We start from the raw sequence: 67,603 nt of genomic DNA, 5'->3' as shown, positions 1-67,603 counted from the left end.
TAATATATATATCACATGTAAATATGATAAATTGTAAAAAAATTCCCATATGAAGTTTTTAATAATTAATTTTTATAATAATGTATAGAGATTCAATTTAGAGGATCCTAACTAAGGACTTTGTGTTACAGGTGAATGGATGATGAAGGTTCGAGTCTTCAAAGGAACAAAGTGAATGTATGAGTGATGTGTGTGAGTTTTCGTCCAATGACAAAAAAAAAAAAAAAAAAAAAAAAAAAAAAAAAAAAAAAAAAATAATAATAATAATAATAATAAAGTTTCTTGCTTCTTGTTACTCACTCATGGGGTGCGACATCAAGCTCCGACTTGAATATAATATTCACGTGTATACATATTAATTTGATTTTTATTTAAATAAAACGGTATAAAAACTATAAAAAAAAATAGAAATGGCTTGCATTTTCTTTAGTAGTGTGTGTATATAATATATATATATGTGTGCGCGCGTGCGCGCGCGCGTGTGGATATTAACAATGCAGGGAAGTTCAATTTCCTTCTAACACTTGTTTGTTTGCTTTTGTGATATTATTATTAGGAAAATGATTTTTACAATTGCGAGACCATATCTTATGCATTTTTGTTTGCAATCACTCTTGCTGCAGTCCTTGTAAATAAAAGTGTTTTTTTGAATTTTTAGGGAAAATATGACTCCATTATTTTGGGACTATTGGGCTACTAGATGGCCAAATCTTCTTTAAAAGTCTTAGTGGAGCCAAGTTATTTCGTTGGCCTTTATTGCCCTTGTTTGGGCCTAATCTGCTACTTTGGCCCACCCTGTAAATACCACCTCTTCTTTTTTTCGCTTTTTTTTTTTTTTGGGCCGAATCCCTAAATACCTCTTCATTGTTTAACCTTTCAAAAAATAAATAAACAAAAATTAAATGTCAACTAAACATAACTTCTTAGGGTGTATTTGGTTGGATTCAAATTTTTTTTTTTCAAATTCTATCAATTAAATTTCAAAATTCCAATTTCATACCGTACAAACTAGAATTCTTTTTGATTCGCGGGCACAGTGTATAAAGCATTGCAAACAATCTGATGATCAAAATTAGAATAAAAAAATATTAAGTCGGGTCAAAACATTTATTTTTATTTTTATTTTTATTTTTTATCAAGGTGAAAACATTAATTGAACCACTGAAAGCAAAAGCTTCCCAAGAAGCAATTACGGGGATACATATTAATGACTCTCTTGCCACATTATATAGTTAGTTTACTCTTTTAGTTCAGTGTTACTATTTGTACCATTTCAGGATGGTTGGTGATTGATTTTAACCAAAATCTTCAAATCAAACTCAAGTTTAACTCAAATGTCCTCACTTCCACAATATTTTTATAAACTTTTGGTAAAATTATGCCTGAGTGGTGAGAAAACACTTTATTAGTTAATAGAAATAATAACCGTGTTTCAGAATATTTATATAATTGGAGAATTTTAGAATGTAAATTCTAAAACTTAATATCTAAGATATTTAGATGAATTATTTTAGATGGTCAATTTTAACCATTTATTAGGATTTAATCCTAGCCATACATTGAGCATGTGATGAACTATAAATGAGTGGAATTTGATCTAAAAAATTATGGGTTTGGAATTAAAGAAAGTGACAACATTGAGAGAATATTTTTTTGATTTATATTTCTTTATAATTATGAATCCATTAATGATTCCATATAGTATCCATATAGTATAGAATTGTGATTCCATATAGTATCCTATGTATTAATTCCCATCCAATCCATCAAGTGTTTTCACATCTATTCTAGTTCCATTAATGATATATTGATTTAGATTGTCTGATTTTTATAATTATTATGTCTATGCTTAATTGCTTTTCTATTAAGTTTAAGGCTCTTGTTGATGCATTTGAACTTAACTAGTTGATGCATTTAAACTTGACTATTTTTAATATTATAACTAGTTTATGGCTCTTTTGATGCATTTAAAGTTAACTAATTAAGCGGATTGCTTTTCTAATAAAGAGTTGCAAACATCAATATTATAACTAGTTTAAGGCTCTTTTGATGCATTTAAACTGCTTGTATGAATCTAATGATGCACTACATGTTTATGGACTTGCTGTGGAAATTGCCCTCTACTTTTACACCAAAAAAGAAGATGAAGAGACTGTTATTCAAGTAATTTGACAAAACCAACCTAAGATCATTTGGTTTTAGGTGACATGTTCATCTTCCACACTTTTTAAAATGCTATTCAGATGATAATTTCTCTTCAAATCATCTAAGTTGCATAAAAACAACTAAGAGGGCGTCCAGAAATTAGTATGATATAAAATAAATAAATAAATAAAAACATTAAAGAACTTTACCCACATCATACACACATCGGCATAGAGAGTAGGAATTGTTAGTCTAACATGAGTTTCGAGAGAAAAAATTGAGAGAGCTATGAGATTTCTTGCTTTAAAACAGGAATATACTATGCTATTAAAGTAACACAAAACCTTACCAAAAAAATTTCTTAAAAAAAATAACAAACACACAACGAAGCAATACACAAAAACAACAATAGGAACGGACCGTACATCAGTATAAAGAGCATGTATAGCTATGGTGTTTAGAGAAGTAGAATCCCATTAAAATTGTAATTGCTAGACTTTTGTTGAATGGGATTGCTACTATTACACTTTTAATATTAGTGAATTTCTATGCTACAAATATATGGTGACACAACTATATGGCAGAGACAAATAGTGCAAGTGTTGGAATTAAATGAGAATAATATTATGAATAGGAGTGTAGCAACACTAAATTTCATTCCAAAACTACAAATACATATTAACATATGGAAATAGTACCAGAGTGTATTCCGTGTGCGCTTCTCCCCCAATTTCACATCAAATATGTTGAATACTAATTTCACATAAATTTAGCAAGACTCGTATTTTCTGAAAGTCATCGTCATCTTTCGACTCTAGATCCGCGGCCCGCCTTCGATTCCATCAACCTATAAAAGCCCCAGATTCGTTTTCGCCGTTAGACTCACCGTAAAAAGAGGCAAACTTGCCGTCGCTCCTCCACCGAGATCGTCTGCGCTCTCGAACACCTCCATACCATGGGTATCATCTACTGTGACCTCAAACTCGAGAATGACAGCTCGTTGTCGCTACCGCCGGTCACCGCCTTGTGTGTGGATATATGTATGTATGTATCTATATATATATATATATAAAAGCAAAAAATGGAAGAATGAAGGAGGAGAAAACGGAGGGAGGAGAGAAGGGTGCTGAGGGTAATTTAGTCATTTAAGTGTTTTGATATTTTATAATTAAATTTAATAAAATAGTGAGGGTAAAATGGACTTTTCAAATGTTTTAAGGCTCTGTTTGGATGACAAATTCACAAGGGGGTGTGATTGTCCAAAAATAGGCAAACTTTCACATATGTGTCCTTTTAACAAACCTCAGAGGGTGTTTCTGTACTTTACCCAATTATAAAAAAATCTATCTATATAAGTTCCCCCATATGAATTTTTAAATCCATCCTTTCCAGTAGATCTGTCCTTGATTTGGGGTATACTATTGACTAAACACCCAATATCCCTTCTAAATCATTTAAAAAAAAAAAAAAAAAAGGTCATTGTTTCCTAAATCCTAGTAGTTCGTTTTATTTAGGAGTGACATCTTCTGTTTTTCGCTTATAATTTTTATCTCACTAGTTAAATGTATTGGATCAATAGAAACTAATTCAAATTCTACAGATTTGACGAGAAGTTCGGTGAGTGTGAGATTGTGTCGACCACTTTCGTTTGCGTTAGTCCATCTTCACACAGCTACATGTATGTACAAGTGAATTCTAGAAGTCCAAGCAACATGCATTTCCGTACTGCACTTTTGGAGTTTTAAAAGATTTTCTTCTTTTTTTCTTTTTCTTTCTTTCAAATTTGACAGTGAACACATACTTTCAAAGGACGGGCAATTTATATCCATTTTTCAAATATTAAGAGGTTATATGTTTATACCAAATAAGAATAGAACAATGAGACTTATTTTTTCTTTTTGCATTTTATTCAAATTAACAATGATAACCTTTTACTAAATATGTAAGGGCAGTCTTTTACTCACAAGCAGAGTCTTTAGAGTTTTACCGAATTCTATATAGTAGTAATAATGTATTATCAAGGCGAGGGCAAGGATACAAAATAATTAACGAATACAATTTATTTATTTATTTTTGAAACTGTGATTTTCATGCGTATACAATTAAACAGATTTTTTTTGAACTTAAAGAATAATTAACATGATTTTGATAATCACTTTTTTGTGTGTTTTCGATAGGTTTTGCTGCACACAATATGTTTGGAGAATTTAGAATCTAATATCTAAGATATTTATATAGATTATTATAGATAACTAATCTCAATGGACTATGTGATTTCCTATAAATAGGTGTAAGTCTGATCTGAAATTGTAAAGTTGGTGCAAGTTAGAGTTGGTGTGAATGTTACACGGACACGCTCATAAGGAGTGTCGTTTCAGTGTCGGACACGTGTCCGATTTACCTTGACCAAAGGGGACAGAGACAGCAAGAAAGGTGAAGTAGAAGATGAAGACATAAGTTGTGTGGAGGGCCTTAACTGAATGTCAGAGAGAGAGGTGAAGTAGATAAGTGAAGCAACATGTGGAGAGAAAAAAGTGTGGAGAGAAAAAAATGGGATGGGATCGAGATGTTGCCATATTAGGTGTGTTAAAAAAACAAATAAATTAAAAAGCATATATATTTGGTTATAAAGATGACTTATTAAAATTTGAACTTATGATTTTTATGTTTTTTTAAGATTTTTTATGTTTTTTTAAGAGTAGTATAGATTATTTGGTTAGCCTAATTTAAATAAAAATAAAAATTTATATATAATATCCACGTATTGGTGTCTCGTGTCCGTGTTTCATAGTTTGAATGTTAAAAAAAGTGAGAATAATGAAAAAAAAATAGTTGATGAAAATATTAGAGAACAACAACATTTACTAAGACGTATATAATTTTTTTTAAAAAATAAAAACGTACGTCAACATGAAGACGTCGTATGTTTGTTTTCAAATTAGATTGTTTTGAAGACGTCGTATGTTTGTTTTCAAATTAGATTGTTTTGAAGTTTTTGTATAACTGTTATATATGACAACGTCCTCTAATATGATTTCTTCCCCTAAAGGGGTTGAAAGAATTTACACCACCAGAGATGACTTAAGGAATTAAAAAAACAATCCAACTACAAGAGTAAAAAAATACTAGTTCAAACCAATTTCTAACATATTTAGTCAATAAAAGTTAATTCACTACTTCTATATATAGAACCAAATCCTATCAAATCTTATTCATTGTAGATCTTCCTAATGGAAAAAAAAAAAAAAATCAAGTACAAAAATAAAGGAAGAAATTGTTTTTCACGATTAAGTTAATGGGTAAAATAAGAATGTCAAATAAAAAGGCAAACATTTTACGCGAAAAAATTATTTCCCTGTATTTTGTACAGAAAAGTTTTGAAAGAAAATAGACAAGTATAGAAACAAACTTTTCCATTAACTTTCTCTTTCTATCTATCCAAATTCTAAAAAAAATTTAAAAATTTTCTGTTTCATTTATTTTCTAACTGTTTCCACCTAACCAAACAAACCTTACTCTACATAATCTTTTCATGGAACATGATAATGCAGGGAAGTTCAATTTCCTTCTAACACTTGTTTGTTTGCTTTTGTGATATTATTATTGGGAAAATGATTTTTACAATTGCGACACCATATCTCATGCATTTTTGTTTGCAATCACTCTTGCTGCAGTCCTTGTAAATAAAAGTGTTTTTTTTGAATTTTTAGGGAAAATATGACTCCATTATTTTGGGACTATTGGGCTACTAGATGGCCAAATCTTCTTTAAAAGTCTTAGTGGAGCCAAGTTATTTCGTTGGCCTTTATTGCCCTTGTTTGGGCCTAATCTGCTACTTTGGCCCACCCTGTAAATACCACCTCTTCTTTTTTTCGCTTTTTTTTGGGCCGAGTCCCTAAATACCTCTTCATTCTTTAACCTTTCAAAAAATAAATAAACAAAAATTAAATTTCAACTAAACATAACTTTTTAGGGTGTATTTGGTTGGATTCAATTTTTTTTTTCAAATTCTATCAATTTAAATTTCAAAATTTCAATTTCATGCCGAACAAACTAGAATTCTTTTTGATTCATGGACACAGTGTATAAAGCACTGCAAACAATCTGATTATCAGAACTAGAATACAAAAATTATAAAGTCGGGTCAAAACATTATTTTATTTTATTTTTTTTCTCGCAATCAAAACATTAATTAAACCACTGAAAGCAAAAGCTTCCCAAGAAGCAATTACAGGGATACATATTAATGACTCTCTTGCCATATTATATAGTTAGTTTACTCTTTTAGTTCAGTGTTACTATTTGTACTATTTCAGGATGGTTAGTGATTGATTTTTAACTAAAATCTTCAAATCAAACTCAAGTTTAACTCAAATGTCCTCACTTCCAGAATATTTTTATAAACTTTTGGTAAAATTATGCCTGAGTGGTGAGAAAACACTCTATTAAATAATAGAAATAATAACCGTGTTTCAGAATATTTATATAATTGTAAAATTTTAGAAGATATTTAGATGAATTATTCTAGATTGTCAATTTTAACCATTTATTAGGATTTAATCCTAGCCATACATTGAGCATGTGATAACTATAAATGAGTGGAATTTCATCTAAAAAATTATGGGTTTGGAATTAAAGAAAGTGACAACATTGAGAGAATATTTTTTTAATTTATATTTCTTTATAATTATGAATCCATTAATGATTCCATATAGTATAGAATTATGTATTAATTTCAGTGGTTTCGCATCTAACACTTTCGTATGATTTCATAATTATATTCCATAATTATATCCATTAATGATAGATTGATTTAGATTGTCTGATTTTTATAATTATTATGTCTATGCTTGATTGCTTTTCTATTAAGTTTAAGGCTCTTGTTGATTCATTTAAACTTAACTATTTGATGCATTTAAACTTAAACTTAACTATTCTGATGCATTTAAACTCAAACTTAACTATTTGATGCATTTAAACTTAACTAATTAAGCTGGATTGCTTTTCTAATAAGGAGTTGCAAATATCAATATTATAACTAGTTTATGGCTGTTTTGATGCATTTAAAGTTAACTAATTAAGCTGGATTGCTTTTCTAATAAGGAGTTTGCAAACATCAATATTATAACTAGTTTAAGGCACTTTTGATGCATTTATGAATCTAATGATGTATTATATGTTTATGGACTTAGCTGTGAAAATTGCCCTCTTACTTTTACACCAAAAAAGAAGATGAACTATTATTAGTAATTTGACAAAACCAACCAAAGATCATTTGGTTTTAGGTGACATGTTCATCTTCCACACTTTTTAAAAAGCTATTCAGATGATAATTTCTCTTCAAATCATCCAAGTTGTATAAAAACAACTAAGAGTGCATCAAGAAATTAGTATGATATAAAATAAATAAAAGCATTAAAGAACAGTACCCACATCACACACATCCGCATAAAGAGTAGGAATTGTGAGTCTAACCTGAGTCTTGAGAGAAAAAATTGAGAGAGCTATGAGATTTCTTGCTTTAAAACAGGAATATACTATGCTATTAAAGTAACACAAAACCTTCCCAAAAAAATTTCTTAAAAAAAAAAACACAAACACACACAAGGAAGCAATACACAAAACAACAATAGGAACGGACCGTACATCATTATAAAGAGCATGTATAGCTATGGTGTACGTTTAGAGAATTAGAATCCCATTAAAATTGTAATTGCTAGACTTTTGTTGAACAGGAATGCTACTATTAAACTTTTAATATTAGTGAATTTCTACTCCACAAATATATGGTGACACAACTATACGGCAGAGACAAATAGGGCAAGTGTTGGAATTACATGAAGAATAATAATATGAATAGGAGTGTAGCAACACTAAATTTCATTCCAAAACTACAAATACATATTAATATATGGAAATAGCACGAGAGTGTATTCTGTGTGCGCTTTCCCCCAATTTTACATAAAATATGTTGAATACTAACTTTGCATAAATTTAGCAAGACTCGTATTTTCTGAAAATCTCGTAAGAATTGTTTCAAGATTTTCGTTTGAAGGGGTAGTAGAAGAGTTCCCTGCAAAATTTTCGCTCTTCCTACCTAACATCGTTCTTCTTAGGTACCCAACATCGACTATTTTCAGGAAATAAAATGTGGCGACCTTGTGGGCGGGTGTGTGTGAGCGTGTGCAGGGGGCACCAGTAGGCTACCACACTGGGCAAGCTGCAGGTGCACAATCCCACATCGTCTGGGTGTGGATGGGGCAAGTGCTATATGTAGATTCAACACCCTTCTATGACACAACGCGTTTTAAAGCCGTGGTGGCCGTGACATCAGAACTCTGTAGTTAAGCGTGCTTAACTTGGAGTAGTACCAGGATGGGTGACTCCCTGGGAAGTCTCTGGTCTGGGTGAGCCAAAATCGGACAATATTGTGTCTGGCCAGGGTGAGGGTCGTTACAGATACCTAGACGGAGTAGAAAGTTGACGTGTAATAAATGTGTACTTGTATTTATGTGTTCACCGTTTTAAGAGGCATGCCTACTTGTTTACTTACTTAAATGTTTCTTTGTTTACGTAAATTACATGCTTACATGTTTATAGTTCTGAGAACATGCTTAATTGTTACATGCTTATGTGTTATGTGGATAGCATTAACTTAATTGATCCATGAATATGTGTTATATTCTTAGTGTGTGATTGTTTGGCAGGCGCACTTTCATGTTGAAGTAGTTTTACGAGTTCTCACCGATGGCTAGGAAAGGTATAGTGTTGTGGACATGAGTGATGTGAAGAGAGCGATCTTTTGAGTCCGGCTTGATTTAGATGTGTTGTTCCCTTGGAAATCTTTTCCTGAGGGACTAATAACGGTGGAAGAGTTTGATCGTAGGACGTGAGGTGGTTTGCAGAGTATGACTTGTGAGGTTCTAGTGTCGTGCAAGTTAAGCAAGGTTGGTATTGAGATTTTAATCTGAAGTTCATTGATATTTAAGGGTGAGAGTTTATCTCTTAGATTTTCGTTTTGGGAGTAAAGTTGAGGTTGATCTCGAGTTGGCGACGGGATGAGTAGGTTGTACCTTATTTTTTGATTTCCAGTGGGGAAGACAAAAGTTTAGTGTGAAGTGGTTTGGTGACCATAGAGTGTTGGTCACAGATTATGTTGAGCTAGGATGAGGAGTGACCTCTTAGGTTCGGTGGCTTGTTCTATTTGATTTATTTGTTTTATGGCTTTGTGGGCGGGTGTGTGTGATCGTGTGCAGGTGGCACCAGAAGGCTACCACACTAAGCAAGCTACGGGTGCACAAATCAGGTGAAATCGATATGGACATTCTATTGTGTTGGTTGGTATTCACGGTGGTTGGTTAGAAAATAGTAGTGTTGGGGGTGTACGAGTTGCATACCCTTTTGTTTGAGTGGATAGGTCAGTTGTAGGTATGACTTGAGTGTCTAGTCTAATCCCAATGAGAGACCACTGTTTTGTAGTTAACGTAGAGTATAGCTTGTGTGCTTGACCATTTGGCGTAGTGTTTGTTGTCCCTTTTAGGAGTTGTTCATGTAGCATTGCCGCGTAAGATTTTTAATTTTCTTGATCGTGGATTACTGACTATGGTGTCGGGTAGCATAAGTGAAGTGTGTTTTCATGACGGGTTAATGTCACTTTTGAAGGAGCAAATGGTAGTAGAGGTTTGTTGTTTATAAAGGATCGGAATTATGAAGTTATTTTGGGAAGAATGATCATGGAGGTATTAATACTTGAGATTCTTGTATTGAAGAGTAAATCAGTTTTGGGGGTGACTATAACATTCAGGGAGAAAGTGGTGATTAATTTGATTGTTGACGGTTTGAAGGAGACAGTTGGGTGTTGAGCATTTTGGATTTTTATGCTCATTCTTGTTTGAGGATCTAGTGGCATGGCACTGCCGTATGGAGATTCTTTTAGTGATATATATAGCGATCGTTATGGGGGGTATCGAGAGCAATGGTTGTTTTTTTAGTTATAATGGTATTGTCTTGAGGATGTTTGAGGAAAAGTCGTTTAGTGGTGGCTTAGTGGTCTGGTGGATTGATAGGTTTGAACGTGGAGATGTTAGGATGTCATGGTATGATGTTTAGTGCTGACGAGCATGATGGTTTTAGGTATGATCCGGGAACGGATTAAGGATTGTGAGTTAGTTGTAGTGTGTTGTTAGATAGGTGATTAGGGATTATGTGTCGTTGAGGTGATTGGGGATAGTTTAGTCTTTTGAGCTAGTGAGAGCGGTGTTGCTAGATAACCATTTTTTTTTCTTTAACGAGTCGTGGGTTGATGTGACTGACGTCACGAGTCTTGTTCCTTGTGTTTGTGTGACGTGAGCGTTGGTGCTCTTATCTGGTTGGTTTTGGCATGTATAGGTGTTGCGAGGTAGCGTATGCAAGGTTTCCATGTTGAATGTGTATGACGGTCTGTTTGTGGCAAGGTCGCCTAGAGTTGCGGTCGTAGTTCTGTATATGCTTCCTAGTTGGTCCTTCTCTTTATATATAAGGAGTTCGTTTCATCTTAAGTGAGATTGGATGTCCATGGTTGGACAATTGATGAATAGAGTGTGACAGGATATCAGGTGCATTTAGGTGCGAATGGTAGTCTCTTGTGAGCTCGGGGCTCATTAGCCCTTTTCCTTTGTTTTAATCTTGACTAGGACGTTAGTTGTTATGAGTTTTGTCTATGTCTAGAGGTCGTGCGCGTTTGTGGGTGGACGGATTTGTGAGCAGGTGTTGCTTCATTAAAGGTCATCGATTGAGGTTTTGATTGAAGGGGTCGATTTACTTCCCCGGAGGGAGGTATAGGCTTTAGTTTTGTAATCTTTGTTTTGAGAATGGTTTAATTAGTAGGATGTGAGGCACGGATTGCCGAATGAGGATTATGTTTCTGATGGTTGGTACTATTGGCGATGACTAGAGAATGTGTCATGAATTGCAATTGAGGATAATTAAATGATGTGGCATGACTCATGTATTTGAATGTTTTCAGAAGGGATTGATTCTAGTAGTGTCTTGAAGACAAATATTAGTATTGCTTGGGTGTTATACAGCTAGTGAATGATTAAGGGATTTCATTTAGGAATAATGTGAATGGTTGACTTTGTCTTGAGGATTTCAGCACGAAATAATTGTATTGGGTGTTTTGATGAGGTAAGAATCGAATCGAATCGCATAAGGTTATGAAGTTGATGATTGGGATATTGGCAACACCTCATATTGTCCACAACACGTAATCAACTTCATAACCTTATTCGATTCGATTCTGACCTCATCAAAACACCCAATACAATTATTTCGTGCTGAAATCCTCAAGACAAAGTCAACCATTCACATTATTCCTAAATGAAATCCCTTAATCATTCACTAGCTGTATAACACTCAAGCAATACTAATATTTGTCTTCAAGACACTACTAGAATCAATCCCTTCTGAAAACATTCAAATACATGAGTCATGCCACATCATTTAATTATCCTCAATTGCAATTCATGACACGTTCTCTAGTCATCGCCAATAGTACCAACCATCAGAAACATAATCCTCATTCGGCAATCCGTGCCTCACATCCTACTAATTAAACCATTCTCAAAACAAAGATTACAAAACTAAAGCCTATACCTCCCTCCGGGGAAGTAAATCGACCCCTTCAATCAAAACCTCAATCGATGACCTTTAATGAAGCAACACCTGCTCACAAATCCGTCTACCCACAAACGCGCACGACCTCTAGACAGAGACAAAACTCATAACAACTAACGTCATAGTCAAGACTAAAACAAAGGAAAAGGGCTAATGAGCCCCGAGCTCACAAGAGACTACCATTCGCACCTAAATGCACCTGATATCCTGTCACACTCTATTCATCAATTGTCCAACCATGGACATCCAATCTCACTTGAGATGAAACGAACTCCTTATATATAAAGAGAAGGACCAACTAGGAAGCATATACAGAACTACGACCGCAACTCTAGGCGACCTTGCCACAAACAGACCGTCATACACATTCAACATAGAAACCTTGCATACGCTACCCCGCAACACCTATACATGCCAAAACCAACCAGATAAGAGCACCAACGCTCACGTCACACAAACACAAGGAACAAGACTCGTGACGTCAGTCACATCAACCCACGACTCGTTAAAGAAAAAAAAGTGGTTATCTAGCAACACCGCTCTCACTAGCTCAAAAGACTAAACTATCCCCAATCACCTCAACGACACATAATCCCTAATCACCTATCTAACAACACACTATAACTAACTCACAATCCTTAATCCGTTCCTGGATCATACCTAAAACCATCATGCTCGTCAGCACTAAACATCATACCATGACATCCTAACATCTCCACGTTCAAACCTATCAATCCACCAGACCACTAAGCCACCACTAAACGACTTTTCCTCAAACATCCTCAAGACAATACCATTATAACTAAAAAAACAACCATTGCTCTCGATACCCCCCATAACGATCGCTATATATAGCACTAAAAGAATCTCCATACGGCAGTGCCATGCCACTAGATCCTCAAACAAGAATGAGCATAAAAATCCAAAATGCTCAACACCCAACTGTCTCCTTCAAACCGTCAACAATCAAATTAATCACCACTTTTTCCCTGAATGTTATAGTCACCCCCAAAACTGATTTACTCTTCAATACAAGAATCTCAAGTATTAATACCTCCATGATCATTCTTCCCAAAATAACTTCATAATTCCGATCCTTTATAAACAACAAACCTCTACTACCATTTGCTCTTTCAAAAGTGACATTAACCCGTCATGAAAACACATTTCACTTATGCTACCCGACACCATAGTCAGTAATCTACAATCAAGAAAATTAAAAATCTTACGCGGCAATGCTACATGAACAACTCCTAAAAGGGACAACAAACACTACGCCAAATGGTCAAGCACACAAGCTATACTCTACGTTAACTACAAAACAGTGGTCTCTCATTGGGATTAGACTAGACACTCAAGTCATACCTACAACTGACCTATCCACTCAAACAAAAGGGTATGCAACTCGTACACCCCCAACACTACCATTTTCTAACCAACCACCGTGAATACCAACCAACACAATGGAATGTCCACATCGATTTCACCTGATTTGTGCGCCCGTAGCTTGCTTAGTATGGTAGCCTTCTGGTGCCACCTGCACACGCTCACACACACCCGCCCACAAAGCCACAAAACAAATAAATCAAATAGAACAAGCCACCGAACCTAAGAGGTCACTCCTCATCCTGGCTCAACATAATCTGTGACCAACACTCTATGGTCACCAAACCACTTCACACTAAACTTTTGTCTTCCCCACTGGAAATCAAAAAATAAGGTACAACCTACTCATCCCGTCGCCAACTCGAGATCAACCTCAACTTTACTCCCAAAACGAAAATCTAAGAGATAAACTCTCACCCTTAAATATCAATGAACTTCAGATTAAAATCTCAATACCAACCTTGCTTAACTTGCACGACACTAGAACCTCACAAGTCATACTCTGCAAACCACCTCACGTCCTACGATCAAACTCTTCCACCGTTATTAGTCCCTCAGGAAAAGATTTCCAAGGGAACAACACATCTAAATCAAGCCGGACTCAAAAGATCACTCTCTTCACATCACTCATGTCCACAACACTATACCTTTCCTAGCCATCGGTGAGAACTCGTAAAACTACTTCAACATGAAAGTGCGCCTGCCAAACAATCACACACTAAGAATATAACACATATTCATGGATCAATTAAGTTAATGCTATCCACATAACACATAAGCATGTAACAATTAAACATGTTCTCAGAACTATAAACATGTAAGCATGTAATTTACGTAAACAAAGAAACATTTAAGTAAGTAAACAAGTAGGCATGCCTCTTAAAACGGTGAACACATAAATACAAGTACACATTTATTACACGTCAACTTTCTACTCCGTCTAGGTATCTGTAACGACCCTCACCCTGGTCAGACACAATATTGTCCGCTTTTGGCTCACCCAGACCAGAGACTTCCCAGGGGGTCACCCATCCTGGTACTACTCCAAGTTAAACACGCTTAACTACAGAGTTCTGATGTCACGGCCACCACGGCTTTAAAACGCGTTGTGTCATAGAAGGGTGTTGAATCTACATATAGCACTTGCCCCATCCACACCCAGACGATGTGGGATTGTGCACCTGCAGCTTGCCCAGTGTGGTAGCCTACTGGTGCCCCCTGTACAAGCTCACACACACCCGCCCACAAGGTCGCCACAATCACCCCCCTTTTAGGGCCCAACGTCCTCGTTGGCCACACTTCCGGCTGGGTCAGGCTCTGATACCATTTCTGTAACGACCCTAAACTGAAACCATTTAAACAAAAATTTCGGCATGACCTCCCCTAAAAATAGTCTTTCAACAACCTGTCCCAACACACAAAACAAATAATATACTCCAGCATCCCATTCATCCGTTCATTATACCTCAAGATAGTTCCTCTCATGGTGGAACATCCACATACCAATTAATCCAAATTATCATGATTACAGTCCCAAAATACATGGTTAAGATCTAAGGTCCATATCTTGTAACGTTACATAATACAATTGCATGGAAATATATACCATGATTCAATTAGTTTCATTTATATCAAACAAAAGATAAGTTTGTGTCCATTTATCAGAGGAATTTCACTTAGTCCCAATTTACATTATTTGAAAATTCAATGTCACGATCCAAAATACATTTCCTTAGTTAACAAAATAGGTACACTTTACTAGAACTCAAAGTTTTACAAAGATAGAGAGTATACGAAAGTGTAGTCTAGTACAAAAATAACAAAATGTTTCTCTAGCAACACTCATGGTTGAGGTGGGTTGTCGTCCACCGGTTCTTTTCCATGACCTGAAAAAAATATATATATATAGTAGGGTGAGCTATATGCTCAGTAGGTGACACTTAAGACACAATTCTTGTGTCCGAGTGAATCCAAACAAAGCATAGACCAATGGGAGATAGGGGTCATATAGTGTGGGAATCAAATACAACACACAAGTCATTTCCAAGTATAACCGATGCAATGCAATGAAATGCAATGCATGTCAATGTCACTCCCCATTTTCATTCTCAAAACCATCACTTTCAAATGTTAATGTAACCCCCTTTGGTAACTCCGCCGCGACGAGAGAAGGATTGGCTACCGTCCCTAGGCCTTTGGTGACTCCGCAGCGCCGTCGAGGGGCCCGAATAGCTCAACCACGCTAGGGTACTCTCCCTAGTTCCCTCTAGGCTACATTAACCTCCGGCCCGTTGGTAACTCCGCAGCGACCGGGTTTATCAAAACCATTTCACAAAAACTATCATCTCCCAAATCCCCCATTTTCATTTCAAGACCAATTCTTCCCTTTTCATGCATCCAAATGACATGTGCATGAATGTATAAATGATTACAATATTATGATAAAGGGAAAATTTGGCACAATCTAAATAAACATGCTCTCATACATCGTTTCTAGTATATTAACATAAGGTAGACATAAAAATTCAACATTATAACATTTAGAAACTTTCCAATACATCATCACTACACATTTAGGCATATATCATGTTCAACATCCTCAATTAAATCATCAACACATTTAACACAACAAGGTCATCATCTAAACATGTTATTCACATGATACAAGTTATAATCAAAGTAATGAAATTCTCTAGACATAATTTATACATCATGGAAGCAAGTAATTTCTCAAATTAAGCATATTATCACACAATAGGGTCATAATTCACAATAGAACAAGAAAGGAGTGGATTAAGATGCCCCTACCTCAAAAGTGAGCCAAACCCTAGAAATGGGTCTCTAGATTCGAACTCCAAAGGGTGCTCAAAATTGGAAATTGGTGGTATGGATGCGTAGAGCTTGACACGAGCTTCGTTTTGCCTCAAACGACACTCAAATCCGACAAGTATTGAGTGAGTTATCAAGATTCAAAGTTTTGAAATCAAAATAAAAAAGAATAGCAAGAAGCAGTAGGGAGGGAGAGAACTTACGGGAAAAGAAAAAAAATGAGAAACCAAAAAAAAGAAAGTGGTCTCTAACCCATAATAGAGATGGTGGTGGGCCCCGCCTCAAAATTTTTTTTTTCTTTACTTTTTTACTTTTATTTCAACTATACACCACACACACACACACATAATTACATTATATAAATGCTACATAATTCACATCAATTAAAATTTGAAAATGCACTAGGACCCAATCACAGTCCCGCGCGTAGAAGTGAAAAGACGAAAATGCCCTTGCATTAACGAATTTTTGAAAAATTCAAAAATGGCGAAAATCGGAAACACCACATAAAAGGGGCAAAATTGTCTATGCAAATTTTTACTTAAAATGAGGTACCGGCTTCTCGAGAAGTGAGTTTAGAAAGGAAGGACATGCTTGGTTTGTAATTCTGAAAACAGTTATTTAGGAGCCACCCGTCCAGCTTCAGTTGCCCAGTTTGCAAGGGACCATTTGTAGAAGAAACATTAAAAAATAAAATAAAATAAATTGCATAATTCCACCCTTTGATTAAGCAAAGCTAGATACAATTAACAAATCATCTATAAATGTAATGATACATAAATATTTGTTTTCAACCCAAAAAAAAAAAAAAAAAAAAAAAAAAAAAGACAAGAAATGAGTAATAACAATATATCCTGCAATTAACAAATCATTTATCAAATCATGTGAACCAGATTTAATGTAATTGGGTGTAGTTAGATAAAAACAATTGATAAGTATATATAAGGATTGCACGTTAAACTATAAAAGATAAAAATTAAAACTTCCAATATTAGCATATTAGAGTTTCAGGGGGAGTACTTTGAGAGAGAGAGAGGAAGGGTTAAATTATGATTTGATTTGTATCCTTTTAGGTTGACTCGATTTGATTTGTATCCTTTTAGGTTGACTCGATAAGCAATCAATTTTTTTAATTTTTATCATTTTATATTTTAAGAACACGTTACATTATTTTTGCGCCACATCAAGGATAAGCATGAACTTCCTACTCAACGATGAGTAGACAAATATTGTTCAAATAAAATATAATTAAATGGTACCAATATCATTACCCAAATACCACTATACCACATATAATACCAATTGAACAAATAATGCAATAACAAATAATTATGAGAGCAAGTTATCAATTGGTACACATAATACCAATTGAACTAGGTTTCCTTTCTCAAAATATTTGTTTTTTCTCTTGAGACTCTGGGCTTCCTTACTTAATAAACTTAACAATGCAAAGAAAAAAAACCTTAACAATTACAAACTCAAAACATTATAAAAATCAAATTATACATAATTTATTATTACTTATATTACTACTTCAGTCTTATGTTTTTTTCAGTTCATTTGAAATTCTTCTCACTTATTAATATTAATAAAAAATAATAATTACTTTAATTCAATTGACATTAGTATCCTAAATTCCTAAATTTACTCTATTTCGCTACAATACTGTCAGAATAATATATTTTTGGTAAGGAGTTTTTTTTTTTTTTTTGGATAAGTTGTTAGGATAATATTAGTATGGATTTTAATTAGAAGTCTTAAACAAAGCTAAGTTATAAGATTATGACTAAGTTCAGAGAGCAAAAAAATCATATAGTGACAATTAAAGAATAGTCTCTTGGATGTAATCTCACTAAAAGACGATAATTTCTCTTATGAGCACCGTAAAGCTCCAAAAGTAAGAGATAAGTTTTCTCAATAACCTTATTCTTCATTCTTAACTTGTTATTCAAAACTTATCATTCCTAATCATAAATTTATGAAATGTATTCATTGAAATTCCATTTATTTTTCAATTTTTGTCTTTTAGTTAAAAAATTCATTAGTTCATTCTTCTTGAAAGTTATTTTTTGTACACTATTATATATATTGCTAACATAAAAGATTATACAGTGACAATCAAAGAATAGTCTCATAAGTGTTGCGACAAAGTCTCACTAGAAAACGATGTTTCCTTTCAATCATAACCATCATTGGACTTCGAAAATAAGGTTATCTTTCTCAAGATTAGTCGAACTTGTCATTCTTGATATTAAATTAATGACAAGTATGCATTGAATTTTCAATTTACTTTTCATATCTTGTCCTTTAATTTAAAATTCAATTAGCGTGCTATTGTGCTCCGTTAGGGAATGTGTACCATTGAATCTCTAATAAACTTGATGTTTATTTCTTTGAAATCAGCTCGTATAATTTGAGAGACCATTTCAGTCTTCTTCGAGTCCTCGTGGAGCCAAGTTTTTTTTTTGGGCTTAAAAGCCTTTGTTTGGGCCTAATCTGCTAGTTTGGCCCACTCTGTAAATACCTCCTCATGTGTACATAATTGTTGAGCTTTTCTAAAAAAGAGATTTTAAAATGTCATCAAGACAAAACTTTTTAGAATTGTTTTGGTCTAATAAAAAGGATTACAAGCAACCTGATGATCGGAACTTACTTTAAAATTTCCAAAATAAATGTCATTTTTTGAGAATCTAACTTTTTAAAATGATGAGTTTTAGTATTTTTTATTATATTCGTAGTGAATGACTTATCAAATTTATTCATAATGTGATAATTTACTTTTTATAAGTTCAACCAATAAGGTTAAATTGATAATATTCTACGGATAAAGTGAAAAAAACCCCCTTCAACTATTGGCCATGCGCAATTAACCCCCCTGAACTATAATTTGCCCCTTTGAACTATTAAATTTGGTGCAATTAACCCCCTACGTGACATCTCCGGCCAATTAGTTACAACGAAAATAGTAAAAGACAATTTTACCCCTATATAAAACCACGTCGTTTCAAAAAATTTTAGCAACCACCAAGTTTTTGATATTATTTTATCCACAAAAAGTAGAACTAAAAAAATAAATTCTGAAAAAAAAAATTGAAAAAACCAGGCCATCGCCGTGAGTCAACCATGGCCGAACCAGCCCATCACCGTTCAGCCCACCATCCAAGCTCGTCCCCACTGCCGTCTCTTCATCCGCAAGCTCACAGCCGAAGTCGTAACCAGCTCATCGCTGTTCAGCCGCAACCAGCCCATCGCCGCAAGTCAATCATGGCCGAACCAGCCCATCACCGTTCAGCCCACCTTGCTCGCCTGTCCTCTCTACCATCCGAGCTTATCCCCGCAATCGTCGCTTCATCTGAGCGCCGCCGAGCCATCCACGGCCGAGCCATCGCCGAGCTCACCGCTGCATTTCTTCCCCACCGGTCCATTCCACCTCCACCGCGTGCAGTTCCTCCATCATTGGCCGATCCAGATGAACCGCATAAGAAAACTAGATGTTTGGACAGCGATGACACCATCGACGACTTGATCACTGCAGAATTCAAAAACTAAACAAATTGCTCCTGATTCATTTAATCCAAAACTTGATTGAGACGAATTGCTTCGGTGTATTTTCAAAATCCCTTGATTTGACAGAGCCATCAAAGTGAAATACACAAATCGATTGGTGAATGGTCGAACAAAGTCTGTGAAATTGCAAATGGAAGCAAAATCATTTGTCCAGAAATAGGTGAATTTGTCGCCGAGCGAACAGAACCACCGGAATCTAACACCTTCATCGTCACCACCGTATTGTCCTCCAAGTCTATTCATCGCTTCCGTTTCCCTCTTCGTCTTAAAAGCCACCAGAATCACCATTTAGTCGTAATGTTTGGTTGTGAAAGGTTTCGTTGGATCAGCGAATTGCCTCTATCTTAGGACACAATCAAGCCAATCAGTCTAAGAATAGACCTTTCTATCCTAAAAATGGACTCTAGTTTACCTCGTTTTGTCTTGCTGAGACATGCTTGTCGATCCCCAAATCTGCTTTTGACTCTGTGGTTAGATGAAAAATGGGACCATTTATTCTAAAAATAAAAATAAAAAAAGGTTGCAGAGATATTTGGTCTTTGCTCAGTTATGGCGTGAATGAGGAAGGAGGAGGAGGGTAAGGTTGGTTTGCCACGTCACGTCAGTTGTTAAAGACTAAAAATACGTTATTTTATAGGAAGGGAGAGGGGGCATTGTGGTCTTTTGACTTCATAAAGGGTTGTATGGTCATTTAAAAAAATTTGGGTTGCCACGTGACCGTCATGTGATTCTTCACGGTTAAATTCAACCGGCTAATCACCGGATTGGGTTTAATTGCAACAAACATGTTAGTTCAGGGGGGTTATTTGTCAAATTATTAGATCATGGGGGTTTTCTGCTAAATGGCCAATAGTTGAAGGGGTTTTTTGCGCTTTACCCTTATCTACATAAAGTCACTGCTCTCATACGCATGCCATGTAATAAAAATTCACAAGTCAAACTTTTGACCAATGCATCTAATAATGGTCTCTTGAAATTGATTATATTAGAACTAATCAAACAATAAAATATAACTTAATACATACCATGTAAATTGAGCTTTATAAGATGATGTTTATCTAAAATCTATATAGGCTGTGAATATAACAATTGTTGGATGATGATTCAAACTTTAACCTTAGTGAGTGGATTGCAAACCCTGCCTCTGGGTGATATGGATGGGTGCTGGAGCATGCGATCGACTAACAGTTATGGCAATCCATCATCTCACAACTCAAACCTGAATAACCAATCTGCCCAGATCGAGTTTCTCGACTTAAATAGACATATGATTCTTCTGGTTATACATACTCAAAATTACTACAGGTTGATAAGGGGAACAAAAAAGTTCACCAAGATTGATTGAGTTCCAAGATTTTTATTTTGGCAAGTACAGTAGAAAGTTAAGAAGGTCCAACTTACGTGTATGTTGGGTAGGAAACCATAAAAAATATCTAGTTAAGAAGGTCATAGATGCATCATACATCCAATACACACATATGATTCCATCAAACAAACTCGTCTTATTTCAGTTATCTATTTTCAAAGAATTAGTAGTATTTGGGTTAATAAGAGGAACAACCAAGTTTACCGAGATTGGAAGAGCTATAAATTGTCCTGTGATTTTTATTTTGACAAGTACAGTAGAAAGTGTTAAGGAGGTACAAAAATGTTTTCTTTAGCCAGGAACTGGGATAAGTAGTTCTCAGTAATCATATAGCATATGACCAAAAATGTTTCTTTGGCAAAAGGGGGGCTTGGGCATTCGGAGATTGGATTTGTTCAACAAGGTTGGGTAAAATGGCTTTGGAGATTCAGAAGTGAGAAGCCCCAGTTATGGAGGGGGACATTGCTTGCCTGCATGGGGAAGGCAATGGTGGGTGGCTATCTAGGGAAGTGAGATTTCCAGCAGGTATGGGCACTTGGAAACTTATCCGGAAAGGGTGGGATGAGTTCTCCAAACGTATCCGGTTCAAATCGCTGTGGAAGTCTCGTTGAGTTTTGGGAAGATCACTGATGTGGGGACATTGTCTGGCTCGTAGGTTGATAAAGATCAATGGCATACATCTTTAAGGATACACAAAAGGCACAAAAAAGAATGTAACAAGGCTTAAGCCTTAATTCGGCACATGTTAGATGAATGTTTTTTTTTTTTTTTTTTTTTTTTTGGGGGGGGGGGGGGGGGGGTGGGGGGAACCGCCACTTAGAGTCTTGCATAATTAGGGGGTTTGGTCAAAATGCAATTTTTTTTTTTTTTTATAATTGCATTAATTATGGTGAAATAGCATTGTTTTGGTAAATTACATCAATTAAGTTATTTGTTACTTAATTAAGCTAGAGTCAACTTTTGATTACCCCTATTGTAAGGTCATCCTTTATTATAAAAAGGAATGAATAAAAAATATCCTTTGAGATATCTTTGTGAGTGATTCACAAATTTTGAGTGTGAGTAATTCTTATTCTTGGGTTGTTCGACATGCGTTGCGTAATGCCAAGATCTATTAAGGATTTGATTCATGTTGTGTGATAAGGGATGTACGCGGTTTCTGGAGAATTATCCCACATTGCGTACGGTGGTACATCTGGAAAGAGAGAAATAGTAGAATGTTCAAAGGGATTGAGTCGTCCACGGCAACGCTGAAACTTTACATTTTTCATTCTCTTTTCAATTACGTGAATATGAGTTCTTGCTCCTCTTCTGATGATTTAATTATTTTCTTGGATTCTTTGGAGGCCTTAGCCCGGTTCCACTTTTGTACAAGGGACGCGTTCTGTAACGACCCAGGTTTTATTCAACCCGGTGCGTCAATGGTGACCCGAAAGTTGATCCGGTAACGAATCCAGATGCGAAAGCAAGAAACAAGAAAATGGTCTCTCAAGGCACAACACGCCTCTAAGACCCTAAGATGACCATCCACGAGGTCACGGAACTAAAAGAAAACTGACGCGGAAGTAAAAGATCAGAAATATGACAAATAAGCCCCTAGGGGCAAAATAGTCATTTTATATGAAAATGACGTCCCTATAATGTATATTATTCTCGAGACACATCCATGACTTTCTGTGAACTCACAGAGCTCAAAAGAAACTAGCGGAAGCGAATTACAAGAAAACCGGACAAAAATAGCCCCAAGGGCAAAATGATCATTTCTGAAAATATAAAATCGGGTGCTACCGAGCACACCACTGGGAAGAAAGTGAAAAATTAATCAAGTTAGATTCAAGAATCACTGGATTCAGAGTCCGGATGGAAGAGAAAAGTCAAAACAAAGTTTTGACGTCGCTGCGGCCGTGAATAATAACCTAGGCAAAATGCTGAAATCGTGTGCCGTTTTGAGGTACTAAACAACGTTTTCTGGAAAAACACGAAAAAGAAACCCCCCTCAAAATAATTTTTCCAGGCTGACTATGTCAAAAGAAGAGTTTATTTTTGACGTGAAATCCCCAAAATGCCCTTACAACAGACTTTTTCAAATAGTGCAAATGCGCATAGGAAATCAGATTTGACGCGGGGTTTTCGGGTCCGAGATGACATTTTCTAGAAAAACACGAAGAATAAACCCCCCTTAAAATCAAATTTTCTACCCAACCGCGCAAAAGGAAATGAGAAAAACACATTACAAAATTCCCAAAATGCCCCTAGATCAGAACTGGACAAGCTGCTACAGTGACTGTCCTGATCTAAGAGCAGAAACGGGCCATCAAACGAATTTTTCTAGAAAAATACAAAGAAGAAACCCCTCCCGAAATCAAATTTTCTACCCTGTCGCACAAGAGAAAATGAAAAAAAACTCACTATAAAATGCCCAAAATGCCCCTCCGAGAAATCTGGTCATGAGGGTCATAAAGCTGCTAAATGTAAAACTAAAAGTTGAACTTTGCAATAGATTTTCGGTACCAAGACGATATTTTCTGGAAAAACGCGAAAAAGAAACCCCCCCCTAAAATCATGTTTTCTAAGCAACCATATCAAAAGAAGAAAATAAAACTGATGTGAAAGGTTTAGAATGCTCCTAGATCAGATTATGCAACAAAATTTTAAAATGAGTCCATAGGGGGCTCATTTCACCAAGAATGAGGTTTTTCTTGAAAACGATTATGCACGCAAATGTAACTTACCTGTTAGGACGTGTTACAATGGTCCACGGCTTAAAAATACCGTCAATGCAAAATCCGAACCCCAACGACCAAAAAGGCAAAAATGAACTTAAAATGGGAAATTTGAAAACTAAAATTATAAAATGCTTTCAAATGACCGTTTGGCCCTTGGTCACACTTTATACAAGATTAATGAGACATAGTAGAGGTGCTGGAATACATTTTACACCACCCGATTTGAAAATGAACCCTTAAAGGCTCGGTTTGTACTATTTTAGCCAAAAAATGCAATATGTGAACTAAAATGCAAAAATGAACACTAAATGGTGTTTGGCCCTTGGCCACACCTCACATATGGCAAATGAATGCTAAAGGATGAATTACATACACAATGCACATACCGGTGCGAAAATGACATATTGAAACCCAAGTTTTCATGCTTTTTCATTAAAGGCAAAATTCTACTTTTTTCAATATACATGGATTACAAATGAAGTTTGGCTGTTGGCCACATATCATATACATAGATGAATACCAAAAGGTGTGCTTAAGCACATAATGCAAGTTTGGAATGAATTATACACATTTGACAAAATAGCTACAAATGGCATTTCAAGTCGACCTTTACAAGAATTGAAATCTTCAAGTGTACAAATCATCCAAGCATGATAAGAATCACGAACCAAGTCTTCGTACCTGATCAAAACCCCCAGTAACTTCGGGGTGAGTAAACAAGTTTACGCGTAGAGAATGAGCATGCATGACTTGATTTCTTTCATATTTTTAGACTAACATGATACAGTTCAAAAGGGTCATGCCACCTAACGTCTATGTCAAAATGAGACTCAGGGAGCATCCTAAGCTACCTTATAGTATAAGCAACAAGAATCATGATATATATATATATATATATATATATATATATATATATATATATATGAAACAAGTCAAGTTGGGATAATCCAAGAACACGATAAGATGAATACTAGAATACTATGATCACATTATCAAATGCAATTTACATGATTGAGAGTGATACATGGTATCAAGAACAAGGCATAATATATATGCAATTAACAAGATTAGAACATTCCAATTAACACGATAGAAATAATATAAGAAATCAATGACAAGGCATAATATCTATGCAACTAAATAAGGATGGAACATTCCATGAAACACAAAAAGAGTTATACATGAAATCAATAACAAGGCATAATATCTATGCATTTAAACAAGGATAGAATACTTTATATAACACGAAAAGAGTCTTAAATCTTCAATGAATGCAACACTTGAAATTTAAGGAGTGAAATCACGAATGAAGTATAAAATCTATGCAATGAAACAAGATTGGAGCATTTCACATACACGACAAGTTTAAATCTTCAAGGAATAGCAACTTGAAATTTAAAGAGTGAAATCAACCAATGTAGAAACTCGGATATCGCCCGGATTAAAACTGTACTCTTGAGATCACTTTAGGACTACTAATCCTGGTGCGCACTATAGTTTAGAGGGACAATCCCCCGTACTAGAACCAAGTACTAGCCATATCAATTCTTGATTGATATCCTAAGTTCCAAAATCAACAAGTTATGCAAGTCAAGATTATATTAAAATACAAGAAATACATTAACTACGTTTCATGTAAAACCAAGATTTTGGAACACACAAGTCATGCCCTAAGTTCTCAACTATGATGGCATGCGAAATGTCAAAAAATCAAAATGTGCATCTATATAGACTAGAACCACGATATATAACACAAGAAATCCATTGAAGTAAATATACCACAAGTATAAGATACATGATTCAATTACTTACTAAATAACACGTGTAATTAAACCATTCCAAGACAAATGTGTATATTCATTAAGTACATTAATGAAACCTAGGTACAACGGGTCTAGATACATAATGAAAAGCTAGAAGCTCCATGAAGTACAAGTTACGACCATGTGAGCTAAGTTCCATACAAGGGAAATAATGAAATATAAGCTTCAAAACTTATCCGATTATTCTCAATTTGATACACGTGAAGGAACTTATCAAGGAAATCATTAATACAAAGTTAGAAACTTAATCAAGTGCATAGAACCATTGAATGGATTTTAATTATTTCATTTAATTAAAATATCTAGATTTTGAAACTCGTCCAAATGATCTCAATTTAAAGTATGTTATACAACATGCCAAGACTTGATTTAAGGACACGATACGAGTACATTCCATGCAATATACGGCCATGAGTATTAAACCTTAATACTAGAAAATATTAAATGAAAGGTTTCAAAACCTAATCAAATATTCTAGATTAAATATATATGAAACTATATGGTATGCATATCAAGAATATCAAGCCGGAATTCTAATGGAGTGAATAGTACACTCGGAATAAATTAATTAATCAATTAATTAAATATTCTCTAGATTTTAAAACATCTCCGATTAATCTTGAATTCACCTATGTTGAAGAGCATGCTAGGGCCTAATATAATATGTTAACACATATTGATTTCAAGCTAGTTAAGGCCATATGAATTAATCATTTATTCAAGATAATTATTAAATAAAATCTTCAATACTTGTCCAAATGATCTAAATTTAATATATGTCAATGAACATGTCAAGAAGTAATATTCTATCATGCCATATGTTTAAACCAAGTTACGAGCAACTGGGATAATTAAATCATTCACAAGAAAAATAAATAATAAAATCTCTAGATTTGTTATCCAAGCATGTAAACAAGTTGTATAAGCATCCATAGCATACTATATAACAAGAAAATGAAATTATAACACCCCCTACCTCAATTTAAGATGAAAATCTCAAATCCCCACCGAAAGAAAAGTGCTCCGAATCCGATAATACCGAAGGGTTTTGTCGGGGACAACACGATGAACAAGAATACCCAAGAAGCCTCATGAAAATCACAACTTGTCTTCAAACCCGAACTCAAAATTTGGCCAAAAACAGTTTCTAATAAGTGGGAAAGGTAGAGTACGACGAGGCAAATAATAAACGTTAAAGTCGAAGACTTTTTACTAAAGAAATCAAGTGGAGGAGAAGAAAGAATGAAGGCAGCCCCTTGGGCTCCCATGGCTGCCGGCCAAGAGAGGGGAGAAGATGATTGAATTCTGATTTTTTGACTTAAGACCCCCTATTTATAGAAAATCTCAAAAAGTGCCCTAAAAGGGCCTCGCTGGGTCAGGAAAAGTGAAATTTGAACAAATGCGCTCAAACGGTAAAACTCCGTGAACAAAAAATATTCGAAATGAGAAAACATGAACAACGGAAGAAACGACGTTAAAACCGAGTCCCGAGCAGAGAAATATGTCCCAAACAAGTTCGGCGGCAACTGGGGTTAGAAACTCTGAAACTGGAGAAAAATGATCAAAAGGAAATTCTAAGAGTACATGACTCGACGAAATGTGAAAAATGAATCCTGTACGAGAATCCAGGCTCCAGACGAGGTATTTTGCAATAACTTTCGTTAATTGCACAATGGCCCCTCCAAAAAGGGAAAACTGCAAAACTGTCCAGAATGAAAATATCTTCCAAAAGATATTTTCTTAGATACTCCTGAAATAAAATATTTTCAAAATATATTTATGAAAAATACCCCAAGAAAAGAAAAAGATTCTAAAGAACTGTTCATCCATACCCCTATGGACACCGAGAGCAACCAGAGTACTTTTTTGCAAAAGTAAAGATACGTATTTCAAAGAAACCACTGAAGATGAAGGCACGTGAAGTCAAAAACCAACTCCGAGCATGAAAAGTGAGGTTGTGCCAAAAACTGACAAACGGGGAAAAGACAGAATAAGGAAAAAGACGAAAAGTGAATAGTGTCCGAAAAGTGAAAATGCGGAAATGACTCGGTCCTCAAAGGAAGTTGTCAATCCGCAAAAAAGAGTCTCAGAAACCAATTCCAAGCACTCGAGACGACACTATGTGATAAGAAACAGAACTCATAAAAGAAAATTAAACGGAAAAAATTTATCTGTAAAATTTCAGAATAAGAAAAGAAAGGAAAATGACCGGGTCATTACACGTTCCCCTTTTGAGTGTCTTTTTATTTTCTTATTACTTAATCAAAAAAAAAAAAAAAATCCCAAAAATATGAAAAGCGAATTTCAAATTCTAGGTACAATGCAGAAAGCCCTCATTTAAAAATTTACCATTTCATGGTTAATCAGACAAATAAGCAGCCATCTTGTGACATGAGAAGCATCAAGCATAAATGTCCAACAAAACCCTTTTTTTTTTTTTTGTATCACTGATTCTGAGTATTGAAAATAATGATTGAGTAATTCTACGGTCTTGGATTGCTATTATTATATTATTACTTTCTGAGACTTTATTACATTTAAAATTCCACATATTCTGTGTTTTTTTTTTTTAAATTCCCTGAATGCAATATGGGCTTGCTATTTTTAAAACCTTGGTTTCTAATTTTATTCCCAAGCCTGCCTTAGATGTATCCAACAACAGTATGTCATAAAAGATCTTTATGATATCTTCCATTATTTCATCTAAGCTGGTGCAGAACGGTATGGACTTAAGTACTTATACTTAGGGTAGTCCAACTTCTATAGAGAAATTGTTACTTTCTCCACAGAGTCGTAGAGTGCGAACACTCGGTTTGGTATCCTTATCCGTACCCTTAATAATATTAATAAGATTGAAATGGACTCATTTTCAAAATAAATTTCACCAAAAAATCTCTTTTAACTCAACTCAATGCCTTCTGTAACTCTATGAAACCATGTTTAAATCTGGTTGTTTACTTTTAACATTCCTATCACTTACCTCGTAAATAAGTGGCCTTCATTGAGATCTCCCTAGCATAAAACCAAATTGATTCTCCGACAATGCGGTTCCATTCCTTAAAATTAGTTTTATAACCCTTTCCTACAATTTTCGTGCGTGACTCATTAATTTAGTTCCTTGATAATTACCACAATTTTGTATATCAGATCTATTTTTTATATATTAGGTAAATGTTTTTTTTTTTTTTTAGTACTCACACGCATTTGCCTTATCTTAGACTTGAATCCCTTACCTCCCTGTAAAAAGTAGGAGGCTGATACCGTTAAGTTACTGGCCGTTGGTTTTAAGTAAATGTTTTTTCCATTCATTAGGCATCATTCCTTCTTTTAGAATTTTATTGAATAAATTTCTTAGGCATTCAATTCGCATTTCCTAGACTTCCCCATGCTTCTACTAGTATGTTGTCAGGTCTCCTGCTCTATTATCACCCATCTTTTCAAGCGCGGCATCTATTTCTCTGTCATTGAACAAATTTATAATTCTCATATTATGTTCATTGCATTTGTAAGATTTTAGTTAGGAGATTGAAACCCCTTTTTAACCAACTCATTGCTCCTAATCAAACAACACTTGTCCCAGGGAGAAGGATAACAGACTATATCGTGTTGTTCCAAGAACTATCAAGAGATCATAAAGCTCTCAAACCAGCTAAATGTGCTTGAAAGTCTGTGAGACCATTCACTGGGGCTTTATCATTTCAGCTATGATGCTTTCCTCCATTTTTATTGATTGGATTATGTGTATTCCATCCCCTACCCTCTTATTAGCTTTTAGTGGTGAGCTATGTGGTTTTTTTCACAGTGGAAGAGGCATTATACGAGGGGTTTGAAAAAATGCATATCTGTCTTGGGAATGGAGGGGCAAACTGTAATCATGACGGAAAGATATAGAATGGGAGCTTTAGATTTGGAAATGTATTGAAAATTTTTTTTTTTTTTTGATAAGTAAGCCCAAGTCGCTAACATATGTGACAGATAAAATTGTTTTGGCTGACTGGCAAAAACTTTTCCCTATAAAATAAATAAAAAATAAAAAAATGCATGGGAACTCATTTAAAATTCAGAAGGGCAGATGTAATTGGGCATCAGCAGTTTGATTTAAAGGTTATACGCCAAGACATTCCTTTATACTTTGGCTAGCTGCTCGAGGAAGATTGCAAACTCTCTCTGCTTAAACAGAAAGGGATCATCCAGAAAGATGCATGTGTGCCATGCAGGAATGCATCAGAAACACTTCATCACCTTTTTTTTCAATTGCAAGTTCACTAGTTGCATCTGGAAAATCATTCAAAACAAAGGTAAACTGTCAAGGTTCCCTCTTGTTATCTGTCAGACATCTTGGAGTGGAGTGGTTCCTACATGAGAGGGAAATTTTGGGCTAACCGCTAATGTCATTCACAAAGTTGCCATAGCTGTGCTTTGGTTTATAACACTTTTGAGGAAAGAAACAAAAAGGATTCAGGCTAACTGTTACAAGGATGAGAAAACAATCATCAACTGTATAACTGAGGATGTCCGGTTAAGATATCTTATTCACATGGAGCGGAGGGGTCCACTAAGAAAAAAGATTTCCAGCGACCATGGAATATCCCCGATGAAGTTTTTGCTAAGGTTCTGCAAACGCAATTGAAGAAAAATGACCCATTTTCTAAATACTCAATTAAAACTGAAATATTCAACAGGTAGGTAAACAAGTCACTAAGGTTTCATTAACAAATACTATAAATATAAGCAAAACAATCAAACACCAAAAACCCTACTACATATTGAAAACCTCAAGCATATAGAATGTCTTTTGAGGAATAGTAATACAGAACAATGCTTGCTTCATTGAATTGAAAATAACAGTGAAAAAGGACATAAAATAGTTATTTGGCATACCTATCCAGTCATCATCCTGAAATAAATTTGTTCACGATATTGCCTCTAACTCAAACTTCCATGACAGGGTGATACCATGCTCTCCACATAAGCTCCTTCAAACGTACAATTCTCCACATCTGGGAAATTCCGAAGTACCAGATACCTGTATGTTCTCTCTCTTGAATTGTATAGAACTAACTTCTCGGAGTCTATCTTTAATATGACTTCATGATTCTCCAACAAAGCTAATAGACGGATTCTGTAACATGGGATTTCAATGGCAACTTTAGTCCAAGCCTGTGCCACGCCATATTCTTTCATCACCCATAATTCACGACCATTATTATATGGAGTAATACAGAGACATCCTCCAAGCAACCCCAAGGCGTCGATGAATTCCATAGAGGGAATAGGATCCGGAAACTCCCAAAATTTCTCGTCCGCCAAACAGAAAGCAACAATCTTTATTGAGCCGCGGTCATTATAGATCCAGTGGATAGCTCCATTCAGCGGTACCCCGGGCGCAACAGGTATAGCTCCATTCTTGTGACTGTTAGGAAGGCCTTGAACCTTTTTCCAGGAATCAGTTCTTAGTGAATATACATAGAAGCTTTTTTTATCTGCTGTCACCAGTTTGTAATCATCCACGGAGTGATCATAGCCAAATCCCATTACACAACAAAAATCATCCCAAAACCAGAATTTAACCTCAGGTTCAGGTATTCGCTTGGACTCTTTGGTGGAGAGATTGGATACATAAAAACCTGTTCTGCGGAACTTGGAGCACAACAACCCATGGCAAGAACCAATTATAAAGCAGGAACTAAAAGAAAGCAGAGAAAAAAAAATTTAACAATTACAAACTCAAAAACATTATAAAAATCGGATTATACATAATTTATTTTTACTTACATTACTTCTCCAGCCTTATGTTTTTTTTTAATTCATTTGAAATTCTTCTCACTTATTAATATTAATAAAAAAAAAAAAACAATTACTTTAATTCAATTGACATTAGTATCCTAAATTCCTAAATTTACTCTATTTCGCTACAATAATGTCAGTATAATATTTTGTTGGTAAGGAGTTTTTTTTTTTTTTTTTTTGGATAAGTTGTTAGGATAATATTAATACGGATTCTAATTAGAACTCTTAAACAAAACTAAGTAATAAGATTATGACCAAGTTCAAAGAACAAAAAAAATCATATAGTGACAATTAAAGAATAGTCTCTTGGACGTAATCTCACTAAAAGATGATAATTTCTCTCATGAGCACTGTTAAACTGCAAAAGTAAGATAAGTTTTCTCAATATCCTTATTCCTCATTCTTAACTTCTTATTTAAAACTTATCATTTCTAATAATAAATCTATGAAATGTATTCATTGAAATTTCCATTTATTTTTTAATTTTTGTCTTTTAGTAAAAAAATTCATTAGTTTACTCTTCTTGAAAGTTATTTTTTGTAGGCTAGTATATTGCTACCATAAAAAACTATACGGTGAAAATCAAAGAATAGTCTCATAAGTGTTGCAATAATGTCTCACTAGAAGACTATATTTCCTTTGGGTCATGACCATCATCGGGTTCCGAAAATAAAGTTATTTTTTAAAAAAGATTATTTAACATGTCATTCTTGATATTAAATTAATGAAAAGTATGCATTGAATTTTCAATTTATTTTTCATATCTTGTCCTTTAATTTAAAATTTAATTAGTTAAATTTTTTTTCTCTTGAATTTTTTTTTTTTTTTTTGCGTGCTATTGTGCAATCTCTAATAAACTTGACGTTTATTTCTTTGCAATCAGCTCGTATAATTTGAGAGGCCATTCGTTTAATAAGATTTGTTTGTGTTACTACATGGGCCTTAGTCTTCTTCGAGTCCTCGTGGAGCCAAGTCATTTTTGTTGGGCTTAAAAGCCTTTGTTTGGGCCTAATCTGCTAGGTTGGCCCACTCTGTAAATACCTCTTCATGTTGTTGAACTTTTCTTAAAAAAGATTTTAAAATGTCCATCAAAACATCACTTTTTAGAATTCTTTTGGTCTAATAAAAAGTACCACAAGCAACCTGATGATCGGAACTTACTTTAAAAATTTTAAAATAAATGTCATTTTTTAAGAATCTAACTTTTTCAAATTTTAGTATTTTTTATTATATTCGTAGTGGATGACTTATCAAATTTATTCATAATAAATTCACATGATGTAATAATTCACTTTTTATAAGTTCAACCAAGAAATTTAAATTGGTAATGTTACAAAAATAAAAAGTTAGATATTTATTTTGGAGCGAAAGGAGTAATAATAATAATTTTTTACTAATATATAAGGTTATTTGATTTATAAACACTGCTGAATTTTTAAATTTTGGGAGATAAGAATTCATTAGATTTATAAACACTACTATTTTTTTATTTTTTTTTTTTGTCTTGGAAGTTGTTTTTTTTTTTTTTTTTTTCGTTCTTTTCGAAAGTTTCTAATTATTATTTTATTTTGATATGTGTATATTTTAACTCGGGAGTTAGATTTTGATTTCTTGAAAATGTCTAACCATGACTTGATTTTGGTAGAGTGACACTCATGTCTCTACCGAGATGGCTTTGGAGAGAGTAGCCAAGTGACACCAAGAGCTTATCATTAGTCCTATTCACTTACTTACTAGTGAGTGTTTTGTAAATATTGAATATCATTATTACTTTAATTTTGTTCTATATATATATATATATATTAGGTCTATTAACCTATTTACTAGTGTGTGGTATTTTGTAAATCTTAGCCATTGGATATCATTATTACTTTGATTTTGCGCTCTCTCTCTCTCTCTCTCTCTCTCTCTCTCTCTCTCTCTCTCTCTCTCTATATATATATATCATTAGGTCTGCTCAACTACTCACTAGTGTGTAATTACTTTTGTAAATATTAGCCAATATATATGTGTTTTTAAAAAATTTAGATGGAGAATTGAAAATTTTAATGTATGTACCTAAAAATGTGCGTAATTAGAGACATCTCCCCTTAAGTCTATATTCTATATTAATTTGATTTTTACTTAAATAAAATGATATAAAAACAAAAATGAGTTACACTTTTAAAATACACGTATATAACAATTATATATTAAAAAAGAAATTGAAGAGACGCGGGTAAATTATAAGCAAATTATATATATAAAATAATATATGTATATACAAATTATATACTGAGTATAAAAAAATAAAAAAAAAATTGAAGAGACTCCGGAAGTTGTGAAATAAAGGACTAATTGCTATGTCCTCCACGTCTTCTTTTTTTCACAACTTCCCACGTCTCTTCAATTTTTTTTTTATATATAATTTGTATATGTATATATATTTAATTTTCCAAAAGTCTGGACTATTCTCGCTTCGCGCCATCCAACAGTAACAGAAGGTATGATCGATCCTTTCTTTCCTCAAATTATGTAAAGACTCGCAATTGTGTTTTTTTTTTTTTTTTTGAAAGGTAAAGCAATTGTGTTTTGTTGTGATCAATTATCAAGTTGGCTTATTTTATCTATTTAATTTTGAGAAGATTCAAGAATTTGAAACATTTTATTGAAAAAAATCATTTTTATGCATTGGAATTTCGAAACATCAACAATCTGTTTCATATTACATGTTTTATGTTATGAATATATAAATAAAGAAATATATAGTGAGATCTGCTCAAAAGAAAGTTTTATTACTTAAAAAGAGTACACAATACAACATACTACCACATATAGATGAATTGAATTGCACCGTCTCTGTTTGCTTCGTCTTGCTCTAATCAGATAGTTAAACATCAACAATCCAACGGCAATCTATCACTTGCATCCCCAAATCAATCACTCGTGAATATGATTTTAGTGTAATCATTACTATTACAAATTGCAAGCTTACAATTTGTATATATAATATTATAATTGTGAACCCCACTATAATATATATATATATATATATATATATATATATATATATATATATATAACACTTTAGATGAATTTTATTGTTTCATAGTTTTTGTTTCAAAAAATGTCTAAAAGAAGTTGTTATAGTTTGATCTTTTGATTTTTCTTTCACTTGATCACAATTTTTTTTAAGATAAAAATACTGTTTCGCTATCAAATAATAGGAATTAATGATTTTCTTAAAATCTAATTCAGTTTCTTAGGACGCACTACCTCTTAATGCTGATGCTTTTGCAACACAAGCAACTGAAATGAGTCCGATCAGCACCTTCTCTCCTGCTTCAGTCCCAAAGGTGAACTTATTATTTATGAAAAATGAGAAAGTTAGACGAATCTGACTGTATTTGTTTGAGTGGTGATGACATCATTCAGTTCGATGGACTATTTTATGTGATTGGTGAATAAAGTTTCATCCCTACTCACATAAATATAGTCCCGGATTCAAAGTTATCCTGATGTTGCTACAAATCAGTCCGACAACCTTCTCGATTCTCCTCCTGAGGATGCTGACGAGCTCATTTCTAAACTAGTCTCAGCAGTAGAAACTGAGACCGAGACCAATACTCTACTTGACTCAGGGAGACCGAGACCGAGACCGAGACCGATAATCTACTTGCGATAATCTACTTGACTCAGGGACCAAAGACACTACTTACAACACCAAATCATTTGAAAAGGCAAAGAAAACTTTCTTCACCTTTCTGAAAGGAGTTTTTCCTGATGTTGAAGATCAGCCTACAATCTCGCAATTGATTGATTGTAGGGAATTTTCTCCTGAGCAACTGTATGAGATGACAATATTTCAATCTCAACTGTCCACCATTCTCAGCATCTTCCGAGCTTCATCTTCCGTGCTTGAGGAGACCAAGAAGAGTCTATCCAGTAAACAAGAGTCAAAGGTGTCCCTCGGTGACCAGATCAAGGCCGATAACAACTCCTATCAGACCAAGAAATCTTCCCACGGGGAGCTGGTGGAGAAAAGGCAAAAGCTCCGGGAAGAAATCGACTGTTTAACTGCTGATTTGGCTGAGGTGTCTGTGGCCGAGGCAGTGGCTGAAAGAGAAGTTAAGCAACTCCAAGGACGTATCCTCAACATTGGTGCTTCGAGGAGCTCGGTGATGGGGAACATAACTATTCTTGAAGCGTGTAGGAAAACCGCCGAAAGTTTTCTCACCTTGGTTCAAACTCAGTGGGATAGGCTGAAGAAAGCCTTTGGCGGGGTTTGAGATTTTTAGAACAATAATTTAATTGAGGTTTTGGACGACTGCAACTTTGGTCAATAAGAACAATTTCTTTTGTGACATGCAATAACAATCTTTTACTCTTTTAACTATGTTGGAACGTTTGCATGATCGACTGGTAATATTTTTTTGAATCAACCCAATATTCTTAGAGTATAAATTAGCACCTTAATGGCTCCAGCTCCTGACCAGTTTGTGCAGGGATGGCAAATTCCCTTCTTCATAGTCATAGTCAAGTCCACGACCAGTGACAAGCTCCTTGAACTAAACCGAGTCGACCTGCCTAAATTCTGAAGAGGTACCATCACGTGGTCCTGCACGCCCCTTTCTTGGAACCATTTCCAGTCAAACTCTGCTCTTTACTAACCAGCATTCATGTCTTTCTTATTTCAAGTGTCTTAGGAATCTGTCCGTGACACTCTCCCCCACCTGAATCTTGCGACGCCCTCGTCGCAGTACGGCACTGCTCCACTGCGTCTGGTGTTTCCAAAGTCTACCTCCAAGCGGTATGCTCAACTTCTCACCATCACTTCCTTGTGCAACCCTTTGCACTGCACTCACCCAATAATAGCTCTCGGACCAAGGGGATGTCCGCCGCAACTCTCCGTTATGCCACCTCCGGGGCATCCCGAGCAAGCAAGGGCCTCCTGCCGACTTGATGCCCGCCCTTCTCCACGGTTTGCATTACCCAAGGAGCTCGCACGAACTTTGGTGCGCGCGGACCATCGGTGCGCAACTTCAAAGGACTCTTCATCTTAGGGAAATGAAGGTTTATCTCCAACTGCATTGATTCGAATTACGTTGACGCAACTTCAGTGCACGTCTTCATTCTCAGACCCCAGATCGACAAGGGGGCACACCTCTTGTCCTGCTCTGATACCATTTGTCACGGGCCTAAAAATTTGGCGCAGCGGCACGAGTCATGCGACACCGAGGCGCTGCTTCTAAATGCTTTGATCAATTCAAGGAAAATCAATATGTTCATGTACATGTAGCTTGCACAACCTGCTTTAAGGGACTGATGAGAAAATAAGATTCTTAAAACCATAGCTACTCTATCAAAATTTAATATGGATTTTATTTTCTTTGCTATATGGATTCGGTTGTTCGGAATTGATGTTTTGAAATTAAAATTAATTATAATTATATATATATTCTTCACCTCTTGATCTATAAGCATTCTATCATACTATCTAAGCGATATTTGGAACATCTTTTGTGCATTTTTATTTTTTTTTCAAGCACTCTTAACTGTATTTGTTTCAATTTTCTTAGGTACTATAATTCAATCATTTTGTCCTCTTGTAGTTTTGTTGGAAATGTAGTGCTTACATGGGAGAGACACTTTCCACAAAAACTAATTCAATAAAAAGCAAATGTTGAAATTTTTTTTTTTTTAGTATATTAATACACTTTTGTGGGTCATTTTTTCAATTCAAAAGTCAGGAATTAACTATTCCACCAAATATTAATGATCCAGAAACATATAATAATTTCTCATATTTATACCATTTTCTACCATGGTGGTTCAAGTAAAGACAAAGTGAGTGTATTTTTTGTCATTGTTAACCAAAATCTTCAAATCAAGCTTTCAAGTTTAACTCGATTGTTATTCTAAGCAGCTTTAACTAGCCCCAATCTCAGAATATTTTTCTAAATTGTCTAGGTGATTTGATAAAGTTATGTTCTAGGGTGAGAATTAAAGTACTCAAAAAATGGAGTATTGATCGGACTAACAGTGGTATTTAATAGTCAAAGACATGATGATAGATTTGATAGCTCAAGACATCTAAAACTGAAAGGGTATGGAAGTTCAAAAAGGCTTCTTAACTGGTTGATGAATGATGACTAAAGAAGACAATGAATACAGTCGAACTTAGAGATTGGAGTAGGGAAAAGTCATACATGAGGTCAAAACATGCATGAGCCTTATATAAAATTGATGATAAGGTGGTGCCTGTCGTTTAATTTTTAATTTTTTATTTGTTTGCCTTTGATAATAACTTTTGTCATTTTTGTGTAGGATAATTCGAAAACGGATGTTTGGAGAATTTTAGAATCCAACGCTTACAGGATGTTTGGAGAATTCTAAAACCTAATATCTAGAATTTATATAGATGAATTATTCTAGAATGTAAATCTTAACCAGTCATTATAATATAATCATATTCACTTATCAAAAAATAATATAATCATATTCATAAATTGAGAATGGAATGGCCTATAAATAGGTAAAGGTTCCTTTTGAAATTATGGATTTGGTGCAAACTAAGGTGGGTGTCAATATAAAAGAAAGTGAGAACAATGAGAAAAAAAAGTTGATAAATAAAAAGTGTATTGTATAGTTTTTAAGAAAAAGCATGCTCCTAAGAACTGGGAATGTTATTTGGGAAATTTTTAAGTGTATGTTCGTGATTCTTTTTGTTAATGGACTCATTTGTTCCACTCCTGTACATTTTTTATTGAATATATATTAAATATGATATTTCTATTGATGTTCAATTTTATACCAATTACTTTTTCTGATTTGTAAATTTTTTGTAGAGTAAAGACAAAAACATCTCTTGAACTATTGGTTTTTTTTATAAATAAACACCCTAAACTAAAAAATCCCTCTAAACTATTGATTTGTTGCAATTAAGAACAAATCCATAATAAAATATTATTTTACTATTTTGCATTAAATTTGTCATTTCTTATTAAATTATTTTTATTATCTTTTCTCTTATCTAAATATTAATTATACTATTTACCTTAATTTTATTATTAGTATCAATTTATCATAAAAATGAAAAAATTAAACAGATTTGTAGGTAACTACCATTTTCTAAAATGATTAAATTATTATTAAAATTTTATTATTTATAATAAAACTTATTATACCCAGTTTAAACTTTTTTAGGAAAAATAAAAATAAATTATTTTTCATATAATATATTGATGAAAATTTAATAAATTACTTAAATAAAAAAATACATTTTTTTCATGTATATTCATGAAAATTTGAGAAATTAATTAAATTATTTTAAAATTTTCTACTTAAGATTTTTATTTAAACAACTAATTTCAAAAATTAAATACAAATTTATGCAAATTTAATGAAGAATATGTCACCAAATTAGTATGAATTTTTTATTAATTTATTTCAAAAAGAAAGGGCATTATGGTCATTTAATGAAATATAGGTTACCGCATTGGGGCATTTTGTAACAAAATTTGATAGTTTGAGGGATATTATGCACAAAATATAGTTTAGAGGGGCTATTTACAAAATTAAACATAATTCAGAGATTTTTTTGCACTTTACCCTCTTTTCTTTTTAGGTAAGTTACACTCACACCCCCTAAGCTTTCGGTCAACGCCACTCAGCGGATGGTCAACGCACAAGTTTACATTGACACCTCCTGAGATTTCAAAAGTCATATTTACCATCAAATCTGTAAATTGACAACAATAACCTTCCATCATATTATTATGTAATCCCCTCATCCACCACGGCTACACACCACCGCAACCACCGCCACACCAAACACGCTTTCGGACTCGCCTAAATGCTTGATGTGTCATCATCACACAAATCCCCTCTCAGGCTCTCAACCACCACCGCCACGCACACACACTACCACAACCACCGCCACACCCACACACACACCACCACCACCAACACACCCACACCCCACTACCACAACTCATCACCACACTAAACACGCCTCCGGACTCGCCCAAATGCTTCGCGGCGGAGCAATTGTCAAAGTCACCAACTCCAACCAGGCCAAGATCGCCGAATCCACCGGAGCTTGTTGTGTCATCATCACACAGCCCTTTAAAGGAGGCATTGCTCGCATGCCTAACCCATCTCTCATCAAAGAAATCAAGTGAGCAGCATACCTCCAACGGACCACAGTCTACGCCTCTGTTGATGTGACGAAGGTTAAATCAACGCTGCAAGAGCACACTTCACCCAATCTCCTTCAATGGCTCCGATTCGAACCAGAGAGTTCGTCATCGCCGATCTCTGAGCATTCAATCCTTCAAAGGCTCCGATCTGATCTCGCAAATGACGATCATCGAACGGCTAGGAGATTTGGATCTGTCGATTGAGAATTGCACGTATGACGACGTCAACAAGAATCCATGAAGGTTCAATCTGGTGCCAAAACGTGGTGGGGAGTCCACCGGAATGGCTTTGTGCCGCCGCCGTGCTTTGTGGGTGATGGTGATCTGGTTGTACTGATGGGAGGGTGGATTAATGGGTCAAAGGGCACTTAGGTCATTTTATAATTAAAAACTAATTGTTGACACTAATTAAAGGTCATTTTGGAACAGTGAAGAAACAAAGATTTTGTAACAAATATTACTATCTATTTATTATTCTCCTTGTCATATTCATAAATGTTGAACTTGTCCAGTGAAAATGTTGCCAAACTTCCAGAACTGCCGGAGAGTGTTCCCCCGTCGGAGAAACCCCCCACCTTCAGTTGCCCAGTTTGCAAGGGACCATTTGTAGAAGAAACATCAACCAAGTGTGGTCACATTTTCTGTGAAAAAATAAAAAATAAAAAAAAAAGAAAAAAAAATTGCTTAATTCCACCCTGTGATTAAGCGAAGCTAGATACGATTTCAGTTTATGATGCCAAATCATGCAAGCTTGCTCTTTGATTTTCTATGATAAAATCTGTTTACAAATGGTAGAAAGTGAACAAGGTGAAGCTGTTATTTCAGCTGCAGGAAATGAGAAGGCTGTTATTTTAGTCTACGTAGCTTGCACAGCCTGTTATAGGGGGGTGGTCACTCCCGAAGTCAAATGAGATTCTTTAAAACCATGGATTTCTTAGACCTAATGCTTCCCGAGGCATCAGAGCCAAGTTCTTACCCACTTGAGCCAACCCCTTCCCGTTATCTTCAACATCAGATAATTTATATGCATGGATACAACCATCTACTACTACAGCACAAATTAGAAGTATGGCCTAATTCTGGTAAGTACACAAACCAACCTAAAAACAGCATTGCGAAGAACTCATCTCATTACAAATGGTAAGAATTAAACTATTGAAAGTTTCAAGCTTACCAACTAAAGACTATATCCCATTATCCCCTCGAAGAATGCTGGAACTTATTCCGCTAAACACAATGTTGTATAGCGAATAGCCGGCAAGTTATCCTGCTCTCTTGACATTCTAAACAGCAAACATAATATGATCGCAGGTCTTAAAAGCAGAAGTTGTTTTACTTACAATAAACTTCAAGAAGAAGCACATACCATAATCTCCCTTCTTCCCTCAACCCGGCTAGCATTAGCACCAACTCTTGACAAAAAGCACACAGCACAATGTCCCACATCTCCCCAACCTGTTTATACTTGCACTGGCCAAATACTGCTAATGATGGTAATACTAATGATGATGATGAAGAAAATAAAACGTAACAAAAAGAAAATAACACCCCTTAATTTCCTTTATAAACTAGCAAATCTTTGAACAAGAAATTGTCCACAAAGACACCCATCTAAGACACACAGTGACCATACAGACAAATTTTACCTTACGGTGCTCGATAAAAAAATTTGTTATGGACAACCAGCCAATGCATCATAGAAGACAGCAAAGTCGGCATAGACACTCTCTCTATTGCTCTCAACTTAACAAACTGCGTGGGGCTGAATTTTGATCAATGCATCTTTTTAAAAAAGGAATCCCTTTTCATTTTTCTCCTGATTTCGTTGCAGTGCCATCAACATTCCGTAGACAGAAAATGTGCTCAATAAAAAATAATATAAAAATAACAATATCCGGTGCTGATCCCACCCATCGGGGGTGAGAGAGAGAGAGGGAACTGAAGCACAACTGCCCAAGGTCAAGTCACCTTTGATAAATTTTGTTTTTTTTCTTTTTTCTTTTCCCTTCTCCCTTTGATAATTGACAAGTGTCCGACAGCTTTTTATTAGAAAACCCAAACAAGTGAGTGCCTAAGCGCCTAATTGCAATAATAAGGTTGATTCAGTCTCCCTAATTCCAGAAGCATTGACAAACCAGGCTGCAATTAATCTCTTAAATTTCGATAGTGACACTTTCTTTAATCTGCTGGCAGGTTGATGGAACAGTAAAAAGAGTTTTCATTTGAAATTCTCTTCAATTTAGTAGGCAGGTTGATGGAACAGTAAAAAGAGTTCTAATTTGACAGTCTTCCAATTTAGTAGGCAGCTTGAGGGAACAGTAAAAAGGGTCATAATTTGCTAAAGCTTTAGCACAGTGTTAAAAACTTTCAAAGGGGCAGGGAATGTCCTAGGTTTGATTCTTACAATCTAATGATTACATGTGTGTATCCTTCTTATGTCATGAATTTGAATATGCCTTTTAAATCATTTAAATACATGGTACTACTCAAAATTAGCTAAACTAAAACTTATCAAAAAAAAAAAAATTTAGCTAAACTAAAAGAGGTAGCTGACTTTGACCTACTTTCCATGCTTTCTTGTTCCTGTTACTTCTTCAAAGAGTATAATAGAACAGGGGAAAAGACTGGAGAGTATATGAAGAGGAATACAAAAGATAGCAGGGTATGACATGAAAATACAAACCACTTTCAATTTCACAATAGAAACATCAAATTTTGAAGTAGATAAATCTATATCTCTTATTGACTAAGTAAAACTAACCGAGCAAAAAATGAAACATAAGAAATAACTAGAAGTCAAATAACATATAACATTATTACAAGAAGTAAATAATTGAAAGGACAATAAAATACATTCAACGAATCTCTGACCTTTACACTTGTTCCCATCATCGCATTCTCGCAGGCTGCCTATGAACTTTAGCCACCGGAGGAAATTAGTGACGCAGAAATGATATCATCAATCAACAATGAACTGGTCATCTTGATTATCTCCCTCAACCCTCGTATCACCATGAACAATACCATTCACATGGTGCAAGTTCTGCATCATATGTGAAAGATAATGATTGCTAGCTCCTGTGTGATCAGAAAGCCCAGTAGGATGTCCAGTCCACTGTGAAACAATCCCAAGAAACTGATTACTAAGGTTCTGTTGTTCATGAAGGATCCGAGTCTGGATCTGGCCTATTTCTGCCCGGTGTTGCCTCAACATCTCGTCGATCCTCTTTTTCCATTCTGCCCTCCTCCGGTTCATCCTCTCCCCACATTCCTTCTCATAAATCAACTCTTCCTCTTTTCTTTTTCTGTCTCTCTCTTCACTCTCTTTCTCTATAGCTTCCCATTCCCGAAATCTCTGCCTCCTCACCTTCTCCATAGCTTTCCTCATCTCCTCCCTCTCATTTTCCCTCTCTTCCCATTTCTGTTCACGTTCCTGCTCAAACTCTAATTGGAGATGCTCCCTCCTCTGCCTCTCTCGCTCTCTTTCTGCCTCACGTTGCTCAAACCGAGTTTCCAATTCCCTCAACCGCCCTAACTGGTTTGCGAGAAAACCCCATGCCTTCTTCTCCAAACCCTTCAACACCTTCCTCTTTTTCCTTGTATCAGACCCAGCTGGCTCAATATCTTCATATACAAAACCATCGTCTCCATCCTCCTTCGTAAGATTATTATTATCATTGTAATTCTCCTCTCTTTCCTCTCCATCATACTCAAACTCTAAACCTATAACCCCATCGTCACCTCCATCTATTCCTGCCGTAAAATCACCATCTTCTCCATGACCCAGATGCCCAAATTGCACAATCTCCATTCCATGACCAATTTGATCAAAGCCTCCGCCATTTTCGTGATTATCAGCAGCAACCACCATCGTGTCATTACTACTAAAACCAGAAGTGACATCCCCAAACACCTCCTTGTACCTAAGAAAATTCGACCAGTGGGTAAGGCCCTCGACCCAATCAAACTCCTCTCTGCCCGAATCACCCACCAATTCAGGCTTCTTGATCTTTTGCTTCACCAATGAATACTGATGCCTCATGTTCTGTACTTTAGTAGACACATCCTTCCAACTCCATTGCCACGGATAAGCGATTGGATCGCGAACATGGTGCATAGAATTCACATACAAAGCAATGGGTCTATATTTTTTCTCTCGGGTTTTCATTTTTGCCAGGAACCCATCACAATCCATCTCACCATACTTGTCAATTAGGGTTCTCTCTTCTGCCTCCGTCCATTTCTTCCTTCTTGGAGGAGGCATCTTCAACCACTACTACGTCTACACTCATTCAAAAGCTAACAATTATCTAAACAACAAACTAATTTATATCAATTAAGCCCCCAAACAGAACAACATCACAGTTCTACACATACTGAGAACAAAAAATGGTGTACTGGGTACTGACCTTGAGAGAGAGACTGTGTGAAGCTTTGATGTTCGATATAAGCCCCAAGCGAGAGAGGGAGTACAGAGTACAGACCTTGAGAGGTGTAGATTATTGTGAATCTGTGTGATGGGAAGTTAGGGTTGCTTGGGTGTTTACAAATTGGGAGTGGGAGGATTGAAGAAAGATTTTCTCGGGAAATTGAGAGAGAAAATGAGGGGAATTGTGTGGGGAAAGTGAGCTCCGTTAAGGTATCGACTGGTGTGCTTTCGTTGCCGCAGCTTAACTGCTGCGAGCTTGGTGGTTGACGATTTGCAGTCTATGTCCGAAATCAACCTTCTCTGTCTCATCTAAATATAGATATAAAGTTATATATGTATATATTCCGTATATACATATATATATATAGAGAGAGAGAGAGGGCATATTTGGCACACTAATACAAGAAAACTTTGTTTGATTTTAGTTAAAATAGTTTTCTGTTTGATTTCTTGATAATCATTTTCAGAAATTTGAATAAAGAGTGCAGACTGTTGGAGCCCACACACCTCTACTCACAGTGATTCTAAATCATTTTTTTAAAATTATTTGCTTGCTTGCTTGAATTTAGTGTCCTGAAATTTGATTTGGAAAATAATTAATTTAACTTTTGAACTAAAACTTCTTAATTTTTACTTCAGGATATCAGTTTTTTATTTATTTATTTCAGAGCATTAATTTCAAGCAATCGAACATGTAATTTAGTTTGGGAGTACGGTATTATCGCCTTAAATTTAGAATTGAAAGATATTTAGTTCAAACTTTAAACTAAAAATCCTCTAAACATTTTAATAACAAGAAAAAAATAAGTTTTCTTTGTGAAGAATAATTTAACATAATATTTAACTTTTGAATCCAACTTCAATTAGTAAAATTTTTGTTTAAATGATAATTAATATCTTGATTTCAAACTCATTCGGTGACCCAAGATTTAATTCAAGGATTTCTGATAAATGAATTTTATTGTGTAAAATATATAGTTTGATATATTTGAGATGATTTCAAATGAATGGATCTGTGGATTTTAAAATAAAAAGGTAAAAGGAATTATTTAAAATCAATGCAAGTAGCGATTCAAGTTTCATGGTTCTAATAATCTAATGGAATGCATTCCTCGATTAAATTATTTGGTTTAAAAATTATTATTTTTTATATAACCTTAAATCTCAAATCACCGTATTACAAATTCATGTATTTATCTAAATCAACACAAAAAGTCTAATGTGGATGAATCCAATGTTGAAAAAGGTTTCTAAAATCCTCAATTTTAAAATCATTTGTGTGGATTTTTTTAATAAAGAAAAAATGAAAAAAATAAATAAAAAGATGTCATTGAGAATTTGAAGAACTACCTTCCATCTTCCTTCACTCACTTTTCCCCATATAGGGGTGATATTTGAAACTTATTTATGTATTTCATTTAAAAGGCCTTAGTACCTTTACCGATTCGATTAAACATAGGATTTAATTTTTTTATTATTATTATTTTTTTGGTAGGTAAATTAAACACACAATTTGCAAAGCTGTTATTTCTCAATGGGAGGTCAGGGGTTCGAATCTCAGTGAAGGGTGTGTGTGAGTCCCAACTAAAAAAAAAAAAAACACACACAATTTGCAAGTGTTATGATGTCGGAGTGATATGGTTGTTTTCTCGTGTCTGAAAGTCTGTGTTCAAGCCTTGCATCCTTCCCTTCTCTCTAATTACTAACCCCTAATATTCTCGCCATGAAAAAAAATATCAAACACACAACTCATATACAAATCACTATTATTTTGAAAAAAGAGGAAATATGACTTCAAGTAAAAGCTTGCTTGGTCCATCTCTCAAACTTATTTCGGTTAGTTCAAGTCTCTTGTTTTCTCTTCTTTCTCTACCAACCCTCGAACTCCTGACCAAAAGTTGACCACAAAAGCCAAATCACTACTCTTGCATACAAGCTTGGTGTTCCTCTTCCCCTCTCTCTAGAAAACTACGTAAATAATGTGTTTCTCTAAAAAAAAATATTAAAAGCTCTCCAATAACATGAGAAAAGACCAAAAGAATGAGAAGAAAACCTAATGCTAACTATGGAATTACTCCTGCATTATCATCAACCAATCTAATATATTATTAGCATCCATGAGATGACTTTCTTTCCTTTTTCTTTTTCCCTTTCCATCTTGCTAAGTCATATTTGTGTAGTCTAGAAACACTCTTTCCTTTACATGCTTCTTTAGATTTTCCTAACTATTTTCCTGTAAGATGCAACTGACTACTGCTCAAGTATCACACATGTGTCTGTCTGGGAGCTGCATTTGCGTTCGCGTTCAGGGCTCCTGGCCGGAATAGAGGGGATCAACTGGCTCCAGTACCACCCATATCCTTGGTTTTATGAAGAAGAAAAACTCCGCAGAGAATGGTCACGAAACCACTCAATTCTGTTGAAATCTGTGATCCACTTTGATTGTCCCAGTCCTGAATTCACACCAAAAAGAGATGAAAAAATGAATATGAACTTCAGAAGTTCAAAAATCCCCGTAACAATGCAACTTAAATCAAATTCATGTTGCTATACAAGTAACTATTTGGATGACAATGTAAGAGATAGAAAATAGAAAGCTACATTCAATCAAGAGTGTTTGGATTAAGCAAAGCAAGCTACAATAAGAACATGGTTTCTTTAATCTTTCACAGTTCTGACAAGTGACATTGAAATTAAATTACCACAAAACTTTTCAATTTACTAATATCAAGGGCTGTGCTATCTGATAAAGGGGTTGGGTTGAATTCCAGTGCCTGGCAAAACAGTTAGTCCTTGGTAACTAGGGTCTTCCCAAGTGGGTCGATTTCTAGAGCTATAAAATGGCATTGGAGGGTGAAAATATCAACTACAATGAAAAGAGAAAACCCGGTAAAAGGCAAAGAGAAATGGTATGTCTGTCAAAGAAACTCACCTGTTTTTAGATGCAAATAATCTGGAAGCTAATGTCTATTCATATGTTTACTTATTTATATTGATACATCCAAATTACAATACAAGTTGAAGCCACCATGTAATGATCTTATAGAAATCTGCTTTTGCCATATCTAAGAAATGCTTGTATCGATGTAAGATTTGTATATCACCCATCAAATCAAACTCGATATAGTTAACCCAACCAAATACAACTTGTTTAGTATCCTAATTTGTTACACATAGGGAATCCCATTGCTTTCCCCACGGGTAACCATTTCTTAATTTTCCACAGAGTGCTAGCAGAATAAACTCAAAGCAACAGGGACAACGAATTTAAAACAGTGTAATACTACTGTGAAATCAACTGTTACCGTCACAATTATATGAAATTCATTGGGTCGTGTCAATAGTATGCGACACTAATTGCAATCAGGATGGCAAATTGACAATGATAATTAATAACATAATGGAATAAATATTTTAATATGCACAACCTTAACCAAATCTTAGTATGCAGATGGTGATATTAATAAATAACGGTTAAAGCAAAGGCTTTCAAGTCGCAAGAATAGCAAAATTTTAATATTTAATCATAGTAAAATTTTCATCTACAAAGAGTGATACTGGTAAGAGGTGAAGAAAAGAAACTTTCCAAAGAAAACAAGAAAGAATGTACCGAATCACCTTAAACATGATAATACTGGCTAGGATGGTGAGGGTTGTGAACGTGACATAGTAGACAGGAGAAACAACAGCAGTATTAAATGTGTCTAGTGCCTGTAGTAACAAATCCACAATCAAGATTAACCAACTACCAAAAATTAAAAGTATTGTGAAGAACATTTTACTCAAAATTATTGCAAAGCATTGATAAAAGAAAAAACAACTAGACTATGACGTATAAAAACACAACATGAAAAAGAAGAAGAAAAAAAAGAAAAAATCTAGGCAAGTTTATATTGCCATTCTTTAGGAAAGAGCAGATACTTCAAAAAGTTACATGTCACACTAAAATAAAGTCAAAATATCTTATATTAAAAATGTCGATTAGAACGGAAACCTTAGGCACTGATGTCGAGTAGCACAAGGCCATGATCTAGACCTAGAGGGAGGCGAAAAGGTCTTAATTGCTCAATGAACTTTTTTAAAGTATTTTTTATTTTTAACAAACTACAACGGAAATTCAAAAATTAACTAACTAGAAAGCACGTAAATCGAGTCATTCTAACATTTCTTATAAACCAAACAAAATAATTGCTATAATATCATAAGATCTTAAAAATGATGAGGAGATAATAGATGGACTATCAAAAATTTTAGCCATAAAGAGACAACAAATAGAAAAAAGGCTTACCACAAATATGATCTGATGAAACCTTTGATTAATGATAATTGATTGTTACAGTTGGATTCCTTCTGGTGAATACAACTTGCATGCTGAGACAGATAACTTCTTCTTCTTTTTTGGATACTTGGGTTTATTATTGGGTGTTTTTCATTATATTTCTTACCCAGACCAACCCACACGAGATGCACCAAGGTGCATCATACGAACACGCGAATTATCGGAATGAAGATGAGCAAACCATTACCAGCCAATAAAGAGGGCTTTGTGTTTTGGATTTAACCACAGCACGAAGAGTTAATATTGAGATATGGTGACACTGAACATCTTCTGTACAAAGGTAAATGCAGCAACATAAAGTACCTTATCCACAGTTGTGAATGGACTCTCTTGCCTAGTGCAATTAACGAAATAGCTATGATGGAAAGAGTGAAGATTTGTGTGAAGATGGTGTTATGTTTTATTTAGAAAGCCATCGTTAGTCACGACAAGATCCACCTCAACAAAGACAGCATTAGATCTCATAACCAAAATTAAAACAAAGATGGCATTCTCTAGGAAATATCCAGCCAATATTTCAACGAGTTGAAGAGGAGTCCACAAATGAATTATGTATTACTGTAAGAAGCATGATCAGAGGCCATAGTGTAGGTACTATAATTTTCCATAAGAACTTGAGAAGCTGTTGATGGGCTTACAAGTATTGATTCCCCAAGAGTTATCCAGAAGATTAGCACTTTTAGTGTCCAACATGCAACTAATATGTGGAGCAGAGTAGCTCCACTAAATAGAGTTCTTGGTCTGGTTAAAGAAGACCAAGAATCAGCCTAACCTAATTTTTGAGGGGGCAAGGTTAGCATTTCAGTAGTCGAGGTTGAAGTTTTTTTGGAATTGAATCAAGTGGAGCTTCGATTTGTGTTTTGAGAAACCTTACACATCCACACCTAATAAAATATTTTCGTATAAAATGGTTATGTATTAACGCTATCTTTTGAAAGTGACTAAAGCCCAGGAAGCCAATTTTTTTTTACCAAAACTACTTAATTCACCAAACATCCCTACAGTCCCCTCCTCCATCATTTTTCCCTTCTTCCCTCAATCTCATTTCGACCTGATCCAACCAAAATCTCTCATGTCCTACTGCTGATTGAAGATTCCAATGCATCATGAACACACAACAATAAGGGGTCTCAATCTCTCACTCCCCCGTTTCTTCAAGTTTCAGGGCTTTCTCACGTACGGTGGTGTAAGGAGTGAAGAAGACAAGTTTTTTTCAAGTTAAATGATGTGATAAAATTAAAACAATAAAGAGGCATATACCACATGCAAATAGCACCTTTTGGTAATAGGAATTACTGATACCATTCAGAAACACCAAGTTGTCAGGTTGGTTATATATATATATATCAAGATCGGTATCTTCATTTACAACAATCAATGATTTCAAAGTTGTGCCACAATTACCTTGTTCAAATAGTTCACCTGAAGAAGACAACAAAAAACCACGAACACAGTAAAAAACCATGTCTGGAAGTAGGTAAATTGATTTAATCCTGAAAAAGTGAGCTTTAAAGCAATTCCCACTGCCTTCACACCCATAACCTACATACACACAAAACAACTGTATAAGAACTACAGAGTGTATAGATTTTGGTCTGAATGTGTAAAAGCTTTAAAGAAAAGTAACAGACCGTGAGAGAGCCCATGAGTGAGCATATTCCAATATATACGATCATATGGGTCTGCCCATAACGTGGTACATACCGGAAAATGAGGACGGGGACCAAAGCCAACACTATGCAAGCGTAGACAATAAAACCTGTTCGTGCCAAAGATTTGTTTGTCAGTCCAACGCACAATAGTAAATGCATGTCACTAGATGTAAAGCTAATGTGTTTCAAGAACATACATATATGAAAATAAGCAAGGATAATTTTCAGAGTGATTTCCTCTCATGCCATATAATTCCCTAATATTGGTTTATATATAATTGATACGTACTTGAAAGAAAGTAATAACACTCCATTGTAATTTTGAGCAATTTTCAAGTGAATCAATTCAAAAAACATCATTTATACTATTTATTAATTACAAGTTTACATTAGATTTCAGAACAACCATGTTGGCCGTGGCACATGCATGGCCCTAATCAATTGCCTGTTAGTTTATTGAACTCAAATAAATCTTTTGCCGATATAACAAATACGAAAAAGCCCAAGAAGTATACAATTTATCTATTCATATTCTATTGAGTGTGGACACAAAATTGTATGATCCAAGAATATTCATAGATAGATACATATACTTACAAATACACAGAATAATTTAAACAATTTTATGCAGATGAAAAGTAATTGACACCTCTAGCAAAGAGTATGTACCGTAAGGTATAGAGTAACATAAACAGGCATATTATAATATTACATCTTACTTATCAGATACCTGGTTGTGTGGCTAGTTCCCATACTTCCTTAACAGACTCAATTTTCCTCTCTTTTGGAGCATGAAGAACAATAGTGACAGATCCCACTAAGCAGAGAACACACCCTACCACACCAAAGATATGCAATGTCTCCTTTAGAATGAAATGAGCTAGCACTGCACTGCATGGAAGTTTTATAATAAAACAGATTACTTTTTTACAAAAGGAAAATTAATAAAGAAAACTAGAATCTCCTAATGCAATATTATATGGTTTCGTACCTGAAAATAATACTTAGAGCTCCAAGGGGAGTCACAAGAATTGCAGGAGCATATGCATAAGCAGCAAAATTAGCTACTTCTCCAACAATCACTATAAAATATACAAACTCCGCGTTAAGATAAAACTATAAATCATAAATAATCATAGAGAAACATGTAATTCAAACAATGGTTAAACAATTAAAACAACAGGAATGAGAGAAATGGTTCACTACATATTTCTGCAAACTTCATTTAATAAAGAATGCAAAATGTGCCCCTACAGAATCTTTGCCTTAGCAAAGATATAGTAAACCAATTTGGACTTCTGAAATCACATAGCATGAGGTGGAAGAGTCTATCAAAGAGCCCTTATATGTTGGAAGGAACAGTTGGAAACCAATTTGTTTATTGTAGAAAATTTTTGGTTCCCCTATTTATTTATTCATTTATTTATTTATTATTTCAAGTTCCTAAGAGTACCATAATATATTAAAAAAATTCCGTCATTCTGCCCGTTTAATCCTCTTTCGAGTCACAAGCTATATTAGATCTTTCCTTCAATTGTTCTTGTATATGAGTGAAGTGTCATTCAGTCCAAATGCATTGTAAGAAAGAATTTCAATTTTGGTTTAAAGGGTTATTGAATCTTGAGAAGGGTACTTTAAAGTCTTTCAGGTGAACTTATGAAAAAGATTGACAAGGATAGACACCAGAAAGTCAGCTTTCAGCTGCTTAATCATACCCAAATAACTACGGAAAATAAGGCACAATGATATAGTGATCAAAGTCTAGTCATAATGACACACTACAGACATTCATGTGCCGTACTATTATGTAAACCAATTTCCGTGTTTCTCATTCGCAAAATAACAGAAATTTCATAATCTATTGTAATATTTACTTTCAGTTGAAATGTTCCACTTTATGCGGAAGTTGAAGAGAGTGAGATAGCTTCCTTGATGAGGGAAGAGTGGTGAAAAATGATTAACTATGAGAAAAGAGGAAGAGGATGGCACCGTTAACTTAGAGAAAGAGTAATGGAGGCTGGTGACGAAAAGAAGTAATGATAGGGCAAGTTAAGGATCACGCTTGATCTTTTAATAATTTATTAATACTCTTAATCGTTTATGGCTTTTAAAGCTGAACTTTTGATACCCAAGAGCTTTCAAGCATCTCTAACAAGTCACTCCAGTTAACCACTTCAGGAATATTAATAATTGCCATACTGTTAAGAAGTAGTTTTGTGTCTTTTCGTATTTACAATAATGGGTATTAGCGATGTCCAATAAAAGTTAACTCCACCTACTAAATTTTAGGTGATATCAGATGGAAATTCTGACTTGATAATAGATCCTGTTGATGATGTGGTATGAGAACATATTATCTGCTGAACTGCATCAGTGTAACCATTAAGATGTCCAAGCGCAATATAAGATGTGATGGAATTTCTCAACTTCCCATGTGAAGACATTAGTTATTTAACAAACAAGAAGAGTGTTGCTGAGTAAATTTGGTCACCAATGGTATGAAACAGTTAAGGAGAAAGAAAAGTATGCTTGAATTAAACATTATAACTAAATAACAGCAGTTACAGCACCAAAACATGTTGGTTATAATCGGAATTCAAAAGCTTTTAGCAAGCACAAATATATGGAAAATTAGAGCAGTAATGTTGGCACCAAAAGGTTCATTAAAGTATGAGTTGAACAAATTGTCAGAGTATTTCATGAATTAGGAAAATAAAATGGTTCATTAAAGTATGAGTTGAACAAATTGTCAGAGTATTCAGAGTATTTCATGAATTAGGAAAATAAAACGGTTCATTAAAGTATGAGTTGAACAAATTGTCAATACTTACTAGTTATCATCCCAGCCCACCACCAAGGTTCTAACAAATACGAGTGTCCTCCCGAACCTGAAAAAAAATGAGCCACAGTCACAATAGTAATAACTTTTTATACCATAGAATAATATCTTAAGCTTTACAAAGAGTGCTTCATGTTCAAAGGTCGACACGAAAATTGGATACCCCAAACTCAAACAAGTATGGTGGAGATTGGATCGTGCTAAGGGGACAATGGTCCCCTAAAATTTCAATTCCACTACTGAAAGAGTTCCCGTTATAGAATTTATTAGAATGCCCCCTTATCCATATTAGCATAATGAAGCCCCATTATATTTACAACATAGTAGGCGTTTCCAACAATTTCAAAAAATCAATCATTTGCAAAAGCAATAGTGATTTTATTTAGCATGTGACGTGTGCAATCGTGCTTTACCCTGAAAACAAAAAAATAATAATAAAATATTGGATCTTTTATTGAGCTAGATGTTTACTTCATTGTGTTTTATACTTCTGCAAACTGTAACAGAACCCATCAGAATTCTTTAATATTTTGATTTTGCTACGTCAAAGTTGAATTACTCAAATGAAGAACGAGATCTAAACTTACATTGTACCAAATACTCAATATACATATAAAGACATTGACTACAAGAATACTATGTCGTTTTCATGCCATATGAGCATCTTTCTTAATCGATATTTTGCCCCCTTTTCAATAAGTAATAAAAAATTTACCAACTTTAATAATATGTCGAGATGACAGAGAAACAATAACAACCAACTCTAAACTGGTAGTCATCATTGTCCTCCATGGCTACTATCATTCGTCATTCTGCCAATTTACCAGTTCCGTCCCCCAACAAAATAGTTCTTGTTTCAGCCAAGCATATATTAATCACATATTTATAAATAAATTCTTTATATATGTATATGTATAGCTGTACATACATATACGTGGACAAGATCAACTTGCATCCATTTTAGAATAAACTCAAGAAAGCACAGTGTTGCCGGGGGCAACTACGAATAGCCATTTTGATTGATTATTTGTATACAAAACAAGCATGAAATAAACAGTCAATCAAACACTAAATTAGCAAAAGACAATTCCTACAAAAATAAAAAATAAAATGAAAGAAATCTCCCAATGATTATGATGTGAATAGATCATGTCCCATGTATAAATATATGCACACATTATGTTTGTATATATGTGTGTGTAGTTTATACCAGCAACAACAACAACCAAGCCCTTTTTCTCAACTAAAGAAGGAGCACAAAGAAAATTGGACCTGCTCTGGTTCCAGTAGCCCCAGCTTTTTTTAGACCTTTCTTCTTGACAATAAAGCTTGACCCAATAAAAATACTTGATAGCATAGCTAAAAGAAGTCCAGTAATATTGTCAGAGGACATTCTCCCCATTTATAAAAAAATGGAGAGAGAAAACAATCAATTCTTTGATAGCCAGTTCCTGAATCAAACCCATAAACAAAAAATTATTAAAATAAATAAAGAATGAATATAAATCAACATTTATATGTCAACAAATTTACCTTTTTTTGGCACTCAACAAACTGGTATGTGTCTAGATATTCCCATCCATGGTGATATCGAGATTGATTAATATCAGATTTGTATCATATTTGCTATGAATCTCAGCCAAGTAAGATACCAAACCTCGAATTGGTTGAAGTACAAATAGATTCTAAACCCAGACAGGCTTGCCGGAATTAATGATTTGTTATGAATCTTGTGATGATGATGATGAAAGATTTTGTGGGTTGAGCCTCCCTCTCTCTCTCTCTCTTTCTCTGCTTTCTCTCTCTTCTGTGATGTTTGTGTGGGAGAGAGAGAGAGAAAGGGAGAGGTAGTGCTGGAACACAGAGCAAACGGCACATCCGTTACATTTGCGTCTGAGAAACCCAACCACATTTTAAGATGGCCTCCGCATCCCGCGCTGGGCTTAAGTGGCAGTGCTTTACATTCTCGATTTTACCCCTACCATGTTCTGATATTTTCGTAAAAGCCCTTTCTACAACCTGTCAAATTCAATTATTTTCTTTTCTGAGAGAATGGTTGTTAGTTGACATTTGCATCCATTCTAGACATTTAACTGAAAATGGTTGTTTGTATCAGAAATAATAAATTACCGTCTTTTCGAGAAAAAAAAAAAAAAAAAAAAAAATTGAAGGCCTTAGAACCTTTTTGGTTGTGCGGTTCAATCAAAATTAATGTTTAAGTTTCTTTATAATATCATAATAAACTACTTTTCTTAATGGTAGGATTATTTAGTAAATTTCTTTATGAACAGTGTAGTCCACTTCAATTAATATTCTTCAACCATAAGCAACCAGTATGCTTTCATTTGTGATGCTCGAGGAGAAATTATTGGATGGTATTGCCTATTGAACACGAGAGGGAGGAGCCAGGATTTCAATCCAAGGGGCCACTGTGCAAAAATATATATATATTCAACGAACATGACAAATGTTGATTGTTCAAACTGAGTAGGAAAAAAAAAAAATATTGCAAAACCATATTACTAAATCAATGAATAGTATAAAAAATATAAGTACTTGAATAATATAAAAACTAAAATATTGTTTATTAATTAATATTTTCATTACATATGGTTGTATGTGATGCATGAAAATTACACCCATTGACTTTATAAACTGCGGTAATAAATTTAAATAGAACAATCTAAAAAATTATATATATCATTCGTAATTCAAACATTAATTTTAAGTAGGAAAAAAAAAAAAAAAATTGAGAAATCTGAAAAGAAAAAAATTAGACTCTAATGTCTGATAGACAAGGAAGATTAATTTTTTAATTTAAAGGATATCAAATAAATTTTAAGAGCAAAAGATAAAAGAAAGATAATTTTAGAAATTAAAATTTTTAGGGGGCATTATATAAAACTTTTTTATAAATGTACAAATAAAATAAAAAATAACTAAATTTTATTCTTGGCGGGTCAGGCCAAGGGGTATGCGCTCCCCTGGGCACAAATTGGCTCCGCCCTTGATCTTAGACTATTGATACTTGGGTGGACCAATTACATACAGACTCTCGAATTAATAAAATGATTCCACAAAAGTGTATTAATTTATTACAAAATTTCTTAATCAAGGCATTTCATTGGATTAGTCAACCAAGTATCAAATAGACCAGGACCATCTAATAATTTTTGGATAATTCTATAAAAATAGTGTTTTGAAGGTCAAAGCACAAATAGATGAAATCAAATTTTATTTTTCCAAATTAATGGAGTTTTCTCAAATGCTGACCTGTACATGGATTTTACTGTAGATCATTTTTTTCATTCCCATACTGCCCATCATATATTGTTGTGAATTGACCCAACTACCCCTTCAAGCTAACCGAGACCCAAAAGCATGCAGCAACAGCCCTCAAGTCTTTCTCTTCACGACCTCTATGCTCACAGCCGACGATAAAGAATTTCAAGAAGTTGTTGACGACATCTATGAATGATACCCTCAATTGGAGCTCTATTTGAAGAATAAACGGATGGGCAGTATTGTAGATCTGTTGAAGGATTCCAAAGGAGTGCAAAAGAATCCATTGAGTTGAATATCGAAGAATTCAAAAAAGCTCTTTCACAATTGGATTCTCAAATGATGAATCTTCCTGCAACAGCTCACACAACAAGGTAAAATGAATCCACTTTGAAAGCCTATTTTATTTATTTATTTTTATTTATTACATTGTTCCTGTGTTCATTGAAGAGGAATTCTATTCATGTTGGAAAAATATGGATTTCATTATGGGAATACAATTTATTTTGCAACACAATGTCAATTCCCTGAATCAAGATTTCTAAGACTATGATCACCACCGTAGTTCAAAAATTGTTTTTTGTTGGCCCATTCATATATTCTCACCGCATGTTCATATCGAGTTCACCGTGGCACCACAAGCTTCACCATTGTTGCCGATGCCACACCTCTTCTTCATCGGCATCACAGTTTCAACTTTCAAGATCACCTTTTTTTCTTTTGCAGCTCTCATCATCCTCGTCGCCCGTTCCAAGCTCAATGCCCGCTATTTCTCTCCATCTTTACTCGTCGTATGTGCATTGGAGTTACTGGTTCGGTCACCAGTCATTCCTTGCTCGCTACCCACTTGGTCACCGTCCTTTGTCTTCGCCGGAATCCTCTCTGGCCCGAGATTCAGGCCCTTATATTATCATCGCCGGTGGGGGTATTCCTTACTCACGGCCGTTCCAATCTATCTGCCGGCTATATTCTAGTCGCCGTCCGCTGTTCCAGTCACCGTGACCCGACAACTTATCCTTGCTTATTGTTGCCCACATCACCGCCGACCCGTTATGTGAAAACCCAGTTCACCGCCATGGTGTCACTTCTCCGAATCCGCACCGTCGTTTAGTCCTACAAAGAAGTTCCTCATCTCAGTTGTCCGTTGGTCACCAACTCCTTGAGGGTCTGCTCTTGCTGTACAAGCTTTTGGGCCTGGGTTAGCTTGAAGGGGTAGTTGGGTCAATTTGCAACAATATAGGATTGATAGTTTGGGAATAAAAAAAATGATCTACAGTAAAATTTCATGTCCAGATATGCATTTGAGAAAACTCTGTTAATTTAAAAAACTACAATTTGACTTCATTTAATTGTTCTTTGACTTCCAAAACCCTATTTTTATGAAATTATCCCATAATTTTTCTAGGTTTAGGCGTGTGGCAAGGCAGGGAGTCCAAGTCAATGCCAACATGTGGGCCCCACACAAAAAGTAATTTACAAACTCACCTGGCAGCCCCCACGTCCTCTTTTTATCTCTCCCAATAAATACTTTATTGCTTTGTTTTATTAATGACATGGTCTCACATACCTATTATATACTGACACATAAGACTCACTAAAATAAATTACTTTTACTTATGATAAGATATAATTGATGAATGACACCATGTATCTCTCCCTCTTTTTCTTTTTCTAAAACAAATAAAAATTTAAAAAATGATTCTCAAGCCAACTACTAAAGTGAATTGTTTTAGTTACGAGTTTTGATTAGTAATATTGTATGTAAAATTTGCAAGTCTCATTTTCAAAAATAATTTAACTTATTTTTAAAATTTTACTATTTATAATACAAATTATTATGCTCACTTTATTTTTTTTTAACCATAAAAGTACCATTTTTTTTTCATGCATATTTATGAAAAATTAATAAATTGATTGCATAACAAAAATACCTTATTTTTATGCAATATTTCATGAAAAATTAAAAAAATTACTTAAATTATTTAAAAAATTTCTACTTAAAGATTTTTATTTACACAATTAATAAATATGTCATTAAATTAGTATGAAATTTTTTCATAATTTATTTCAATAAGAAAAAGATAGTAAGTGTAATTCAATAAGTAAGGGTATTATGGTCATTTAATGAAATATAGTCAAACCATTGGGGCATTTTTGAAATGTGATAATTCATGGGATGATATACACAAAATATAACTCAAATAAGTTATTTACAAATTTTGACATAGTTGGGAAGAATTTTTTTTTTGCACTTTACCCTACCCAACTGTTATGGCTCACAACTATTTGATAATTTCGTGAATGAGTGATAAGGTGTCAGAGGAATTTTTTTTTTTTTTTTTTTTTTTTTGGAAGGTAAGATAATTTTATAAAAGAAAAGAAGCATTTACAATAAATAAGAGTGGCTGGCCCACGATCCATTGACAACCCACCCATAAAACATTCTATAATCCATAATACAGCAAGCCCAATAAAGAAACCCAGCATAGCAAACATAAACAAAGTTTAGAATGATCGTTAGATTCTTGTCTACGGCATACCCACTACCGGTGTAGAAGAAGAGGGAATGAAACCCTAATCTGCTCAATCTGGTGGTTCATGAGGTGGTTCAATGAAAGCAGGCAAATCCCATTCAAGTTTCAGCTTTCTTGCACAAGGTGAGTCTTTGACTGGTGTAGTTAAAAGCTTCTATCTAACCAAATATGTGATCTGTTTGAAGATTGTGATTTGTGTGCTTTGATGATTTTTGAAGATTCTATCGTTGCGCTCTTGCCAAATCCTATTGATTGCCGTGGAGAGAACAAGCTTGTTGACTGAATTTCTAAAGTTATTGCTTGACCAGTGAGTCGCTATATAATCCACCAGTTCGAACCATAGAGAGGGGAAAAGGTGAATTTTACATTTGTTTTGAATAGCGATCCAGATTGGCCAAATGAAAGAGCATGAGAAGAACAAATGATCATGTGTTTAATCAACAAGATGGCAGAGATGACAAACTCTGAAGCCCGTGAAGTGTCTCATGCTGTCTCTGTCAAGGGTAGAAAGCCTGCTCTGTACAGCAAGCCACAAGGTGAATCTGCATCTTGGAATGGAGAGCCTGTTCCAAATCAAATGCTGCCATGGTTTCGGGTGACTATGTACTCTAAGCCATGTAATTGTGTTGCCGAGTGAGAAAACTCCTGAGGGTGATGGGATCCAAATAAATGTGTCCTCGCTGGATGAGGGAGGGTGAATGTTGCTGATTTCAAGGAAGCGCTGCAAGAGATAGGATGGGAAGAGCCAATCACCATTGTGGATCAAAGAAGAAAGTTTATGATTTGGTAGGATTGGTGAGTTAGCAATCTCTTCTTTAGTGAAACTTTTCGAGAGAGGACCATCAAAAAACTAGTTATCTTCCCAGAAAAAAGTATTCAAACCGTTCCCAACCGTAGTCATAATCATAGATCTCGCCACTTCTCTGAGCTGCAGAATTTTCTTCCAATTGCTAGAACATGACTGAGGTATTTCCATGGACCAGAAACATCTATCTCTAATAAGCTGAGTTTTCACCCACTGTGCCCAGAGGTTATCCCTGCGATTAGAAATAAGTGTCCAGATGTGTCTAAGGGCAGCATCCATATTGGCAGTGTCAAGGTTTCTAAAACCCAAGCCCCCAAATTCTTCAGGTTGACAACAGACAATCCAATTCACTTTAGCTCCAGAGTGTTTGTATTCAGTGCCAGTCCAAAGGAAATTTCTCATAAGGTTAGTTACCTCAGCAATTACTGATGTGGGTAGAATGAAAAGACTAGACCAGTAGTTGATCATGCTGTAGAGTACTGATTGGATGAGTTGAATTCTACCTGCATAGGAGAGAAAATTAGATGACCAATAGTTGATCCTTTTGTGATTCTCTCAACTAGTCCTCGACAATCATCAGCTTTGAGCCTAGTGGAAAGAAGGGGAACACCCAAATACTTAATAGGCAATGATCCACAATCGAAACCAAGCAGAGCCTTAATGTTGGTAATTAAATTTAGGTCCACCCCAGAGACAAAAAAAGAGCTTTTTGAGCTATTAATTCTCATTCCTGAGAGGTCTGAGAAATTATCAAGGGCATGTTTAAGAGTAGATATAGAGGCAATGTCACCATGGCTAAAGATTAATAGATCATCGACAAAGATAAGGTGTGAAATGGCTAAGCGTTTACATCTTGAGTGGAATTTGAAGCATGAGGATTCAGTTGTGAACTTTTTAGTGATGGCTGAGAATACCACCATTGCAATTACAAAAAGTAGATGTGAGATAGGGTCCCCTTTCCGCAATCCCTTAACCCCTCTAAAGTGGCCATGGAACTCCCCGTTGAGTGAGATAGTGAAGGAGGGTGAGGTAATACAGGCTTTGATCCATCCAATAAATGGAGGGGGAAAGCCAAAGAGCTCTAGAGTATCCAGTAGAAAATCCCAACCAACCGAGTCAAAAGCTTTCATGAGGTCAACCTTCATAGCACACTTAGGAGGTGAAAGATGCTTATGATACCTTTGAAGAAGTTCCTATGCCAATAAAACACTGTCTCCAATGTGCCTACCTTTAATGAATGCATTTTAACAAGAGTCAATGATGGAAGGAAGGGTGAGCTTTAGTTTATCGGCCAAGAGCTTGGTAATACACTTGTATAAAATGTTACAGCAAGAGATTGGTCTAAAATCATTGAGGGATGAAGGGTTTTGGGATTTAGGAACAAGTGCAATATAAGCATTATTGACCTCTCTAAGGAGCTTGCCAGTGACAAAGAAGTCCCTAATGGCTTTAACCACATCATTGCCAATCACAGGCCATGCCTTATGGAAAAAATGGGCATTAAAGCCATCAGGCTCAGGTGTCTTTTCTTTGCTGAGTGAGAATATACATGTTTGGATCTCAAGATCAGTGGGAATCTCACATTTACAGGGATTAAGGTGGATGGAACTGTTTTAGTAATAAAAGGTTGGAGTGCATCTCTTCCAAGGTAGTGGGGTGGTGAGCATCCAAGGAGGTTATAAAGTAGGCAACAACCTCCTCTCTAATAAGAGTATCAGTGACAATGGGATCCTTATTTTCTGAGTTAAGGCATATGATCTTCTTCTTGTTGAGTCTTAAATTATAAATCTTGAAGAAGAAAGTGGTGTTGCTGTCACCCTCTTTCAACTATCTCACCATAGCCTTCTGCTTGATGAAATGCTCTTCAGCAAGAGCTAATTTGGAAAATTGTTGCATAAGCATCTTTTCATGAATTCTTAACTGAACATCCCTAGGGTTAGAGTCCAACAATGTTTGATAGTACGCCAATGACTGTTTTGACTGAGTGACCAAAGCTAAAGTCTATGATATCTCCATCCTGCAACTAAGTTTAAGGGCACCTTTGAGGGATTTCAGCTTCTGTGTCAGCTGAAACATTGAAGTTCCTAAAAAAGAAATGGCCCAAACCTGTTCCACTGTGGGAAGGAAAAGAGGGTTAATAGACCAAGCATTAAAATATCTGAAAGGAAGTTTCCTTAGGGCAGTGGGAGCTCCCAATTTAATTAGGAGTGGACTATGATTTGATAGGCCTGGGGTGAGGAATGTGCAATCAGACATAGGAAATAAGAGAGTCCACTTTTCATTTATTACAGCCCTGTCCAACAGTAGAAATAAAAAGAAGAGAAACGAGAGAATTACGTAAAGGCTTGAATAAGATGAATTACCCATTCACAGCTCTAGTATTTATAGATAAAATGAGCACTTACTCATATTACAAGAAAGGAAACTAAATCAAATCATTGCATATTTTATGCCTAGACATATGCGTAAATAAAGTCAAATACATGATTTGTGGCTATCATATCTCACAGATAATTTGGTAAATCACATCCCATGATTTGGCCCTATCATATCTCGGCTATTATGGTAAGTTATATCATAAATCGTGGTATCATAAATGCTAACACTCCCCCTCAAGTTGGTGCGTGGATATCTGAAATGTCCAACTTGGACAATGCATTCTCAAACACAATCTTGTTGACGCCCTTTGTAAGAATGTCTGCAAGCTACTGAGAGCTTGTGACAAATGGAGTGCAAATTTGACCAGAGATGATCTTCTCTCAAATGAAGTGACAGTCCACCTCTATATGCTTAATCCTGTCATGCTGAACGGGATTTGCTGCTATGTTAATGGCAGACTTGTTGTCGCAGTAGAGTGAGAATGGAAGCGACACTGGAAGGCACAAGTCTGTCATCAAGGTTTTCAGCCAAAGCAACTCACCTACCCCAAGAGCCATAGCCATATACTCTGCCTCTGCACTAGATCGAGAGACAACATCCTGCTTTTTACTGCGCCAAGTTACCACCAATAGTGGTACAATAACCTGAAGTAGACCTCCTATCTGAAATTGATCCTGCATAATCAGCATCTGTCCAAGCCTCAATAAGTAAGTGACCATAATTAGCAAACAAAATACCACGGCCTGAAACCCTTTTAAGTAGCGAAGAATTCGAATAGCTGCATCAAGGTGTGGGGCACGAGGAGAGTGTATGAATTGACTCACGAAACTCACGGTATAAGCAATGTTAGGTCGAGTCATGGATAAATAGATGAGCTTCCCCATAAGTCGTTGATACTGACCAATATCTGACAATAACTCCCCCTCAGAATCAGCCAACCGATGATTCTGCTCAATCGGAGTATCAGCAGGATGAACGCCAAGCTGACCAGAAGCAAAAAGCAAGTCAAGAACATACTTGCGTTGAGAGATGAAAATGCCAGTCTTGGAGCGAGCCACCTCAATGCCCAAGAAGTTTCGTAGGGGACCAAGATCCTTAATCTCAAACTGACGGCCAAGATAGCTCTTAACCTCATTAATTCCGGTAGTATCATCGCCGGTAAGAATAATATCATCGACATACACAATGAGAGCAACTGTCTTACTGCCTGAATGACGTAAAAACAAGGTATAATCAACTGCACTTTGATGGAAACCAAACTTGAGCATAGCAGTGCCAAAGCGATCAGACCAAGCTCGAGGAGACTACTTGAGGCCATATAGAGAACGACGAAGACGACATACCATACCAGAATGAGCAGGAGAACGAAAGCTCGGAGGAGGGACCATGTACACCTCCTCCTGCAAATCACCATTAAGAAAGGCATTCTTGATATCTAACTGAAATAGAGGCCAAGATCGAATTGCAGCAACGGAAAATAATACACGGATGGTATTCATCTTCGCAACAGGGGCAAAATTCTATTGATAATCTATGCCATAAGTTTGAGCATAACCCTTGGCAACCAATCGGGCCTTGTAACGAGCAACTGACCCATCTGGATTATGCTTGACTGTAAACACCCAACGACAACCCACAGCCTTTCGTCCAATAGGAAGCGGAACCATGTCCCAAGTCTGATTTTTCTCAAGTGCTTGTAGTTCTTCTGTCATAGCATCACGCCATCGAGGTTGTGCTAGCGCATCTGCAACACTGGAAGGAACAAGAACCTAGGCAACAGAAACAAGAAAACTCCGATAGGAGAGTGAGAGAGCATAATCAGAAACAAAATTAGAAATAGGGTAAGTACAAGAACGTTTATCTTTTCGAAGAGCAATGGGGCGATCATCAAGCGAAACAATAGCTTGAGAAGGCGGAACTGGTGCCGAAGGAACAGGGCAGTCGATCGTGGGAGTAAAAGTTTGTACCTGTTGTCTCAGATTATAAACCTGTGAAAAAGGAACAATTCCCCCTGTTGGAGGGGTATCATAAGGAGGAATTATAGAAGAAGAAACAGGTAATGGTAGAGGAGTTGGAGACGGAAGAAGGTGATCATTCATTATATTCAATGGGAACCATTCACTCTGAGAACCAACTGAACCACTATAGTATGGTGTATGCTCAAAGAAAGAAACATCCATGGATATAAACCGCCGATGACTGGGAGGATGGTAACACCTATAACCTTTTTTAGAGTGAGAATAGCTCAAAAACACACACTTCAAAGCCTTGAGGTCAAGCTTTGTACGAGTTTACCCTAACTGTTGAACAAAGCACGCACACCCGAAGACTCGTGGAGGAATAAAAAATAGAGATGAATTGGGATGTAAGATTGAGAGTGGGGCTGCAAAGTTAAGAATCCTAGAAGGAGTCCTATTAATGATGTAAACAACGGTAAGAACTGCATCTCCCCAAGGATGTGGCGATTCTTTCTCTCAGAATGACCATTCTGTTGAGGAGTTTTAACATTAGCCAGCAGATGCGCAATCCCAAATTTTGTACATAACCGTTGTACCTCCCTATAAGTGTACTCTGTACCCTAGTCAGATCGGAATTTTTTAGTGGTACGACCAAATTGAGTCTGAACCATTGTCATAAAATTTTAAAAAATGGTGTATACCTCATTTTTGGTTTTCATAAGATAAACCCAAGTAACACGACTATGATCATCAATGAACAACACGAAATATCGAAATCCAAGACTAGAAGTAACTGGGCAAGGACCCCACACATCTGAATGAACAAGATCAAAAAGTGTTAAAGCAGATTTATTACTACTAGTAGGATAATTGGAATGAACATGTTTAGCCATATGACATGTTTCACAGGATAAATCTGACACTGCCACGTTACAAAATAAGGAAGGAAATAAATGTTTCAAATAACCAAAAGAAATATGTCCTAAACGCATGTGCCAACGCATAAGCTGGGCTTTATTAGATGAAACAATATTAGAAAATGAAGCTGAATGTGCTTGCGGTGACAAAGGAGCATCTAACAGGTATAAACCGTCCACTTCACGCCCACTGCCAATTGTCCGTTTCAACACTAGATCCTGAAAAATACAATGAGAGGGAAAGAATGTTACACTACAATTTAATTGTTTGGTAACGCTACTAACAGAAATAAGATTTGTAGTCAACTTTGGAACATGAAGTGTATTTGACAAAGTTAATGAAGGAGTAACTGATATGTGACCCTTCCCAACAATGGAAGATGGAGAGCCATCCGCAAGGTGGACCTTGCGTTGGCCAGAACAGATACTATAAGATTGGAAGAGTGAGGACATACCAGTCATATTGTCTGAAGCACCAGAATCAATGATCCATGGTGTTGAAGATGTAGATACGCTATGTGCAGACGCGATAGTACCTGAGTGGGCATAAGTGGAGGTTGGCTGAGATGATGCCTCCATTTGGTTGAAGAATTGCTTGAACTTGTCCAAATCGGCTTAAGTCAAGGTAACTGTGGCAGAAGATATAGAGGCAGGGTTGTCAGGAGTTAACAACGAGATTGGTTGTGTAACAGAATGTACAGAGGATCGAGGCTGTTGTTTCTGTTGCGGTAGACGTCCATGTAAAACATAACAACGAGATTTGATGTGACCAATTTTTCCGCAATGGTCACACCGTCCACGTTGTCGTCCCATAGGAAGACCGGTGGTAGTGCTCTGAACTGACTGGGATGGTGAAGTTCTTGAAAGGTTGGGAATCCGAACTGCCATAGCAGAACAATCAACAGAAGCAACACCTAATGGATGAGTCCGGCAGCTCTCATCTGACAACACATAGGAATATGCACCCTTAAGAGTAGGGAATGAAAATAAGCCCAATAAATGAACACGAGTATACTCAAACTCGTCGTTCAACCCGACAAGAAACTGAAACACTCGATTCTTCTCCACAATTCCTGTATATAAAACTGCATCTGGATCCTCCCAAGAGTGGAATGAATCATAATATGACATCTCCTCCCAAATAGCACGAAGCTTGGCGATGTAACCTGAAACTGTCAAGTCACCTTGAGAAATCCTGGTGATATCTTGCCCCAGCTGGAAAATTCGTGCATTATTCTGCCTCTGAGAATAAGTGCGTTGAACTGAATCCCAAATCTGCTTAGCAGTCTTCATAAACATATAGCCAATAGCTATGTTTGGTTGCATCGAATTGACTAGCCAAGACATAACCATAGCGTTATCTGCAAACCACTGTGGATATGCCTTCTTTGACTTAGCTGCCTATTTCTCAAAACCAGTAATATAGCCAATCTTGCCTTTGCCACCAATGAACATCTTGGCAGACTGTGCCCAAATCAAATAGTTGGAACCATCCAACTTCACTGTGGTGATTTGAAGTCCTGGATTTTCTGATGAGTTGGTGGGAAAAATGACACCACCACCCATAGAACGTGAGCCAAGAGAATTAACAGTCGAGGACCCTGAATCTGCCATAATCTATCACACGACAATAAAAAGAACCCCAAAAATACCACAAATTCTGTTAATAAATCAAAGGGTCTCCTTAGACCATAAATAATGTCTCCTCAGACCATTCCCGAAAAATCCAAATACATACCTTTTTTAAGGAGCGCTGTCCGCTTACATATAATTATCCCAATTTACCCAACCCTATAAGAGTGAAAAAGAAATTATAAAACTTAAAAATATCTGTTTTCGATCACAAAACAGCAACACAGAAAAACATGTGCAGGCAACGTCATACAATGTCACAAACAGCCTAAAGTAGCTGTCGCACAAGTAGCAAGGCTGCTGAAAGGTGTGGAAAGGTGTTGGCTCTGATACCAAGTAGAAATAAAAAGAAGAGAAACGAGAGAATTGCGTAAAGGCTTGAATGAGATGAATAACCCATTCACAGCTCTAGTATTTATAGATAAAATGAGCACATGCTCATATTACAAGAAAGGAAACTAAATCAAATCATTGCATATTCTATGCCTAGACATATGCGCAAATAAAGTCAAATACATGATTTGTGACTATCATATCTCACAGATAATTTGGTAAATCACATCCCATGATTTGGCCCTATCATATCTCGGCTATTATGGTAAGTTATACCATAAATCGTGGTATCATAAATGCTAACACCAACTTTTTTGCTATATTAGCATGGCCCACACTCATATTATTCTAAGAGAATTGAATTCCTGTGGACCTCAACTCTTCCAATTGTGAGTGATTAAGGCAGTCCCAAAAATCATTCATAGCAACTGTCCACCTCTGAGATCCTCCAAAATTACCAGGGGTGAGGAGATTATATTAAAGTCTCCAAGCATAATCCATGGAACGTTGGCAAAACAAATTGAGTGCGTATTGATGCTTTCCTATAGCCCCCTCCTATCCACATATTCATTAGCACCATACACAAAGGAAGCATAGAAGTGGGAGTTATCAGACAAATAAGTTACTGAACAATGCATAACTTGTCTAGTGGCTTTGATCAGCTCAACCTTGAACAAATCAGGGTTCTAGAGGACCCAAATTCTTCCCAAAACAGAATACTCATAATTGTGCAAGGCAGCCCATCTAGGGCATATAAATTTGTGTATATTTCCCATATTTTCCTGTGCCACCTTAGTTTCCAAAAGTGACACCATATCAAGTTTATTTGCAAAAATCAAATCACGCAGCTGGAGCTGCTTAGAGAGGCTATTGAAGCCTCTGGTATTCCATACACAGAAACAAGTTATCGAGAGGGAGCTTTATGCTTACCTCCCATCAGCCCAAGCCCTTTGTGGGGAAAGACTGACAAATGCAGGTTGTTACCACCCTTTTTCTTCTTCAGCAGAGATCTTTTGTCCTTTGTTGAGGTTGAACTGG

General features: G+C 35.4%; 3 protein-coding genes across 4 annotated transcripts; all 3 read right to left on the bottom strand.

The window, feature by feature from the left end:
* Window positions 1–30,422: 30,422 nt before the first annotated feature.
* LOC132273036 (F-box/kelch-repeat protein At3g06240-like) lies at window positions 30,423–32,335 on the bottom strand. The gene is made up of 2 exons (XM_059774069.1): window positions 32,328–32,335; window positions 30,423–31,182 (listed from the first exon to the last, which is right to left on the bottom strand). The coding sequence occupies exons 1-2, from the start codon at window positions 32,333–32,335 to the stop codon at window positions 30,423–30,425; spliced, it is 768 nt and encodes a 255-aa protein (XP_059630052.1).
* A 9,844-nt stretch (window positions 32,336–42,179) lies between these two features.
* LOC132274817 (stress response protein NST1-like) lies at window positions 42,180–44,227 on the bottom strand. Its single transcript, XM_059776154.1, has 2 exons — window positions 43,876–44,227; window positions 42,180–43,776 (listed from the first exon to the last, which is right to left on the bottom strand). Exon 2 carries the CDS (start codon window positions 43,728–43,730, stop codon window positions 42,426–42,428), a length of 1,305 nt encoding a protein of 434 aa, XP_059632137.1. The 5' UTR covers window positions 43,731–43,776; window positions 43,876–44,227; the 3' UTR covers window positions 42,180–42,425.
* A 1,431-nt stretch (window positions 44,228–45,658) lies between these two features.
* LOC132274816 (probable magnesium transporter NIPA1) lies at window positions 45,659–54,621 on the bottom strand. 2 transcript variants are annotated; one of them, XM_059776152.1, is made up of 9 exons: window positions 54,259–54,621; window positions 53,998–54,176; window positions 52,718–52,774; window positions 50,878–50,968; window positions 50,617–50,777; window positions 49,866–49,993; window positions 49,639–49,776; window positions 47,514–47,606; window positions 45,664–46,348 (listed from the first exon to the last, which is right to left on the bottom strand). In XM_059776152.1, the coding sequence occupies exons 2-9, from the start codon at window positions 54,125–54,127 to the stop codon at window positions 46,229–46,231; spliced, it is 918 nt and encodes a 305-aa protein (XP_059632135.1). In that variant the 5' UTR covers window positions 54,128–54,176; window positions 54,259–54,621; the 3' UTR covers window positions 45,664–46,228. The 2 variants fall into 2 exon arrangements, with proteins under 2 accessions (XP_059632136.1, XP_059632135.1); XM_059776153.1 differs by lacking the exon at window positions 47,514–47,606 and having other exon boundaries at window positions 45,659–46,348.
* Window positions 54,622–67,603: the final 12,982 nt, after the last annotated feature.

This window comes from Cornus florida, unplaced genomic scaffold (genome assembly GCF_030987335.1).
Source record: "Cornus florida cultivar Cherokee Brave unplaced genomic scaffold, ASM3098733v1 CherokeeBrave_3.0.0_Hap2_Chr09, whole genome shotgun sequence".
In the NCBI taxonomy this organism is placed as follows: domain Eukaryota; kingdom Viridiplantae; phylum Streptophyta; class Magnoliopsida; order Cornales; family Cornaceae; genus Cornus; species Cornus florida.
The sequence above is the reverse complement of the archived record's forward strand: the minus strand, read 5'-3'. Positions and strand labels throughout refer to the sequence as shown.

Excerpts from the sequence above, each read along its gene's own strand:
- LOC132274817 (XM_059776154.1), bottom strand. The coding sequence starts at position 43,730 with ATGCCTCCTCCAAGAAGGAAGAAATGGACGGAGGCAGAAGAGAGAACC.
- LOC132274816 (XM_059776152.1), bottom strand. The coding sequence starts at position 54,127 with ATGGGGAGAATGTCCTCTGACAATATTACTGGACTTCTTTTAGCTATG. Across the intron at positions 50,969-52,717 it reads GTGGGCTGGGATGATAACTA|TGATTGTTGGAGAAGTAGCT; the intron begins GTAAGTATTGAC and ends TATATTTTATAG. Across the intron at positions 47,607-49,638 it reads AGGTGAACTATTTGAACAAG|GCACTAGACACATTTAATAC; the intron begins GTAATTGTGGCA and ends TTGTTACTACAG.